At 41.3% G+C, this 72,089-nt stretch overlaps 1 pseudogene; it reads left to right on the top strand.

The window, feature by feature from the left end:
* The first annotated feature begins 36,123 nt into the window (after positions 1 to 36,123).
* Positions 36,124 to 42,899, top strand: LOC147443670 (ATP-dependent DNA helicase RRM3-like; annotated as a pseudogene).
* Positions 42,900 to 72,089: the final 29,190 nt, after the last annotated feature.

The raw sequence follows: 72,089 nt of genomic DNA, 5'->3' as shown, positions 1-72,089 counted from the left end.
CCCTTTACCATTGGCCATGTGTTGAGATAGATCTATAAGAACATGTCTATATCCTAGCCCTTGTTCCCATTTATTCTCCCACATTAAATGATTAGTTTAACATGAGAAAATCATTTGGGTTGGTTAGATATTAGATTTTATGACAAGATGCATGCAAGTGAGGCTTCTAGAGAGCAACATAGATGGAAGGGTCAATCACATTCTTGATATTAAAGAAAGCCAACTCATCTCTTTGAAACTTCAAGCTCTCCCGGTACATTGGAATTATGAGACCTAATCTTTTCACCACTCCACTCTTAGACATGAAAAATTTTATGATTACACATTTGAGCAGGTATGAGCCTTCATATTTAAAACCTTTTTGACTTGCCCACTTTGTACTTCTAGACTTGATAGTACTTTTTTCAACCATAGGTAGACCAAGAGAAAGATGTCCTTCCTACTATATGGGAGGTTATGATGTGCACTAGCACCACATTCCTTGCTCACAAGAAAGACGCAAGGATAGAAGAAAGTAAGAGAGTGGAGTAGATACATTGAATCCAATTGTGTTCCCATTGTTGAAACCATTTCTAGAATCCACTCGATTTTCAAACAAAGTTCTATTATTACATTTTCTCTTAGCTTTCATCTTTTAACATCATGCTAACTAAGCTAATCTATAAAATCAAGCTTGGTAACATTGCTAGACCAAGATAGAGAAAAGGAGGATTCTCTCTCTCTCTCTCTCTCTCTCTCTCTCTCTCTCTCTCTCTCTCTCTCTCTCTCTCTCTCTCTCTCTCTCTCTCTCTCTCGTGGCAGATGCACCAAGGAAAGACCCAATTTCCCGCGAAGAAGCAAGGATAGTAGCCCTAGAGGCTCAGATTCAAGAACTTATCGGTGAGAATGAAAACCTCAAACAACACTTGAGTAAGCTCGAGGATGTGAAAGAAGTCAAGAGCCAAGATTTGGTTACAAAAGCACATGAAGTAGAAGCGTCCCTCACCAAGACTGTCATGGCCGTCCAGAAAGAAGTCCATGAAGCAACACACAAGATTGCCACAAAAATACAGGGAGCCCTACAAGAAAGCTGACAACAAGAATCTCTCGGTCTCAAGGTCAGAATTGGGGGGCTACCCTCACCATGGTGTTCCCATGAGGACACCCTCGAAGAAGCAATCATGAAGCTCAATGAAATTCCCCAGCCAATTAGCATCCAACCTGAAACTATCTCTTGGATCAATGACACACATAGGCATGTACCACCCGAGCATTGTATTCTCACTTTCAAGGACAAAGAAGAATAGATGAAGCTGCTACAACAATCCCGCCTCCTCAAAGGAAAAAAACTTTGGATTGTCAAAGAATTGACCACAAATAAACTGACAATTAAAGCAAGAAAACTCAAGAAAATAGCACGTAAGCAAGGTAAATGGGCAGTCTATCAAGGTGGTAAAGCCATCATTCAAGAGTTTCAAACTCCCAAATCGGCTCCCTCCTCACATAAGCCCCCTTAGGTTTTTTCTCCCCTTCTCTTTTTACACTTTTGATGGACCCTCTTAATTGGCTCACTTAGATGCAGATGTTATAATGTTTTGTATTGGTCCCATGGGTCATATTTGACCTCCACGGATGATAATTTAATCTCTCTCTCTCTCTCTCTCTCTCTCTCTCTCTCTCTCTCTCTCTCTCTCCCCGTAAAGGTAGAGCACTCATAAGTTTGTGAACGAGGGATAGCACCTCATGAAATATAACGTATATAAAAAACTCCCAAGTTTGGTATCAAAGAATGATTTGAAGGAATTTCCATGTCTTTGATACCAACCTCTCTGTGGCTAGGTTCTCAGAGATTGTACAAAAAAGTAAGGAGATAATACTAGTGATAGGTAAAAGGCAAAAGTCGCATCCGATCGAGTCTTGTTGTGTAAAGGACTAGGCTTTTGGTAATCGTATGCTACTAGGTATTGCTAACTAGGCTTTGGGGTAATCATCTTCCCCTCAAGGCTCAGCATGACCTTGAGGCTGATTTGTATATTTCTTGGTCGCATTCTAATAAAATCACTCGCAATTGTGAGTTTTGCCCAAAAAAAGGGATCTATTAAGAGATTGTGTCATGCGTCGCTTTTAGAAAAGAAATAGACTACACATGTAGGAAGAGAGTATGAATAGTATTCTACTTGGAAGATAAGATAGACCTATGAGAATAGCAACGATGTTTCTTTGGTCATAGCAACACTCGAGTCACATACTAGTCCCCTTTTATAAGACATGGGTCACTTGGTTTTGCAAGTATCACATAATTCTTAATCTTTCATTTCCTTTACACTCTATAACTTTAGAGTCACATTCCATTTGACTATTGAAAAGGATTTTCTTATTTCTTAAATTGTGGGTCCCTTTTGAGTGCAACTTGTTTTTTCCTTACTCTATGTTTATCAAGAACCTTGAAACTTGAAAACCCAACAAAGAGAACAACATGTTTCCAGTTGTCCGCAACAAAACGTCACAAAAAACTTGCATACAAGGGAACATTGTTCTTGCTCACCCTATCATTTGCATTCAAGATATTGATGCCTATGATTTTTCAAGGTCCATCTTTGTGGCTGCTTGCGGTTTTTTGAGTGTTTGCACTAGTTCAACTTTGAAAAAAACATCGTTTAAGGCCTCAAAATACATCCGCAAGTTAGGGGTGTCTAAAAGCGACAATTTGTGAGAATTGTGACGAAACGGTTGCGGTTTTGGACATAGTTTCGACTTTTCCCTAACCAAAGCACTTGAACACAGTGGACTAAGTCTACTTGAACCAAGCAAAAGCTCTTAATCCCAAAAATCATGTCTACCCTAGATTCAAACGCAGCTTACACAAGCTTGGAGATCCCGACGATAGAGGAATATCCTACCACAATGGATCTTCCAAACTTACAATTGATAAAGATCCATCTTGTTGAGAGAGTTTGGATGATTGGTCTCATGAGAGTGAAGGACTATATAGATACATTGACGATAATGAGGTCAATCTTTATAGGTGCTCAGATCCATACCTAGAAGAGATAACGGATTACAAGCTCTTATATGTCTACACATACGGAGTCGACTGTCAATGGAGATCTATAGTTGTCGACAAGTATGGACGAGAATACAGAGTTGTAGAAAGCACAAATCCATAGACTGTACTAGAAAGAGGTGGATATTTGGTCAATGAAGGACCACAAATGCCTCCACCAAACACGAGAATTCCTATAGAAGTTCCAAGAAGAGAGCCACCAGGATTCCCTTCAAGAGCGATAACGAAAGAAGGATTGGGAGAGTCTCTGGTTAGACTTGTAGACAATCGACGAGTTAGACCATCCCAAGTCCAGAAATGGGTAAACAGAAAGTACTCCAGAGATAAAGATTCGAGAGATCACGTAGCGGCTTTTAGAAGAGTGATTAGAGCAGAGGAAGTTTTAGATTTTGCGGGATTTGGATTGACTCTAGAAGATGATGCAGCTACATGGTTCGATTCGGTGGAAAAATGGGATTTTGAGACCCTATATGAGCTGTTTGCGGAGTTTATTGAAGAATTATCACCAAAAGTCATTGCTCAAAACATGGTCTCGCAAATCCATAGATTCAAACAGAAAGAGAATGAATCAGTACGCAAAGCATCATTACGGCGCAAGAGATATGTTAAGCTCTGTCCGAGAGTGGAATTACCTACGCAAGCACGACTGATTCTGATCTTTATCCAGGGAATGAGACATGCGGGCCTTCAGAAGGATCTGCATATGATAAGGAGGATGACGCTAAACGAGTTGATCAAAGAAGCTCTTTATCTAGTGGATAACTGTGAGGCATACAAAGAAAAGGACTTAAAGAGTCAAGGAGATGACACATCCTCTCAGCACAGTGTTTCACAGATAAGTGAGTCCATTGCCAAGCCAACGGCACCTATTGATGAAGAAAAGCTTATCGACGACTTGGTCAAGAGGTTGATTCCTCTTGTAAGGTCTGATTCAGGAGAGCCGAAGTGGTGTGAAATTGAGAGAAAATGGACGAACCATACGGGGGAAGAGTGCTATTATAGCATGGAAAATGCTAGGGAGAGGTATGTACAACCTGTTCCAGAAGCACCTACTCCACCTAGATACATTACGGGGAATGCGCCAAGACCAGTAGGAGTTTTAAGGCCACATGTTGTCTTAGGACAACAACCTCCGCTGCCAGGTGCTAGAATGCAGGAAGACATGAGATACATGCCAATGATGGAAGCATCAAATAAACCAGCGCTAGTACCAGCTACAATGTGGTATAGCAACCAAAGTGAGTACTACCCTTCGGAGCAACAAAATGTGAGAGAAACACATGGAGTGGTGAGGCCGGTACAACCTCCACCTCCTAGGTTTCAGTCGAAAGAAAGAAGGTATGAAATGTATGAAAGGATATTGCAATTACAAATAGCGGCTTATCTAGGTCAAAGCTTGCTTATAGCCAAGAGAAAATGCTAAAAGAATCTCCTCAACCAGAGACAGATTGTCACAAAACTCGTGACAACCACTTGCTCAAACAATGTCCTCATACGGAGATCACTGAACTAAATGCCTATTGTCTTGAGTGTGGCATCACTCACTTGATACCCGATTGCCCGAAAAAACCAAACCAAATCAGGAAAGTCATGACAAATGTATTAGGGATTGTTCAGCTCCCTAGTAGCTTAGAAAATGAAAATGTTGTACAAGTTCAAGTGGTTACGAGAGCACAAGCTCAAAAGAAATCTGATGAAAATCCAGAGACAAAGAACACCGAAAGTGACATGAGTCCAAATAAAGATGATGGACCAAACACAGACGCACCTAGTAAGAAAACCAAGAGCAAACGAAATAGTTGGAAAGCTAGAAAGACTAGGATGAAAGCACGCTGGGAACGAGAGCACAAATCCCTAGCTGAGAAGCTTACCAAAGCTGAGGAGAAGATAAAACAACATGAGGAAAAGGAGGCACCTTCTCTTACACGAATGGTTAAACCTCTAGAAGAACCATCCACGGATGAGAAACAGAGAAGTGCTAGTTCAGGAGGATCTGTGTTGGCAGAGAAGGTTAATGAGACATTAGATGCCCTCTTGAAAGCCTATGATGTGAGGCTCAAAAACAACCAAACCCAAGAACACAGGTGGATGACATATCCCTATGTGGAACTAGAAAAGAAAAGGTTTGAAATGTGCCAGAAAATGATTCAAATAGCCCAAGCTTTACTAGAACCACCAGTTGCAAAACCTGAGGATGTGATCCGTGTCATGCCTACACAAGTAATCCCACCAAACCAGGAACTAAAAGAGCCAGATTCTAGTCATGAGCACAGACCAAAGCTCAAAGAACCAGCATTAGAACCAAGGATAGTACTGAATACCACGGATAACTCTTCCGAGGGATTCACCAAGCTATCTTGGGGATTGTAAAGAGATAGATGGTCTTGACAAATTGTGGAAACAAGTCAAAGAGGCCAATGAAGCCGATGACCTAAGAAGACGAGTAGACAAGACTGGTGATAACGAGGAGTGTTTTCTACCACCAATAGAGGAATTTGAGACTGGATTCTAAATGAATCTAAACGTGCGATCGTATTCGGCGACAAAGGATCTATACAATCTATGGATGTTCAACCCCATTCGCCTAAGAACACTACGTCCTACATGGGAGAGTACGAGACCAAGTCAGATGTGGTTGCTGTCCCATCACAGAGACTGTCTCCCAACAAGGCCATCGATTCAAAGGGGCTAGTAGATATTCTATCTACCCAGTCACCTGTACAATAATGTTTGCCGAGTTTCTCAGAATAAGACCAAACATGTGGGTTAATGTGGGTAAATGTCTAGAGAAATTTGGTGTAAAAACCCCAATGACTCAAATCGAGGAAGGCATCAAAGAGCTTGAAATGCCTCAACTAAATACTAGGCGAGTGCCATTAAACAAGGTAGGCGAGTATTACGAGGGAGAAGAGGGAAACACCACCCTTCTTGTGGAATTCAATAATGTAAAAGCCATGGCAATCCTTGACAGTGGAGCTGGTGTAGCCATTGCAACCAAAGAGGTCTGGACAAAATGGGGAAAACCTGCCTTGATATCCACACGAATGACCCTGCAGCTTGCAGACGGACACAAGTAAAAGCCACTAGGACTGCTAGAAAAAGTACTTGTTACTTCTTGTGGCATTGAATATGAACACACTTTTGCTGTTGTTGACTTTGGCAAGAAGAACAACTATGACATCATTCTGGGAAGACCATTCATGCGACAATTGAAAATGGTCCAAGATTGGGGTTATGACCATATATACATGAGACATATGGAAACCATAACAAAGATAAACTTGAGGGACCATAGCTATAGGTATGTGACGAGAACACTGGTTGAGGAGTTTGATTCCGCCACAGTAGCACGATCAGAACTTCCAGCTTGGTTAGGTAAGCCTAAAGAACTGTGGATGTATGGAGCTTCACAATGTGGTAGCTTGAAACGTGAGGAATGTATCCTAGAGAGGGTTATAGAGGATATGGACTATATCCCATAACCATTTCTTGAAGAAGAGTTAGAGCCTTTTGGATGGGAATACATCTTGGCTACTCTGGACGTGTGCGCCGTGGAGGATGCTCCCACAACAAAGTTTTGTGATGAAAATGGCTATGATGTCGTTCCTTATTTTGTAGTGAGTGTAATCCAGGAAAACGAAGAGAACCAGACATCAACAAGCTCTCGACATAAGGAGCAAACAAAGAAATGTGGAGAATCAAAAGATGAAGAAGACGACGAGTTCTATGACTCTGTAGAACACTTCGAGCTTCAAGAAGATCAACGACCCGGGAATCAATGTCATCGCTACACAAATAAAGTTCATCAAAAGTGGATTCCAAAGTCCTCGGTGAAGACACAGCCACCCCAAGCATCCTCATACATGGCTCCTAATAAGGATGCAAAGACTCAGCTAGGAGGAATACGACTAGAACAACGAGCTAACAATGCTCTAATCAATGGGCTAGAAAAGTCCTCCAAGAAACTACCACCCACGAGCAAACAGACAGTAACTTTCCACTACTAGCCAAAAAATCAAGGGAAAGTACAAGAAGTCAACATTGCTGAGGATAGTAGTGATAGTGATGAATCTTACGACATCCCCTATCATCAACTCAGGCCATCACTATCACCAACCAGCCAACCAAAAAATCAAGGGAAAGTACAAGAAGTCAACATTTTTGAGGATAGTAGCGATAGTGATGAATCTTACGACATCCCCTATCATCAACTCAGGCCATCACTATCACCAACCCCTTCAGTAACAACCATGATAGGTCAAAAGAACAGGACAACAAGTCAAAGCCAAAAAGCTCGACAAATCTAGATACCAAAAAGCCAGATCGGCCAAAAACAGATATGGATCAAGAAGACAAAGATCTCAAATGAAAAATCACAAGATCCAACACCAAAACAAAAACAAGGAAAGCGTGCACGAACGGGTAAGAATATCACAAAGTCGCAAGCTTTCACAACTCAGGTTTGGGCTCCAAAGAAGTTGATTTAAGCACAAAAAAGTCAGGAATTCATTTGGATTCCAAAACAACCACAGTATCAACTTTCAAAGCCTGAATCCTGTCCCCAACCAAGCGTACAAGGGCTGAAGCAAAGACCACTGTCGACTCACACAGCAAAAAGGTGGATCCCAAAGAAGTCTTTTCAAACACAAACGAAGCACAGGCAAGTATGGGTTCCCAAACGAGTGTCAACAACAAAACAGCCAATAATCTCAAAGAAATGGGTCCCAAAGAAGAATAACAAAACTGCTGTCAGTGCATTGCCGCTTGAATTCTTACAATTCTTCCTACGATTACAGTACAGTTAGAAGAGAGCAAGTCGCTTCAATCAAGCAACAATACAGGAGCTTCAAAGATCATTACATTGCTTAGAATGGGAAGCCTCGCCAACAAATTCCAATAAGCAAATTGCTTATACCCACATCTTGCACAACATAAATCTTTTCCATGCATTGGCTGTGTATGCATAATAGGGCTACATTACAAGGCCTGCATAGGCACAACTTTTAATTGCCCAAGCACAACACATACCCTTTGCGATACCCTGTCGTAAAGGATGACTCCAAATAGGAAGGGGGGAGGCATTCTGAATGCGGACCTAACATTATGACTATTAGAGGGCAATGTTTTGTGAGAGGCATTGAATTTTTGCGTTTTATTGTGATAATCTTTTGACGAAATTTAGAGTATATGCCCTCATAGTAGTGTTACAGAGGAGTATAGGGACAAAATCCATATATGAGCCCCTAGGGACATGTGTATAGTGTACATAGCATTTAGATTTCTATTTGAATAATTTTTCTTTTGTTGAGTTTTTTTAAAGATTTTCTTTGTTTATTATTAAGAAAAAAATAAAAAAATCCATAATCCACATGAAGAAAAGACTGACGAGAGGCCTGAGCACTACAAAGAGAAGAAGGTACAAGAAAACGATGAAACTTCACGAAGTATGTCTCAGCAGCCACTACAACAACCGAAGAACTTGTCACAAAGCAGTGTCAACAGGCAACCGACAAGTCATAAAAGTCAGAGTCGAGTAGCTAAGCCACAAAATGAGTGAGGTGCTAGTCTCAAAGCTTCAAGTAATATTCTCTGTGGTCTAAGCGTCTTAGCTATTCTAGGCACTGCTCAAGCTGGAAGAGTTGAGCATATTTACGTTGTGTCGCTCATGCTGGTATAGGTGAGCAAAAGAGTCGAAGTCTAAGTACTTAAGTCTGATGAAGTGAAGGAGAAGGTCCAAAAGACACTCACGTACTGAGCACAGTGAGATACGAGTGGAGAAACTTCTACATCGAAAACCCTTCTTGGAAAGGTGGAAGCTATTGAGACATCTTTTGATGTCACATGTGCTACATTTATTCCTCGAAACACCCATCATCTCCTTCTTTCACATTGCATGCTTTTGTTGACAAATTTTTCATATGCATATAGAGTGTCCCATAATTGGCACTTGCATCAGGCACTCTTTCCGTGTTTCACCCAAGCACTCACCTTTCATGAACATGTACTTCAGGTTCAACTGCTCAACTCCAATAAGAGCGTATACCAAAGGCATTTTTTTCCCACCGGGTTTTTTTCCCTTTGGTCATCCAGGTTTTAGACCCTAATCTAAAGACACCTATCACCATCCTCTTGTACATATTCCTTCTACATCAACAATAAGGAAATGCTACTCAAATCAATTGACAAATGAATTGGAGCACCAATTTTAGATCATAGCATACTTCTCCTCAATGGCGAGTCAAAGAATGGTCTACAATGACAAAGCTGCAGACAACACTAACAACATGATTGCATAGGAACAAAGAAGTCCCCAATGAAGAAGAGCAGACATAAAAGTAATCAGAGGATCTCAAAAGATGAATGGTCATGATGATAGATGTCCGCTCTAATGGATCATAGTTCTTGTTGTGGTTCGACAAAGTTACAAGCAGTGCAACAGATGAAGCCAAAACGACAACAAAACCACATCTCCATCGACAATCAGGTCATGTCGGGGACGACATGAACGCGGAAGGGGGGAGTGTTGACCGTTGGGTCAACACCAAAGTATTATCTTTTGCGAGTTATGAAATGCTGCGGATTATGGCTATAAACATCATTTATAATGAGTAGTTATTGTAGTTTCAGAAGTCGGGGTGCAATGGCACTTCCAGATTGTAAATACAAAGCCATTTGACCCTTTCAACCCCATTTTTGGTTAAACCTAAGGTAGCCTTAGTATATAAGGCACCTAGGTCATTTTGTAAAGAGAGACTTTAATGATAATCAAAACTTAGCACTGCCGTCTACTGTGTGTGAGAGAGAAAGAGAGTGAGCGTGAGCTTTATCCTCTCGCTATGCCCGGATCGCTCAACACATTGGAGATCCGAGTGCACCATTGTTGTAGGCTCGAGGAGAGTTACGTGACAACGCCAAGCATTCCACGCGAGACAAAGCGCACATGCCGACGCATCTATGAGCTATTTGTGGTCGTGAGTGTATCAAACGATGTCTGTTTTCTGCGTACTAGTAGTCTATAGAATTGTGGCGACATAAGCTACACATAGGTACACATAAATTTCAGTTTCGGGCACTTTCAAAATTCTGCTCTTCCATCCTACGCGTTTTCCGCAGATGGGTTTAGAGTGAGAGTTTTGAGTGTAGAAGCTTAGGGACAGGTGTATCCTAGTGAGGGGATGGTGTTCCTTAAGTTTCGTACGAATCTGGCATGATTAGGTGAGTTACCTTCCGTATGTGTGTATGTGGCTAGGTGGTGTAGTTGACAGCACTGAGGTTCTTGATTGTGGTTTAGTTGGCCTTCCAGAGTGTTGTATGTGTAGGATGATCTCAGCCTGACAAGCTAAAGAGATTTCCTCCGTGTGCCTTTTGTGTCATCTGTGTCCTCGATTGACATTATGTTGATCTAGGTAGTGTTTGCATGCACTTCATGGGTGTGTGAGTCGCTCCCTCCAACACACTTGAAGAAAGTCCACAATACTGCATGGAAGACTATTGAAGACAAGTCAAACCTGTCTATCAAGTAGCTGCTCTTGCTACGAGAGGTCAAAATATCAATTACACTGCCAAGAGGCCACCTCTTTAATGCTACGAGTGTGGGGGTCCATATCATGTAGCTGAGTGTCCTCTTACTCTACAAAAGAATTCCACACTAATGCAAACCAATCAAGCGAGCACGTCTACAATGCTGATACTCATGTGTAATCGACGTGGCATAGATCATTTGATTGACCAATGTCCTGATAATACAAATGCACCAAAGATAAGGCGATGGAGCTAAGGAGGTGCCAATAAAAGAGGAACATTTAGATCCACAACCCAACCTGGATGAGAACTTTGTTGTTGAAATACCTGTTAATAAGTTGGGACAATACTTTGAAGGCGATGGATCCAATGCAACCATACCAATCACTACCAAGGGATTAACTGTGAAGGGAATCCTTGATGGTGGCGCTAGGGTTAGCATTGTGACTAAAAATTGATGGGAAACTATGGGAAGACCTCACCTTGGAACTACCAACATAGTGATAAAGATGGCCAATGGGACTATTGTCAAACCTATTGGGATGCTAGAAGATCTGAAGATCAAGGTCTTTGGACACAAAATAAAAAATACATCATTGTCATGGATTTTTCCAAGCACACTATGTCACCTGAGATGATCTTAGGATGTCCTTTCATAAGGGAAGCAAAAATGGTGCATGATTGGTTTAAAAAACATGTCTATATGCAGTTCCTAGACTCTCATTCGAGGGGATCTTGTAACTGGTCGAGCACATCCCCTAGGAAAAAGATTTATAATTGATCATAGATATGACACCAGAGTTCACTCGATCCCATTGCTGTATTGTTACACATGTAAAATGGACACTGCTATTGGGGAAGATTCCCCCTTATATGGATGTTCTAGCTCGGATGACTGAGTCTGAAAATGTAGATTGGGTCCACCTAGAAATAACCATAGACACTTGGGGAAATAGGGGGATGACTTGGGTAACACCTGTGGGGGATGAAATGCCACAACTCTTACCCTTAAATATGATAGGAACAATGCATATAGCTTTTCATGACCTAAACGATGAGGCTTGACTGACATTGAAACCAGTAGCATCTCACAAGGCTATAACCCACACGATTGGGAGTCAGAATCAACAATAGTCAACTTTGAGGACAAAGAATCTAAGTTAAATCTTGGTGCAAATATGGGGACAAACCATTCAGGGCCCAGTGGTACCCTAGGTGACAAAATTGAGAGTTAGCTCAACAAAAAAAGGAAGCCAAAGTGAAATCACATTCCACAGAACAACGAGACCCCACAGACTTACACCTTGCACCCTGATCATTTCAAATCCTACACCATGGAGGAGCGTAAGATTGTGTATACAAAGGCCCAGATAAAACCTATCGATGGAAGTAATGGAGTCTATGATGCATTAGGAAATTTTGGAGGTCATTTGGAGGGCCATATGAAGAGAGAGAAAAATAGAGCGCGTCCAATGAGCATGAAGGCTACGTTACGTAGAAAAGTACCTGGAAAAACTCAAAAAATAGGAAAATAGCATAAAACTTTCACGAAACTAGGATTGTAGCATAGTAATTTCCTTACTTTTACCGAGCTTTTAGGTGCTTGCGTGTGGTCCCACTTCTGATATTCTCTCATGGTCATTAACGTACTGGAGGGTGACCATTAAGCCCGCACAAGATATTGGAATTTTGAAACACTTTCCCTCCATTAGAATGCTTTCAAAGTGAATCTCCCTCCACTAAAGCTTTTCTCTGAGAGTTATGGCATCCACGTCTTCTCGCCCAAGAGCCTCAAGGTGTTTACTGTCTCTCACACCAACAAACAACAACGGCACTTTGCCTAGAAGGCCAAGTAGTAGCATATCCTCAATTACAATACCAGCTTCAATAAGTGCAGACAACCAATGGGTTGGACAAAGGATAAACAAAGGTTCATGGGTCCTCATGCAACCAAGAAGACCCAAGAGGTTTAGTCGTATCAACGTTTACCGCTCAGCATGGAAAGCCAGGGTGTTGGATTTCAAAGTTGAGATCGGCAAAAGATCTGTAAAGGAAGTTCTTGTTCAGCATGTGTTTACCCATCCAGAGGTGATAGCAAACGGTGGAAATGTATCAAATATACATCAACCACGTTGCAATTGTAAGTACTCTTGACATGTGAACTTACTGATACTCTCATTATAACTTTTCTTATATATTTTGCAATGTTTCTCCCGCTTGTTATGAGTAATGTCTCTACTCTTCACAACTCAATTACATTAGATTTGTCATTTGTACTTATTGATACTCTTAGTTTAACTCTTCTTTTATATATTGCAGATGTTTATCCCTCTTCTTATGAGCAATGGGAGCCTGTGGAGTGCATAATAGGCCTCTTCCATGTTGTACATGCCCATATTGGTTCTCTACAGTATTCAGAGAGGAGCAGCAAAAGATTGGCTGATGAGGGAATCTTTTTTTATGACCACTTTTACCAACTCAGCTCAGGCAATAAGAATGGCATGTTGGTGAAACTACCTCTACCGACCGATTGGAACATTGTGGACTGGCCAGTTCCCGAGGAAACAATGGTGGAGGCAATGCGAAGTAAGCTCTACAAGGATATACAAAGGTCTCTGCGTAGCTCTGTTCCTACCAAACTGGTTCGAATTGCAAACTTTTGTCCTGTTGCACTCTTCATAGAGCTGTTTCATAGCTACAACATCAGAGTTACAAAAACTATGTTCATGTGCAAGTCATTTCAGCAGTCATCCTGTGACAAACTTCTTGACAAAAGATGGTATGCAAAGGAAGAGATTGGTTTACGGTGCGAGGTCGCGCTTGATACTCTAGTTGTCAAGTACATGATTGCAAGCCAATCACTATTACTCTCATTTTGGTATATGCGATCACAAATGCTAAACGGTAAGTACATTCCTATGGACCAAGTTTCTGCAGGTTTGGAAGATAATCCTACTGTGGATGTGGAAGTGATTGATAAAGAGAATGGCCTACTATTGGTGGTTACAATAAGGGAGCTATGCAGTCTTCAGCATTTGCGAAATGACATCATTGAAGAGTCAATGGACAAGGAACTATCAGATTTTTCCTTTTTCTTAGCTGGCCGTAAGGTGATGCGGCGAAGAGAAAAAGATATTTTGTGCAAAGAGTTGGATGGTCGGGTTGAAGTAGTGTCAATGTAACAGATATTCTTGTAAACCCAAGTGTATACAAATGACTTTCAAGACATGAAGTTTATTGATCTCATTTTTCAATTGTGCCCTGTGAAAAAGTGTGCTTGAAATACATTTGTTTACCACGTCAAATCTCTCTCTCTCTCTCTCTCTCTCTCTCTCTCTCTCTCTCTCTCTCTCTCTGTCTATATATTAGAAAAAGACAGATAGAAGAATCATCTTAATTCATTAGAAAGTACAAACTCGTCCGTGAACAATGGACTGAGATACAATTTCTGTAAGTATGGAATCAGAATATCTTCAAGGTAAAAATCGAAGGAATGCCCCTCGAAAGAAGGTGGTGAGATGGTTGTTCCCGGCGGATTTAGTTCTCCCTTTTCGGGAGTATCGTCAATTAGTAGTGTATTAGTTGCATCAAAGGGTACACCGATTTGGCTAAACGGTTTGTACAAAAGAGGTAATCCTGGTTTTTTAGGGTGGTAGTGGCCCTCAACAGTAACGCATTTTCTTTGATCATACAAAAAGGCAAAATCTGACGTGTGAGCTTGGCATACACTGCAAACTATTGCAACTAGTGGCGATAAGTTTTGCCTTTGCATTGAAGACCATATGCCAACTCTGAAGCGTGGAAGAAGAAACTCAATAAACTCCTTGGTTCCTGGACGAACCACGACTCGACAAGTTCCCATCCGAAACGTTTGCAAATCATCAAAGGGTCCTCTGTCACCGAGAGGCACCCGCATCAGCAGCAATCCATTGACGTCCAAGATAATCAACCTCTGTAAAAGTTGACAAGTACATATAAGTAGTTAGAAGCTGAACATATTTTGCCATACTTGAATAGACATTACCGGAACAACCGTATCTACAGGTAGCAAGGGTCCATACTGGGTCTCTGTAGTGTTCATGTCATTGTTGCTCTCCTTCGCTTTATCTTCATAGTCATCATTCAAAGATTCATCAGGGGTCTCCCCCATGGCCCTTTCTGCCTGATTCAAGGTTGATCGGCTTGCCTCATACATCCTTTCCTGATCCATATCATTTTGCTCGTCCCGAGGCCTGCTTTCCTCATCCATATCCTTTTGCTCATCTATAGGCCTGCTTTCCATATCTTCGGTTTCAGCCATAGGCTCTTTTGGCTGTTCCACAGGCTGACTTGCCTCTTTTATTGTCTCCTCCGGTTGAACCTTAGCTGCTTCCATATGCTCATTTGTCCTTTCCTCATCCTCGACTCTTTGATCTTCTGCTGATATGACACCCTCGGCCCGATGCGATTCCACTGTATCGGATGTAGGGGTTTGTCGTGGTGGCACGTCATGTTTTGTAAGATCAATAGTGCGCTCATCCAAGCCGCTATCTTCAAGCTCTCTAGGGCTAGACATAGTAAGCAGGTGTTGTATTAAACTTACCCGGTATCTTTGCAAATAATCATATGTGTAGTTTTTTAAAGCACTCTGCAAAATTGAAAGACCACATGATGAGAATTCTTTTATAGACTAAACCAAAACTAACTGAATGCATTGCAAAATGGGTACCTTAGTCATGAAAGGTTTTAATGCAAAGTAGCTTTGCAGGACATATTCTGCATGGAGAAGACATCTCCAGCCGCAAGAATTCCCATCGGTTTGATTTGGGACAGGTACTTCTTTGATTGTGGCCTTGTATAGTTCATACCTTCCACATAGCTTGCCATAGGCAAGCAACAACCTCTTTATACAACTGCATTAGGCAATGTCAAGATGTTAGCATGAGGCTTCAAATTTACATGGATATCTATAATAAACACTTTCTGACACAAAACACTTACAGCCTAATTTCAGGGTGGGTTCCTTTTATTGAATTGAACACCCACACTGCTGGTTGGTCAACATCAAGGCATATGAGACTCCAGTGATGGTTGTTCTCATATGGGAAGATGATCACAGTAACTTCCAGCATAGCACAGTGGCGGAACCAGCTCTCAAATGTCCCAGATGGACTATTCTTTTGTCTAATAATTACAGACATTTGTGGATCAAGGAGAAACACCTCTGTGTGAGTGTGCAGTGGGAGTTGACTTTTGATCAGGCTGCAGAGACTCTACCTGAGTTAGCAAACCTATTATTTGAGTTTTCAAAGCTAGCAAGATAGTAACACTTACTTAAGACAAGCATAGATAATTGTGTCTGAAATCTGAGCATCTGGATTCTGCAATAAATCAATGTCCACCTTTTCCAGAGCTAGGCTTCTGGTTCCATCTACAAATGGTATCTCTGCAAGCAAACCATTCTTCATTGAAAGCAGAGTTTCTTGATTCATTGCCTCTATAGACAGGGTCACATTGCACTCTGTTTGTTTCTGGGACACCTCTGCTACTTTTGCTTTCTCCTGAAGCTCTGCTTCCCTCATTTCCTCTGTTTGGCGAGCAATAGTCTCTGCCTTTGCCCTTGTATTCACATCATGTGTGACATCTACAACTGTGAGCTGAGGCACTAGCTCCGGGGGGTATAACAAAATTTCTCTCATTTTCTTATCCTTGCACACATTGGGGACCAGCAGTTTGTCATACCTCCACCTTATTCTTTTCAATGTCTCACTATCTTTGTCCATTATAGTAACCCTGTGGGCATGGGCTGCAACAATGGTCATGTCACTGAAGTACTCCAGTAGAAAGTCCTCAGCTGCTTCCTGTAGAGCCATCAATGCCACCACCTTCCACCTTTTGGTGCCCCAGGTAGCTTCATCACATATGGACCTCACCATCCTCTGGAAGGGCAGTTTTGGTATGCATAAATCTACACATTTTTGTGCCTTTCTGATTTCTCTGAAAAGTCCCATGCAGGTTTGGAGCTTCTTCATCCTTGGCCCTTTCAGAATTTTATTTGGTTTTCCAAGTCTTTTCTTTGGAGTTGCTGATCTACCACTTGCTTTCGATGCTAATCCTGGACCCTTGCCTGCCTTCCTTGCAGTGGCTTTTGTTCTAGCCATCTTACTGTACACCAAAAGAAGAGTCTCAATCCCCTTCTCTCTTTCTATGAATCTCTCTCTCTCTCTCTCTCTCTCTCTCTCTCTCTCTCTCTCTGACTCTCTCTCTCTCTCTCTCTCTCCCTGGCTCTCTCTCTCTCTCTCTCTCTCTCTCTCTCTCTCTCTCTCTCTCTCTCTCTCTCTCTCTCTCTCTCTCTCTCTCTCTGACTCTCTGTGACTCTCTCTCTCTCTCTCTCTCTCTCTGACGTGAATCATTTGTACCTACGTCTAGACTTCAAACGAGCACTTATATATGCTGATATGGTGGACCAAATGTTAAGCATGATAGAGCATCAAGGGAGCCCAACATTAGAATGCAAGTGGAAATTTTTCAAAGAAGTAATTTTCTCTTGTGCGAAGGAATGCTTTTCGGTGAAACACATGTCTTGCAAAAGGTCTAAGAAGGGTAGCACCAAGAAGAAATGGTTTGACATGGAATGTAGTCAAGCCCGAAAACACTTGCTAAGATTGGATGCAATCAAAGACAAGGAAGTTTACTTGGAATTTTCACACACATACAAAGCACTTGTTCAAAAGAAGAGGAGAAGGTGGGAAGTCGAAAAACAACTTCTTTTAGCACAAGAGAAAGCACATGCATGTGGCAAGTTTTGGCAAAATCTAAAAGGCAAGCACGTTGAGAGCTTTGGTGACTTGACTCTTGAGGATATGTATATGCATTGTAAGAACCTCTATGAGCAACCCAATGTTGATAAGATGGAGGGTTGTAGCTCCCTTCCATTTATGTCTCCCTTCTTTACCATTGAAGATGTATGCCGCGCGCTTGAGAAACTTGCTACTCGCAAGGCAGGTGACCTTCAAGGTGTCAAGGCTGAAATGATTAAATGGACAAGCAAGAAAACACGATATTGGATATGCGATATGTTTAACCTTGCACTTCAGTATGGCATGCCTCATGATTGGAGTGCAAATTGGATCAAACCTTTGCACAAAGGAGGAGATGTAAACAATGTGAACAACTATCGCACTATAATGGTTGGTTATTTGATGGCAAAGTTATTTGGATGTATCATGGAGATGAAGATAAGTGAATGGGCTGAAAAGAATGGCAAACGTGCGCTTGGCCAAGCAGGTTTTCGAAAGCATCATAGCACTATTGATCACCTTGTCACTCTTCGAGTTCTTATGGAAGCGTCTCGATTGAAAGGAAAAAAGTTGTATTGTTGCTTTGTGGATTTCAAGAAAGCTTTTGACATGGTACCGCGAGGAAATCTTTGGAGACGTATGCAAAGCCTTCAAGTGCCGAGAGAATTTATGCATGCAGTCTTTCGCATCTACCAAAAAGTGATATGTCGATTACGTATGGGAGATGGAATTTCAGAATTTTTTGCAAGCACTATTGGTGTCAAACAAGGATGCCCACTTTCCCCAACCCTCTTTGGGCTACTCATTGATGAATTGGAATACATGGTTCTTGATTTTATGCAGCAAGAAGGCATAGAAGAGGTTAAGATTGGAAATGCGGTGATCATGCTTCTGCTTTATGCCGATGATGTAGTGCTCTTGGCACATACCTTAGAAGATGCACAAAAGCTTATGAGTGTCTTGGAACGCTTTTGCCTACATAGCGGGCTGATCGTGAATGGATCCAAAACCAAGGTTATGCTTGTAAAGACCCTCAATGACGAAAATCCATGCATTGTATACAACAATGAGAAACTTGAAGTGGTAGATCACTTCAAGTACCTTGGCCTTGAGGTTCCATCCAATCATAAATGGAAGGATTGTGCAATGCGTCGCTTGGAAGCCGGAAAGAGGGCTTATTATGCATTTGAGAACATGTGCAATGCAGGAGAGATCAAGTGTTGGGATCTCAAAAAGTACCTCTTTGACACATTGGTGACACCGGTGCTTCTTTATGGAGTGGAGGTGTGGGGTGGAAGCATCGGGAAGTCTACTTGGAAAGAGTTTGAGAATGTCCAAAAGCGTTTTCTCACCAACTTTCTCCAAGTCAAGACACAAACACCCTACATGCTCTTACTTCTTGAGTCCGGATCGCTTCCCATTGAGGTCTTGGGCATGGAAAGGGTTGTGGAGTACATGCGTAAGACACAACGTAGCCCTTTGCATCGACTTCCTAGAATCGCATATGAAGCAAGTCAAAAGGTTCAAAAGACATGCAAGAGCAAAATACTAAGTTCGGGGTGGATGCTTGATATCAAGAAATGGTTTGGAAGATGGGATGCATGTCACTTGGTCAAGGATGCGTCGATCGACTCCCAAGTTAATGAGGCCTTCTTACAACGCCAATGTATCATGGCTTGGGAGAAATCTGGAGGTTCTCGCTTCAGCCATTACACCACACACGTTGCCCCAAACTACAAATCTCTCTTCTTCTCGGAACGAGGTAACCGAACCCCTTCCTACATCCTTGAGCCCATCCCGTTGAGTGCGATCCGCACCATTGCCTCCATTCGTCTTAGCTCCCATTCTCTACGCTGCGAGACAGGACGTTGGGGCACTGGCGAGGAGTGTCATCGACTTTGCACCTTATGCCCTCGTCAAGTGCGAGAGAGTGAGTACCACACACTACTTGAGTGCTCAGCTTTTGACCACATTAGGTCCTCTTTTCCCCATATATTCAGCCATGAGCTCTCCCTACATACCTTCCTCTCCCAACCACGATGTGGACTCTCTATTGCGACGCTCATTTCAGCCATTTTTGAGCATCGAGAGTCACTTATGAACTCCACTCACACCACGTGACATGTTCATTTGGTCCCATAGGTCATATTTGACCTCCCAGGACGATAATAGAACTATCTATCTATCTATCTATCTCTAGCTTAGCATATATAACTAGAGAGAGAGAGAGAGAGAGAGAGAGAGAGAGAGAGAGAGAGAGAGAGAGAGAGAATCCACATTACTAAAGGCGCGCACAGACCACTGTTTAACCTCAACAAACACATCCGCGCGCCGTTAGTATAGGTTAAAATAACACACCGATACTCTCTCTCTCTCTCTCTCTCTCTCTCTCTCTGCTCAATGGACTGTACTAACGGCGCGCATAGACACATGAACTACGGGTATGACTCTCTACGCGCGCCGTTGGTATAGAGAGAGAGAGAGAGAGAGAGAGAGAGAGAGAGAGAGAGAGAGAGAGAGAGAGAGAGAGAGAGAGAGAGAGAGAGAGAGAGAGAGAGAGAGAGAGAGAGAGAGAGAGAATGTGTGTGTGTGTGTGTGTATTTTTAAGATGTGTGTCTGTGTGTAAGTGTGTGTGTTTGTGAGTGTGGGTGTGTGTGTGTGTGTGTGTGTGTGTGTGTGTGTGTGGGTGTGTATATGTGTGTGTGTGTGTTTGTGTGTGGGTGACAGAAACAGAGATAGAGAGATTTAGGCAAAGCCAGAGGGAGAAGCAGACCTTCTTTATCTCGCTGCGTGGGGTTGCTGTCGGAGACGCAGGCTTTGCTCTTGCACACTCTCTATCTCACTCTCTCACTCACTCACTCTCTTTCACGAGGTTTAGTTTTTCTCTCTCTTGACCGCTTTATATGGCGTACAAAAACTATACGGAAATAATAATGACCACACGTGCGACCGCATGCAAATATATTTTAATTGATTGTGACACGTGGGGCGCCGCCGTGTGTATCCGTTAAAGGTGTGATTTTGAAAGAGAGAAAGAGAGAGAACAATAGAGAGAGAGAGAGAGAGAGAGAGAGAGAGAGAGAGAGAGAGAGAGAGAGAGAGAGAGAGAGAGAGAGAGAGAGAGAGAGAGAGAGAGAGAGAGAGAGAGAGAGAGAGAGAGAGAGAGAGAGAGAGAGAGAGAGCAGATTGTCACAAAGAGAGAGAGAGAGAGAGAGTGAGAGTCTCAGAGAGAGAGAAAGCGTGATCAGCTTGTCACAGAGATAGGGAGAGGGAGAGACACAGATTGAGAGAGATAGAGAAAGAGGGAGTCCTTACTCTCAGAGGGAGAGAGAGAGAGAGAGGGAGGGAGAAAGACAGACTCCGCTTGACACAGAGAAAAGCAATGGAGGAGACACCTCCCTTTGAGTTCCTGCAAACCCCACCAAAAAAAGGTGATCTCTCACTCTTTCTCTCTGTATTTCTAGCAGTTGGTGTGTGTGTGTGTGTGTGTGTGTGTGTGTTCTTCAACACACACACACCTCAATACCCATAGTTCCATAGACAAATACACAGACACATCCTCTCTCTCTCTCTCTCTCTCTCTCTTTGCATTTGTCCATTGGACTAAAGGCGCGCGAGGAAGGGAAAGTTCCTTTGGCTACTCTCTCCGCGCGCCGTTAGTAATGTTATTTCTCTGGCAGTTGTACTGAAGGCGCGCGGAGAGGTGTGCACAAGGCACATTTCCTTCCTCGCGCGCCTTTAGTCCTATAGACAAATGCAAAGTGAGAGAGAGAGAGAGAGAGAGAGAGAGAGAGAGAGAGAGAGAGAGAGAGAGAGAGAGAGAGAGAGAGAGACTAGGTGTGTTTCTGTTTTGGTGAGAGACAGATATATTTATTTATTTATTTATTTATATTTATAGATATATTTATATCTATAAGGGGAGAGAGAGAGATCATGATGGTTTGGTTTTGGCAGAATTGTCATGTTTGCTCATGGTTTTGACTTGTTATGTTTCTTGATGATAAGGATTAAGGTCCAGTAGGCAGAAGAGGCTGAAACCAGATCCAGGGCTTGTGCCAGGATTTCAAACCTTGCAGGCTCAGTTGCTTAATGTATCTGCCAAAAGAACTGTTGACTTTTGTCAGGACATATCTGAGGAAAAGTTTCTTGGTGAAGACCAATCAGAGAGGTCACCAGGGCAAGAAGATTCCTCACCCGACAAGGGTGTGGTGCCCTGTAAGGTACATCTCAAGAAAAATACCAGAAAGAGAAATATAGACTTCTCCGATGATGCAGATGTGCTAGAAAGTACAAAATGTAAAGAAAAGGAGGATGTAACTTCTCTGGAAGACCCAGCTGCAACTGATGAGAGGCTGTTTGATTTTGCAGCATCTTGTGGTGCTGGGGACAAGTATGATCTAATTCATTCTATGTTTAATCCAAAGTTTGACATTGAAGACCTATTAGCTCAGCACAGTAATTTCTTGCAGTCCTACAGAGATAAGTTTGAGGTGATGGTGCAGGTAGGAAGGGTTGTTCTGCCTACTATGACTCTTGTGCATTTAAATGACTGTGGTGGAAAGGGACAGGGAGTGAAGAAGTATAGGGAATTACCACCCTCTTGCCGACATTCAGTCTGCCCTTTGCACCAAAAAGAATGCAAACTCATTCAGGAAGCCTTTGGCTTTATGATTTACCTCAACAGCCTGTTTGGATTCCTCATGCAGAATCCTGATGAGGTGTTAGAGGAGCAGGATGCAGCACCAGAAGAGGAATGCGAGGAGACAACTCATATGCAAGAAGTCGAGGAGGTTGAAGACACAGTCGACCTTGAGGTTGAGGCAATTGAAGTACAAAGAAGTAAGATGCTCTCTGTGAAAACCACAGAAATCAAACTTCCATTGGATGTCAGTAACTTCACTGAGAAGCATGCTCAGATGATGTTGCCAGCTGTGCCTGAGTTCAGGATTGGAGACAGGACCTATATCTTCTTACATGATGTGCAAAGTGTGTTTTATTTAAGGGAGGATTTCTCCCTGGCTATTATTTCCAGAGTCCAAGAGGAGAGGAGTGGATTTGTTTCAGAGGATAGTAGTGATGATGAGGCAATGGAAACATCCAGCAATCCAATGGAATGCCTTCGAAGATGCTTTGAGAAAGCTGAAAAATACAAGGAGACACTACCTGATGAAGCCACCTTCCAAGCAATAAGACAAAGCCTAAGACCATCGAAAAGTAACAAAGAAGTGGAGGATTGGTTTAACCATTCAGGTCAGGGGTCAACTACATCTGTAGACCTATGGCAAGAAAACCTCTTTCTGCAGGATGAGAGCTTCATGGTATCTCTCTCTCTCTCTCTCTCTCTCTCTCTCTCTCTCTCTCTCTCTCTCTCTCTCTCTGTTTGTGTCATTTCTGACATTGTATGTGCAGTCTTGGATTGCTGACAAGGATGACTTCTTCGGCGCCGGACAAGAGAGTATCGAGGAAGGGATGCGGCCCTAGCACAGTACCTTTCAAAGCTCTGCGAGTCACCGATAGTAGTTTTTTACAATTCCATGTCACAAGAGGGTTCAATAGCAACTTACACATTCAAGACACTATCACGCTTCTTGGGTGGACCGGTGCTGCCCAAAAGTGCAGATAAAGTCATTCTTGTTGACAAAGTGTTTGCTAGAGATTGTTTTGGTTACTGCCCAGGCTATACAGGTGGTCGGGCAGCGTATTACTATACGTACACAGCAATGGCACTAGCTTTTGGTAGACAAAACCCAGATGAACTTTTAGAGTATGGCAAACATCTCATGATTCGTTACAAGGGTGACGTGCCAAAAAACAAAATTGAACCTGCAAAATCTTGATACACTTCAAGTAGCAATTGTATAAGATCATGTATTACATAAATTTTTTACAATGCCATCCACTCAGAGTATCTTTCTCCACTTGTGGTTCACATACACCATTGTCTCTCTCCACCTTCGTTGACTTTCACGAGCTCCGGAGTTGTTGTATGCCATTGATCTTTTAGCTTTTTGTTGTTGTAAATGTCTGATGGCTTGTGCTGTTGCTGAATTTGCCAAGACTTCTTTTGCCTGCATTCGATGAATGATTCTACGATAGAACCATTCAAATAGTTCTCTCAAACTGTTAGCCTTGATTCGAGAGCCACCATGTCGTGTGTGCCTGAAATAAGCATTTCTCGCCATGTAATGAGACTTTTCCATCCCTTGGGTATTCCATATTGCCGGGTTCCCATACTTCTGTATAAAATATGGCAAATGATTGAAGATGATGTGCTGGATATGAAAACAGATTAGTTAGAATGTTTTACACTCACATATTTGCACATAAGAGAGAAAGAAATACATGATAATACCATGTAGTGAGTAATCTGGGTGTCTGTCCATGCTGTCTTGAATGATTTTTTCAGAAGGTTGAGATTTTCCTTGAACTTGTTCATATCACCTTGTGACCAGTCATCTTTGTCGCACATCAAAAATAGGATGTCTATTGATCGCCAAACCTCAGCCTTCACGTTACGAGTAGTTGGTTCGTGGTCTTTGACTGCAATATGTAGCTTTTTCCAGCTCTGATACTCTACCTTGCTAACATAAGATGTGTTATATATTTTTCCATGTTTTGTTAGCTTTGGATCTCTTGTACCTTGGGGCTTAGATAAAAACCTCCGTGCCTTCACCCCACCGATGGATGGTTTGCATGGGACATCCTTCTCAGCAGTTGATCTCTTTTCATCCCGCTGGATTTTCACATTGCCACCATGAAGCCCCATATCCGACAGTACCATTTCTAAGCACTGCAAGGCTACTTGTCGTTCTGCAGAGTTCTTAATCTTCCAAGCAAACCCGATGTATAAGTAGACCAATTTCTCTACAATTCTACAAAGGGCATGCATTGTACAAATGTGAACATTCACAAGTGGTATTTTCAAAACTGGTCGAAAAGCAGGATCCTCAATGTGACGTGTTGGAGCTTTTCTCCACCACTTTGGGTTCATGACCTTTGCAGGCTCCATGCAGAACAAACACGGTGACTTTGCCATTGCACCCATTCCACAATTATACATGCACTTTAATGTTTTAAGGTCACCTGCAAGATGCCACTGAACTTGAAAGTCTCCCCTTCCATCTAGACGTAGTACCTCTCCCTGGTTAGTCTGTCGATCAATCAGCTCCGGAATATTAGTTCGATGGAACACCCAATATAGAATCTCATGATCTTCTTTCTTTACCTGCAACACAAAATAAATGAGACTTAAGTAGATCTGAATATTTGAGCTTACTTGAGAATATCGCTTACCTCAAACGCACCAAGCCACCATATGTTAGATTCTGATTGAACACTAAAATATAAAGGATCATCACTGGGACACTTTGAGAGGGCTCTATTCATTAAAGTAATAGTAACACGCTCTAGCTTTTTCTCTTTAACAAGCTCACACTCATCCAGTTTTAACACAAAATGTAATAGTCCACGTGACTCTTCAAATGTGATGTTGTAAAACTCCACCATTCTCTTCTGTAGTATCCGCAGGTCCATAAAAATATTGTTGAACTCATCATATGCCACAGTGTTGGCTCCATGGCCACTGTAAGTTGCTTTAATATGAAAGGGCTGTCCAAGATAGTCTCCCTGTGCCTCGTTAAGCTGAAGCCTCTCTTTCCAAACACTTGAGGCTGATGGTAGAAGTTTGGATTTTATACCCTTCCTAACAAAGATGGATGAGACAGACTTTTGGATAGCCGAATATCCTCTTTTGCTTACACCAAGTGAATCAAGTGTGCCTTGTATCTCTTTTGCAGGCACTGAGTTCTCTGAAATAAAGCGGTCCACTACATTTCTTTGTAGAACCTTAAACTTCTTGTCATGTACTATATCTGCTGCCAGGCTTCTACTTATAAGTGGCTTCAATCTCTTTCCTATATTGGCTTTGGGGTCAATGTTTTCCTTGTCAGGATAGATTGAGTCTCTACATGAAGACAATGCATAAGTAAATAACAGAAAATTTGCTTCACTAACACTATTTAGGCACATGAAAACAATGCATAACAAGAAAAAACAAAGAGATTACTTAACTAAGACAATGTAGCCAACCAAGAAGCATCACCTTAATGCTCGGATTCTTTTCTTGAGACCTCCTGATGCAACCTGCAATGTTTCAAGATTGCGCAATTTCTTCTTTCGGATACGACCACCCAAGATGGTGTCCTTCATTTGACAACTTCGCACCTTTTCTTTCAGTTCTTGTACCTCTGTTTTATGTTGCAAAATGGTAACCTGATCTGTAGAATGTAAATGTGAAAGGCGAACAATCTCACATTGTTGAGATTGGAAAATGCTCTTGTAAGTTCCAGCTTCTCTTGTAAGTGATTTAGAATAACCCAGAAGGCCGTTTTCTCCATCACCAACAAAGGTCAATAAGCTTGTAGGATTGACAAACGGTGGAGACGCATTAGTTATTGGATTCTTAGGGTAGAGAGAGCCTCTCGTCCAGATATCTATGTGTTTAGCTCCTTGAGCTCTGAGCGTGTCTATGGAGGTGGGAGGTATATGTGTGTTTGTTTTACTGCGCTTAATCAATGGTTGGTACTCATTGTCCAAATCAATGTGAAGGTGATATTTGGCTCGTTTGTGGGTAACATTTGTGCCATTTGAGGAGTGCGCTATTAGCCAAATGTGTAGGTTTAATGGAAAGTGAATAGCGGCTGCGGATTTGTCCCTCCAAGTTAGCCTCATTCCCTCCGTATTGACGTTGTTCATTCAATACAACTAAAAAGAGTATTATCCCTCAATCACTACGAACGAATGTTCAGAGGGGTAAGGAATCTACTTAAAGTACACTTTTTGAAGTTTTACTATGAAAGACCCAGCTCTTTTATTTGTCATTTTTTCTAGAGAGAGAGTGCAAAAAATACATTTTCTTAGAAGGCCCTCCAAATGACCTCCGAAATTTCCTAATGGTCCAATGATAGTTAAGGAAATAGAGTTAGCAGACCCATGAGAAGAGTCCAAACCTATTTTCATTGCCCAAGATTTGACAGAGACTGAGGAGTATGTACTCAAAGAACTTCTCAAGGAATTCAATGATATATTTACTTGGACATATCATGATATGAAAGGTGTCCCACCTTCTGTGGTGCAACACACAATTCCCATGGATAACATGGCTAAACTAGTCCAGCAACGACCCTACCCAATGAATCCTAAGTATGCAAAGATTGTTCAAGAAGAGATTGAAAGGCTTGTCAAATGTGGATTCATATACCCTATTGAGCACTCAGAATGGGTGTCTCCAATAGTTATTGTGTCAAAAAAGAATGGGAAACTCGGAGTGTGCACGGATCTCAAGAAGGTCAATGCCACCACTAGGAGAGACCATTACCCCTTACCATATTCAGAACACATGCTTGAAAGAGTTGCAGAGGGAAGGAAGCTTATAGCTTTTTGGATGGGTACTCTAGCTACAATCAAACCACAATTGCGTTAGAGGATCAAGCTAAAACGGCTTTTATAACCGAATTTGGAGTGTTCTCATTTTGTGTTATGGCTTTTGGATTAGCCAATGCCCCTACTACCTTCCAAAGATTAATAAACACTACTTTTAGAGAATATTTGAGGGAGTTTTGTGAAGCTTTCTCATATGACCTTTATGTTTATTCCTCTTGGAAAGAACATCTATCATCATTACAAAAAGTGTTTAAGAAGTGCAGATTGTATCGCATCTCCTTAAATACTTTCAAATGCCACTTTTGGGTTAAACATGGAGTCATTTTAGGGCATATAGTGTCCAAAAATGGGATTTCCACAGATGAGAGCAAAATTAAGGCCATTTCCAATTTTCCACCACCTACCAACTATAAAAGAGTTCAAAGGTTCATGGGCCATGTTGGTTATTATAGACGGTTTATTTTAAAATTTGCCAAGATAGCTCGCCCTTTGTACAAGCTTCTTATTGAGTTCCACTGGACCGCAGAGTGTGACCATGCTTATGAGTCATTGAAAAAGACCTTGACTAGTGCTCCCATTCTACAAGTGCCCAATTGGCATGTAATTTTCCATGTGCATATTGATGCATCAAACTTTGCTATTGGGTGTATTCTAGCTCAACCAAGAGACCATAAATTGGACTACCCCATTAGCTTTGCAAGTTGTTAATTGAATGATGCTGAGAAAAACTACACCACTACAGAGCGGGAAGGTTTAGCTATGATTTACGCAGTGAAAAAATCTTGCTACTACCTTCTTTCCAACAAGTTTGTTTTCTATGTTGATCATCGAGCATTGTTGTATCTAGTAAATAAACCTTGTTCCACGGGAAGAATTACACAATGGTTGTTAATTCTTCTTGAGTTTGATTTTACCGTTGTGGTGAGACCTGGTAAAAGAAATGTCACGGCGGATCATTTGTCTTGCATACCCAATGGTGAAGCCCCTATTGGAATTGATGATGAATTGCCCAATACTTCCCTATTCCTAGTTGATACTGATAGCCATTTTTTGGCTCTCTGTAATTGCCATAGTGAGTTATCTCACCCTATCAAATCACTCAAACACTGTGGTTACCCCCACCCTTTCACTGTATATAGGTGCGTGTGAGTTAGGGGACTTTTCCCATATCTCCTTACTGAAATAAAAAACCCTCAATTAGCTAGTCATTGGGCTAGTTGAGCCAAAAAAAATAAAAAAAATAAAAAATAAAAGTAAATTATGGCCCATGCGTATGTAAATATTTCTTTGTATATAGGGCCTAAATAAAAGATTTTTTCATAATTATTTTGGTACTTATTTAAATATTTCTACCTAGGTGTGTGTTATTTATGCTCTGTACATTGCCTCACCATTACCACAATTTTTCTTACCATTTTTCATACTCTTTATTTCATATAGAAATATTTTCATGTAAGCTTCTCTTATATTTGGTGTAACTCCACTCTAACAAAAATCCAAAAAAACTAGTTTTATTTATGTGTATATTTTTTCACTATTGTGATTTTTCCCTTCTTACATCTATTTTGTTTTTTTTCTAAAAAATTAGAACACCAAAAATATTTATCTTTTTATGGTAGCCTCATAATGAGAGAGATTTCTTTTGACCCCTTTATATTTTTTCCACTTATATTATTTATATTTGACATGTACATATTTTTTAGACCCCTCAATATTTGATTTTCTTAGTTGTACTATTCACTTGTATCATGATCTCAACAATATATTCAATTATAGACCTACCAAATAAGGTCAAGGGTAGGTGGCATGCATACATGCACTATGGAGGGCTCACTCTTGGAGGTATTCAAAAGAATCATCCAGAAAAGGACCCCACAAGGACTTTGTGCAGTGGAAAAAAACAGTCGGTTTTGCTGAATTTTTAAAGTTCACTTGCTCTCCGAATTTGAAAAGGTGATACAAACAAAAGTTGTAGCTCATGGGCTGAACTTTTGCATCAAATTTTTTCATATTTTTTTGAGCTACGAGCTGTGAGCTATGATTTTATTAGTGGACCCCAGTTTTCCCATGCTATGCAGCCACACTCTCTCTTCCACTTTATCATTTTCCTCTTTCACACACACTTCTCCACTCATCATCCCCACCTCTCTCACCACTCCTCTCTACACCCTACTCACCTTCTCCTCAACCTTGAAGAATAAGAGAAACCATGGTGAACTCATACCTCCCACACACAATTCCATTCCAAAATTGACCACCTAGTCTCATTTTTCCTCCTCCAAATTACCCATATCTATCAAAAAAACCACAAAATTCAGCCTCTTCTCTTAAAAGACAGCATCATGGTGGTTGATTACTCAGCTTCAATTACCTTGTCTCTCAAGGAAGGTCAAGAGTGGAGAAAAAATGTACCGTCAAAGCTAGTGGACCGTCAACAAGCGTCAAAATTGGCCCTACTCAAAACACTTGGAGCATCAACCTTGTAAGAAATCCACCTTTTCTTACCTCTTAAGAGTTTTTCTTCCTTATTTGTATCCTACATGGATACTCCCATTGTAAATATCCAATTCCATTTGTAAATTAATACTAACTCTACTAACACTAACCCACTATGAAAAGTCCTATCACCTCCATTTCTCTCCTCTCTCTTTCCCCACCAACTTCTTGATAATTCCAAGCAAAAGAAATTAGATAAATTGCTGAAAATCTAACCCAACCATGGTTAGAGGAGTAACCCTAGCCTTCAAAATTGCTATAAAAGGAGGGTGTAGCTAGCACAAAAAGGGGGGAGAAGAAAGAGCACTATGCTATAGCTTGAGAAGCCAAGCTCAACCTCTTGAGAAGGAGCTCTTGAGTGGAAGCTCATTGTCTTATGCATCTGCATGTGTTGTAATAGGGGATTAGCAAGGGAACTCTATGCCATTGTAAGAGAGAGAGTGATCATTCAATTGAGAGTAGGAAATCTATCATTTCTCCTACTAGTGTAAGCCCAACATTTGCTGAATCAAGGAGGGTGGATTTGGACTAAGCTTGGATACTTTGTCTCCCTTCCAACGTGAAGTAATGGACAACAATGATGTGTAAGTGTCTTGGTGTTTTTTGTTAAGTTCTTGATAGCTTGTCTCTGGTGTTGTCATCAATCTAGCCATAAATCCCACATACTGTAAGAGGGCGACAGGGTGGAGAGGACTCCCCTGGCCTTAAGACAGTGATTGGGGTGGCTTTTCTTGTGATGTGTTGTGGTGAAATTTACGCAAGCTATGTTGAACAAATACTAATCTCACTTTGATTTTTCATGACAGATTTGTAAGAAGGTATTAATGCAACAAGCACCCCTTCCCCCCTTCTCTCTCTTTCTTACATATATATATTTATGTTTGCTTGATCATTAACGATACACTTCAAAGCAGCCCGAGCACCATCTCTCTCTCTCTCTCTCTCTCTCTCTCTCTCTCGTGTTTTAGTGTGTGAGAGTGTTCCATTGGTGTTAGGGTTAGTGTAAATTCCTTGCTTGTTTGTGGGTTGCTCTAACGATTCTCCTCTTTTGCGTCCTAGTTCGCTCTTAAACTAGGTGGTGCCCCTTGTGTAGTTGGGATTTGGCTGTGGGTTTGTTGTTTTGGTTTGTGTTGTGTTGTGCCCCAGCCCCATTGAGCAGCACGGGAGCCTTGAAGGGTGTCTAGAGGTTGCTCTTCTTGTTGCCCGCCCTGGACCGCCTCAAATTGGTGCCCCCACTGAGGAAAGGCTTGTGTATGTTTTGTGAAGGCTCAACCTTTAGCATAATCAAGTAGCTTGCATGAATCACGAGAATTTGTATGATCCCTTCATTCCCATTGCAAGGCAAAAGGTACACATAATTGTTAGTACTAAGTTGCAATTTCAGCGAGTAATTCGTAGAATTTTAGGTCCTCTTAGGTTGGTAGAGATAAACGCATCAGTAAATCCTTTTATTTTGCCTCTCATTAGGTACGACCTTAGTTTGGACGTCTATATTTTTGTTTTGTTTTAAGAATTAGGTCATGCATAGACCATGGATAATGGCCCAGGAATACAGGTTTTTCCCTTTCATTTCACTCCACACATTAGAGTAAACATTGCAATTAGTAGAAAAATCCATTTTCAACAACGTATGGTATTCATGTTTGGTGCCCAAAGAGTAGGAGAAATTCTTGCATCACCAAACCCTGTCATTCTACCTCTTATTGATTATCATAGGTCATTTGATGTGAATATTTTTATGTTGTTGTAGAATAGATTGCAATTTAGAAAATATTATTGTGTAAATCTTTTAAAGAAAGAAAAAACAAAAACGCGTAACTTTGAAATCAATTCAATGGAGAGCCAACGCCAAATGTCTGGATATCCTCTTTTCTTTAGAGAGCCTGGAGAGGATGAAGAATTATTTCTAGCGAATTTCAAGATGTCTTGCCGTATTAAGAGGATAGTAACTGATCAAAAATGTGTAGAAATGTTTGAGGTGGTCCTTAGGAAAGATGCTAGCACTTGGTTTGACTCTTTGCCTGAGGAAGTTAAAGGGAATTACACGGAAGTTTTGAATCATTTTAAGAGATACTTATTTGATCCCCAAAACACTCAAAAACTATGGCAAGACATTGTTTCTCATAAGCAAAAAGACTTAGATGACTACTACTTGTACAAGCAAGAGTTCCTACGTCTTTGGGCTCTATGGATACGAAATGTTGCTAACCCTGGTGATGGTGCAAAATTTCTAAAGAAGGACATAGTCAAGAAGGCTTTCAATTCAAGTTACTATCAACTTATGGACTTGAATGGGAAAGAGCACTCCAGGAAGGTAAACGGCTATCGCTTGAAGCCTTACTTGAGTCGCCTTCTACCAAAGGATCTACCAGAGCAAAAGGCAACTATCCCATGTAAGTATTGTTCCATGAAGCATGAGTGTAACACAAACCAAAATTCCAAGGGGCCAAACAATGAAGATCTTGTCAAGGACTCTGAAGCACTCTCTTTGGAAAAGATTCTTTATGATGGTACATGAATATACCATCATCCTGGGGGAGGGCTAATGATAGCCGTTTTTCGGCTCTCTGTAATTGCCATAGTGAGTTATCTCACCCTATCAAATCACTCAAACACTGTGGTTACCCCCACCCTTTCACTGTATATAGGTGCGTGTGAGTTAGGGGACTTTTCCCATATCTCCTTACTAAAATTGAGATTGTGAGTGACAATGGTACTAATTTTATAAATGGAGTGATAAAGGAACTCACGACAAACTTCATGATATCCCACCATAAGTCTACACCTTATTATCCACAAGAAAATGGCCAAGCTGAGAGCACTAACAAGACCTTAATTTCTATCTGGACCAAAATAGTAGAAGCTCATCGCACAATTTGTGATTTGAAGTTGGCATTAGCTCTATGGGCTTATCGTACTTTCTTACAAAGTGTCTATTAATTGTACACCATTGAAAATGGTATATGGACAAAAAACACTTATGCCATGGGAGTTTGTAATCCCTAATGTGCATGTAGCTTCACAAGAAGGTTGGGATGGTAACCCTTTAGTTGAGCATTTATATTTTCTTGAGAGGTTAGACAAAGAAAGGCAATTGACTGTGCAAAATGCACTTGTGGAGAAAGATAGGAGAAAGAAATGGTTTGACCATCATCTAAAGGACAAAGATATCAAGGTCGGGGATAAAGTCCTTATGTATGGAGTGCGTAACAAGAAGAAAAAGTTGAAATATGTGAGAAAAGGACCATATAGAGTATGAAAAATCACCCCACAAGGTACCATTTGTGTGGAAACTCTTAATGGAGTTGAAACCATTGGATTCCTCAATGGGAGTAAATTTAAAAACTATTATGATCCTTTAAGCCAAGAGGAGCTACGAGCCATCCATCAGAAAAAGACAGCCAAGGTATAAGCAGAATTGAAGAAAAGATACAAGCTCAATTTGAGGCTAAAGAGCGACAACAACGTATAAGAAGCCAACGAGAGACCAATCTTGGAGTGACACATGAATTTCACGTTGAAATAGAGAATGATTGGTTGGACTCTGACCCACCTCTACGATATCCAATTGAGCTAAATAGTGCCTATGGGAAAGTGCTATATAATGCCTTATTGGACACGGGTGCTAAATATGATCTGCTATCATATGGGGTGTGGTGTCAATTGAGAAAGACATCTCTAGCTGAGAGTACTATCCAAGTCAAGGGTATCAACAAGGAAAAAACTGCGGTTTTTGGAATCTTATACACTTCTGTCAGTTATGACAACGGAGTTGTAGCTCAAGACTTCTTTGCCATGCCTACTAGAACTATAGGAGGCAATATAAACTTAGGACATGCATGGATGATAGCCACCAAATGCACTATTGATTGGGGGACTAGGAGTGTCACAACACAGAAACCAACTCTTAGCCCCACCACTTAAGCGATAGTCCCTAAGAAATATCCTCTTGAGAAAATACAACCCAAAACACTGCATGTCCAGGAAGTTGAACCATATGTCCATATAGCCCAAATCTCTAGAGCTTCAAATTCTTTAGTTGAAACAAAGCTTGAAACACACAAGACCCATCCTAATATAACGAAGAAAACATACAAGTGGGTCCCTAAAGATTCTTTAACGACCATTGCTAATTCTAAAAAACAAAAGCCTTGTAAGAAACGCCCCACTCACTCCCAAAAAGGTAAGAAAACGTTGTGTTGGATTCCTAAATGACTATTGAAAGCCCAAGTCTACTATGAACGGAATGATCAAATCTGAGTGCCTAAATGTAGATTGTGTTCTTACCTGTCACCTATAGACCCATGTGAGTCAAATCCTATAAAAATAAGGCCGATTGAAGACCGTGGGAAGTGAAAGATCACAAAAAACTATACGCCTGATCCGGAGCTAGTTTGGATACCAAAGAAAGAACGATATATTCCACCAAGCTCAATAATAGGGAAGTCAAATGAAGCTTCTTTCTCTTCATATAGTTCCTATATGGAAATACAAGCTTCAACACAACCTCCGCCTACCATAGTAAATATCCATACAAATAAGATAGAATTTGCACCTCTCGTTGTAAGTTCACCACCTACAAAAACATTGCAAATAAAATCATGGGAGAGTACCTTACCACCCTTGCAATTAGATGAAAATCCTAGGGTGATTGAAAACTATTGGTCAAAGTATTCATCCATAACAATTTGAAACAATTGGTTCCAAAAGGTGATGACATCGTTCCAAAAAGTATGATCTACCCAAGGAAGGGAGGAGTGTTTGTTGACATCCATCATTCACTTGCTCCCCTCTTAGCCTTCCACCCTAACCTCTCAATCTTCCAATCTTAGGGAATGTATATATATAGCCTTATCTTCACAAAAACAAAAATAAAAAAGTAAAAAAGCAAGAGCCACCAAACAAAAATCTGGAAACCTACAAGTTCTAGTACATGACCACATTATGCACAAGGGCACGACCTTTTAAAATGACCCTTATAATATTTTCACACTAACCATCATCTATCTGTGTGTACAGACATGGCTTGTACGCTAGAGTCATCCACTCCTATCTTGGGTGAGAGGTACCATCTTTACTTTTCACAAGTGTTTCACATAGTCTACCTGCCTCTGAATGGGATCTAGTAGATATGCTAGCCTGTGAGAGGAATTTTGAGGAATTAGAATGGTTGATACGTCTTTTGACCACGACTGATCCATACTTATTAGAGAACATCTCTCCTATTGCACAAGCCTACCCTTTTGACCAAGATGACTATAGATGCTTAATGACGTTCTTAGTGAACATTTGTGCCTCTAATGATGAGCAAGAGTTACATGATTACATGGACGGCACATATGGTCTCACGGATGATGACTTTGTTTTTCTTGAGACGATGAGGAGGATAGGGGTTTAGACTTAGGGCTACCCACCCATCTAATTCAATATTCAGTTCCCTTGACTCTCTAAGAGGGTTCAAATAATTAGGTTAGGGTACTTTATGTTGTGTTGATTGTGTTCAATAAAGGTTGATACCTCTTTCCACTGATGTGCCTCCTAGAGGTATTCCTTGTGGTTTCTAGTGTGTACAGGAACACGTTGCCATTGTTAGGATTTTTGAACTTCATGGAATCTTTGTCTCGTTCACTCTTCAAATCAAGCATGATCATTAACGCAAACAGGTGTTCCTTGTCCATTAGCATTGCATCTTTTTTTAGCATCCATGTTTGTCTGCGTTAAATGTGATTGGTAGCACAATAGTGAGCACATTTTCATAGTGCTAAACATTAGACTCAATATAATTTCATGTCATAATCCCTTGTCTAGGTTTAAAAAATCAAGCAATCTGACTAGGCTAGTTTAACCAAGTTAGGCATTAGAATTCTTCTCTTACTGCCAAGGGGAATTTCTTCCTAATAATCAATGGTTACTTTAGGTTCTTAATCCGATTTAGGAAGCATTGTGTGCAATGTACTAGGGATTTATAGTGGACTTAGTCCCTATTGACCTTTATCTTAAGTATTATAAAGGGATTTTACTAGTGTGATGAGCCTCCTGGGGAGGGTAATAGTGTCAATATGACCCCCCCAAAGTTACATGATTGAAAGGCAATGAAAAAAACAAACAAAGACAAAAGTGCCAAGAATGTAAAATCTTAAACTAGTACTTCACTCACATGTATTGTCTATGGTACTAGAGCCCTAGAGGTTCCTAGTGTGGGCACTTTTCCTTGAAAAGAAAAAAGCCCAAGGCATACAAAATAAACACACACGTAAAAAATTGAATCAATGTGAACAACACATTGGGGGGTCAAACAATGGGAATTATTCAAGCGATGATTTCATAAGCAATTTTTTTAATCATAACTTAACTAGAAGGTCTTGTAGGTATAGCCTCTAGTCAGCTCTCGAACATGAAATACTTTGCTCTCGCGATTAAACAACTGAATTGACCAAAGAAAATGGAGAAGCTTGCCCATGGTATTAATAGTTGACCTCTAGTGCCTCTTGACCATTAAATTAGTGACCCCATACTTGTTTATTTTTTTTACCTTTACAATTGCTTATGCGTTTGATTATATTACAGTTTAATGTTTTACTGCTAATAAATTGTTTAATATTCTATTACCAATCAATTTGTGTGCCTACAACTACATATTCTTTTTAATTGTCTATGAGGATGCAATTACTATGCTAATTTTGGTTGATTTTGCAGTGTGAGGAAGAAGGCTAAGGACATTCAATCTTGGATGCTCTTCCACCTCGACGAAAGGGCTTCATCTCAATACCTTCCGAGGACGGAATCTACATTAAGGACACCCTATCACCTTCGACGGATACATATTATTTATTTGATTGAGTCATGGACCGTGCTTGTCGGTATAGGTGTGTAGGTGATCGCCGATGAGAAGCGCACCACTTATCTTATTTTTATAGTAGTTTTGCAACGACCGGCCACTGTGGGCGCCCATGTGTGAATGGGTCAAACTCTTAAAAGGTCCATTTGACCTAAAAATCCTCATTCTTGGAGGTGTAAGCTAACAAGTGCTCTTGCTCGTTCTCTTTCTCCTTCTCCTTTGTGTTCTCACGTGTGTATGTGTGTATGCTTGAGAGAGAGAGAGAGAGAGAGAGAGAGAGAGAGAGAGAGAGAGAGAGAGAGAGAGAGAGAGAGAGAGAGAGAGTATGGTGGTTGAGTGCGGCATCGACGACTCCTTCTTCTTCGTAGCAGAGGATCATTCACGACAGAAGCATTAAGCGGTGAGTGATACACCATTGTTTCTTTGAGCTTGCTAGGACTGTCTAGTTGTGTGTTTGCAGTCTTTCAAGACTCACACACAGTGCACAGGCACGTTACCAGTCTCCGACATGTACGGCAAAGTCACACTCGGTTTTTTCTCCTCTCTCAGAGCGTACATCATTTCTTTCAGGAGTCACTTTGAATCCTTTCCCCAAGTCTACAAGGAAGCCATTTACACCCCCGCAAGTCATTGATCTGGAAGATGTTAGCCATGGAAAAAGTGCCGATTATACATCCTCTTATAATGCTAAAGACATGCAGAGCAAGACTGGTTATATCCTTGTTTTGGTGATGATAATGCTTACATCAATGGACCTCTGTCTAGATTTGATGCAGATCAGCAACAACAAAAGCATGATGGGTTCGTACCTGATTCTGATAAAAGTGGAGATGATATTTCAGATGTCTTGGTGGCTAGCAATGGAAGTGGATAGAAAAACAATGGCTTTGGCTGGCAGGCAAGAATGATGATGGCTCACTTCGACCGCGTGTAAGAGCTAGAAGGGAAGGTCAAAATCAAAGAAGGTGTAAAAAGTCTACACTGGAGAATACAACTCCAAAAAGAAATGATGATGCATGGAGATCTGTGAGAAAGAGGACCTTACCAGGAAGCATCTTTGGCCATGTCCATTCTGATTCTCTACACAAGGATGTTCCCCATGTTCAAAACACACAAATGGATGCTACCATGCATATAGGCTCAAAGATTTTGTCCACAAAAAAGCCTTAGGTCAAATTTTCAATGTCTTCTCGGCAAAGAAAAGTGCTCTTGGCTATAGCCTCTGGAAATCTATTTTTATCACAGGTTTTGCCGGCACTGGTAAAAGCTACTTGCTACATGAGGCTGTGAGCACATTGAAAAACATGCACGGTTCATTATCTGCATTTGTAAGCGCCTCTATAGGTCTTGCTAGATGTGCAATTGGAGGCACCACAATGTTACCATATACATGGTAGTGATATGTGTGAACACACTAGGACCGCCGGGGCATTTTTTCCCTCTTTAGGAGGTTTTTTCCCCGAGCATTGTATATACGCCCATCACTCTAGGGCTATCTATATTTCCATTGCACATCAAGTAACACACTCTCTATTGTGTGCCTAGAGCTTCCTTCATCTTCTCCAAGCTGTGTGCGTTTCTCTGCAACCCTAATTCCAACAATTGGTATCAGAGCAGGTTGCATCCTCTCGGGCTTAGTCGCCAGCTGCTCCAGCACACGCCTGCTCACTTTCTCCGATTTCAGTGAGATTTGGAAGGCATTCGCAGGTCGACAAATTTTTTTGGTAAGCTCGTACAGCTCAATCTGCTTAGATTTATGATTTGGGCTCATTTCGACCTCCGTTTCCACTACAGGCACTACTGCATAGGCTATTTCATCATTTTTTGCAGAATTTTTGTCGATGCCGTTTTTTGCATAATAGGTGCCTTATAGTCTTCTACGGTTTGTGCTATATAGCACGTTTCACTCTCGCTCTGTTTCTCCTATTTTTGGGCAGTTTTCACATCAGGTGCAACATCTACCATGGCTGACAACAACACAGATGTGTTCAAGATGTTTCCTGCTGAGGACAGGATGGATGGGAACAACTACCCTATGTGCGCTTATATGATGCAACATGTTCTTGTGTCAAAGGGCGTTTGGAACATTGTGCAGGGCATTGATGTACGTCCTGGTTGTGAGGATGTAGGCGATGTTGAGGATGTTGCAGGTCTTGCTGCAAGGATTGCTGCTATTAGAGTTGTTTTGCCTCCGGTAGAACAAGCTCGTTGGGATGTAAAGGATGCGCAGGCTCATGCATTGATTGTGTTGTCTGTGAAGCGCACCATTGTTCCTCACATTTGTTCAGCAAAATCTGCAAAACAGGCTTGGGATATTCTAACAGGTCTTTATGCAAGCCGCAATGAGGCTAAAATTGCTTTGCTGCGTAAAGAGCTGGAGTCAAAGATTATGCATGAGTAAGATGATATGGACACTTTTCTTGCTAGTGTCAAGGATATCAATGAGCAACTTATTTCTGCAGGTGAAGTCATTTCAGACAGTTCCCTTGTGCAGACTATTCTTGATACCTTACCAGATTCTTACCAGACTTTTCCTAGTACTTGGAAACTTATGACCCAAGGAAATCCAGAAGTTGTCAAGTTTTGATGCATTATGCACATTGTTATTGCAAGAGTCACTTTCAAGAAAAAACAGGACTAGGTAGCGTGCAGTTGAACAGGCTTTTATTGCTTCTCAAAGAAAGGGTGGTAACAACAATGCATCCACTTCTTATGGTTCTACTGCGAGTGGCAAAAATTCTGTTCCTAATGCTTCTGCTGGCAGCAATTTGTCTAGAAATTCTGGTGATAAGGGCAAAAAGAAGATGCGTTTCCATTATTGTAAAGCTAATGATCACTTGATCAAGTCGTGTCCTAAGGTGAAGGCCAAAGAGGCTAAGAAGAAAGAGGGTGGTTCCACTACAAATGCCGGTTCCACTACAAATGCAGCCATTGTTGAGTCTTCTGTGAAAGGAGACTGTGTTGATGATGTTGATGCAGAATGGGCTTTTAGCGCAGAGTGCACTTACAATCCTGTTGTCCATGATGCATGCTTGTCAGTTGGCTGCAGATTCACATGTGTGGTATTTCAACAGTGGTGCTACAAAGCACATTATCTCACATCATGAATTGTTTACCTCTCTTGAGTCTGTCCCTCATGGGAATTCAGTCACTTGTGCCAACAATGCCTCTTATCCGGTTCAGGGAGTTGGAAAGATTGTGCTTACTATTGCAAATGGTAGTTCCTTTACACTTGTTGATGCACTTTATGTACCTGGGATCAAGAAGAATCTCTTGTCTGTATCCACACTTGCTAGACTTGGACTTGTAGTCAAATTTGTTGATGATAGATGTACAGTTCATGATCTCAGTTTTGGTGATGAAATTGTTGCATCTGGCCTTTTGTTCCGTGGGCTATATAAGCTCACTTTGTATGACAAGTGTGGACAAAATTTTGCAAATGCTGTTGCAGATTCAAGGGCTATTTCAGATGCAAAACTTTGGCATGCACGTTTTGGTCATCTGAATTTTGCCAGTTTACTGCATGCAAAAATCTGGTATGGTTGCTTCTTTGCCGTCTCTTGAAGAACCTGTCAAACATGTTTGTGAGGGCTGTATTTTGGGTAAGATGCAGCGAAGTTTCCAGAGGATGGTTCAGTTCGGGTCACATGCAGGTTGCAGCTTGTGCATAGTGATGTTTGTGGGCCCATGCAAACTCTATCCTTGGGCAATTACCTTTACTTCCTGACTTTCATTGATGATTACTCTAGGCATGCATGGGTGTTTCCGTTTAAAGCGAAGTCCGGAGTTTTTATATGGTTCAAACAATTTTTGGCTATGGCTGAAAATGTCTCGAAATGTACTATGGTCACCCTCCGTTCCGATTGAGAGGGGGAGTATATGTCTCATGAATTTAATGCATTTCTGGCTAGTCGTGGGATAAAACACCAATGTACAGTGCCTTATACACCTCAGCAAAATGGTGTTGCTGAGAGGAAAAACAGGTCACTAACGGAAATGGCACGATGTATGGTCAAAAGTCAAGCTTTGCCGCATTCTTTTTGGCTTGAGGCCATCATGTGTGCCACTTATGTACTTAACAGGTGTCCTACAAAAGCTTTGTAGTCTATTACTCCATATGAAGCATGGCATGATAGAAAGCCTTCTATTAAGCACATGCGTGTTTTTGGCTATTTGGCATATGTTTTGGTGCCACAAACACAACGCAAAAAATTGGATGATAAGGCTGTCAAATGTATTTTTGTTGGTTATACCGCTGAAAGCAAAGGTTACAGGTTATATCATCCACAAACAAGGTTATAGGTTATATCATCCGCAAACAAAGCGTATTCTGGTTTCACAGGATGTAGTGTTTGCGGAAGATTCTATTCAGCCCTTGTTGTCATGTACTAGAGACAGTAATGTAAGCTCACAGGACATTTATGACACTTTGTTGCATCTTTTCAATGGTGGAAATACAAATGTAATTTCCAATGAGGAAAATGTACAACCTATGGGGGTTTCTGAAAATGTTACAGATCAGCCTATTACTAATGCTGAAAATGAGCAGGCTAGAGGTATGCCAAAATGGTTGGTGCACACTTTGTGTGACAGTAAATTGGATGCACCTTTGTCTAATCGTACTCGTTCAGGCTCTCGCCATGCATCTTATGCATCAGATTGTTATGCTTTGGCTATGTCTAGCTTACATGATGTTCAGGAGCCTCTGTGTTTTGATGAAGCACAGAATTCAGAAAATTGGATGGCTACCATGCAATCAGAATATGATGCACTTATAGAAAATGACACATGGACTTTATGTGATTTGCCTCCTGGCAAAAGGGCCATTGGTACAAAGTGGGTTTACAAGTTGAAATGCAAGCGGGATGGTGAGATCGATCGCCATAAGGCTCAACTTGTTGCAAAGGGTTATGCACAACAAAAAGGCATAGATTATGAAGAGACTTTTGCTCCCACTTGGCGTATGAATACTCTGTGTTTTTTATGTGCATTGGCAGCTCATTTTGGTTGGGATGTACATCAATCAGACATTGTTACTGCTTTCTTGAATGGTGACATATTTTAGGAAGTTTATGTAATGCAGCCTCACAGTTTTGTCATAAAAGGACAAGAGGACAAAGTGTGTAGATGTAAGAAGACTTTGTATGGGTTGAAGCAATCTCCTCGTTCTTGGTATGAGAAAGCTGACACTCATTTGGTTAAACAAGGCTTTTGTAATAGTCCAACAGAAAGCACATTGTATGTAAAGGGTGAGGGTGATGTACTTCTCATTGTGGTTCTTTATGTCGATGATTTGCTGATCACCGGACAAAATGAGAGAAATATTGCTGAATTTAAGGCTGATTTGAATGCTACTTTCAAGGTGAAAGATTTGGGGCTGTTGCATCATTACTTGGGTATACAGTTTAAGCAGTGTGATGGTGGTATTGCCTTGTGTCAAAAACGTTACATAGAGACATTGCTATGTAAGTTTGGACTTGAGGATTGCAAACCTATTGCCACTCCCATGGAAACAGGTTTGAAGTTGAGTATACATGATGTTGGAAATCCTGCTGATGTCACTCTTTACCAAACTGTTGTTGGCTGCCTCATTTATGTATGCAACACGGGGCCAGATATTCAGTTTGCAATCTCACACTTCAACAGATTTATGCATAGCCCAGGGTCTAAGCATTGGCAGGCTATCAAGAGCATTTTCCGCTACCTTAGTGGCACTTTACATCTTGGCTTGTTTTATCCCACGGGGGGATCATTGCCGTCAGACTTACATGCTTTTTCGGACTCAGATTGGGCTGGTTGTTTTGACACGCAAGTGTCCACAAGTGGTTTTTATTTCATGCTTGGCAGTTTATGTATATCAAAGCAACCTATTGTGGCCACTTCGAGTTGTGAGGCTGAGTACAGGGCAGTCTTCACAGCTATGGTTGAGTGTGTATGGCTCAGACGCCTTATGGCTGATTTGGGTGTTAGATAGGACACTGCCAACACTATCTACACTGACAGTCAGAGCGCATTGGCAGTTGCGAGGAACCCAGTTTTTCATGCTCGCGCAAAGCACATTGAGGTGCATTACCACTATGTCAGGGAGAGGCTCTCAACAGGAGAGATCAGCTTGGCTTATGTGCCAACACAGGACAACCTTGCATATCTTTTCACAAAGGCGTTGTCTCGTGAGAAGCTTGAAGCTTTCGGCAAATCTTTGGGCTTACTCCCCTTTGTGGACTGATCATGTACTCAGGGCATGACACTTCCCTTTACTCATGTGTCAACTCTCGTTCACCGCATCACTCCAGGGTGGATATTTTACCATATACATGTGGTAGTGATGTGTGTGAACACACTAGGACCTCCGGGGCATTTTTTCCCTCTTTAGGAGGTTTTTTCCCCCGACCATTGCATATACGCACATCACTCTAGGGCTATCTATCTTTCCATTGCACACTAAGTAACACATTCTCTATTGTGTGCCTAGAGCTTCCTTCGTCTTCTCCAAGCTGTGTGGGTTTCTCTGCAACCCTAATTCCAACACACAATGCATTTTTTTTTAGCATTGGTTTACAAATCGTAGAAAAAAGAGATCTTGCAAATAAGGTGAGTTCAAAAAGGAAGGAAAGGAAATGTTGGATAGACTGCAAGGCCCTCATCATTGACAAGATTGGTATGATAGATGGGGAATTTTTTTGACAAGCTTGAGTGCATAGCCAGGGCTATCAGAGGACCCGCCTTTAAAGATAAGGTCTTTGGTGGTATTCAATTGGTTGTTACACCCAAAAAACCCTAATAAATACTTTGTTTTCTAGGCGAAGAAAGGGCAAGGAAAGCCATCATGCGGGATCAAAACATTAATGTGAGATAGAGGATGATGCATCATGCGGGATGATGCATTAAGGGCAAGGAAAGCCATCATGTGGGATCAAGACGTTAATGTGAGAGAGAAGATGATGCATCACTTCAATTGAAATGGTACCGCTCTATTTTGCTAGTTCGCATGTGTGATTTGAGGAGGAATATATACATCCACAATTATTTTTTGAGCAGTTAGGATGTCCTGGATGATCTTCCATGGAGCCACATGTCAAAGGTGGTGAGAATGAAAGGTGTATCCCTCAACACCATTGCATTCAAATAGAAGTTTACTCTAACCACAAGCTGTCTACTTCAATACACAAGACAAGGGGCTCCTCTCAAGCCCTGGAGCAACACAAAGGCTAGGTCTATAGGGACCAATTCACATGATAACTTTATATAATAGGATATAAATAAGAGAGGATTTATGCACCTCAACTTGTACAACCAACACATGTCTTTACAACCAAAAAGGAATGAGAACAAGAGCTTCCTAGCTCGTACCAAAAAAAACACAACTGGTGTATAAACGAGGGGTTCGAAGACCCGCAAGGTAGACAATAGAAGTCTTAAGACCACAAAGGAATTATCTCGCTTTGGCTCAACAAAGACCAAACAGCTTAGCAACCAGAAGCCCATTGAGAACGCTTTCATGACACCCAGATGGTGTATAGATCTGATAAAAAATCAGCCTCCAAAAACCTTGCAAAACTTAGTCCTTTTGCGTATAACTTGATCCAAATTGCAACCCACTGTGGGTGATAAAATACATCACAAAGGAGCGTGAGAGAGTATGCCTCCGCCCACCCAAACCTGCTCGCAAAAACTTGCGATAAATCAGCCTTGCTACTGGACTATACTCAGCCCAAAAAAAGACTAGAACAAGCCCACTGTGGGTACTACTAAACATACAAGGGACCACGTCCCTACTGCACAACATCTGCTTACAAATACCTGTAATAACCACACTTTATTATGCTAAACCTGTCCACTAAAAAAGCCTGCCAGTGAAATGGAGGCCCAATCAAATTGGTAGCATCATCAACACTTCACTCACAAAGGACATGGAATGGGATTCTTCAAATCAGTGAAGCTATTTGCATTGCCTTTTTCTTTTTGTAAGGGCAGTGCAAACAAACTTAAAATATATGAGAAATTTGGTGTCTATGGAGCGTGAATTTGCCTCTAGCATTTACCACATCGACTTTATATTTTGTATTGAACAAGAGGCTGTTGAACCATGGAGAGTGCTTCAGATGCTACCGCCACCTATGAACCAACAAAACCAATTGAGAAGGAAGAGAAAACAAAGGTACCAAAGCGCAAAAACCTCACGATGAGGACAAAGGGGGTGCTCGTGGGATGGGGAGAAACAAAAAAAAAATCACTAAGAAGAGAGTGGGTTATGAAATAGCAGCCTCGAGTCCTTGACCAATGAAGCTGCTGAGAAGATGTAAAATTAGAACTTGGTTGAAGGACCCATTTGGGTTGAGTGACCTGAGCCAATTTTCCCTAATTAAATTTTAATTGAATGCAAGTATGGTTTGCAAGACACTTGTAGAAAAGTAGCCATAACTCTTTATGTAGTGGACCCTTGATAGAGAACATAAAGTTAGATATGCTTTTATTTAAGCTTAATCAATATCCTGTATGTTTTGTATTTTTCTTGACTCCTGTTTTGTGTCTGACAGAGAGGACATATATTCACAACAATGGATATTTCGACTACACAAGCACAACTCCAGCTCAACAACATTGCAAGTTCCATTATCTGCATCCAATTCCCTATGCTTACATGTTTGCTTGGAGCAATACATAAATGCTATGGGGTAAGGCATGGCTACCAACTCTCCACCATACTTTTGTATGGAATTTTTACATGACGTGCACTGTATAATTAGCATTTTCAATTTATGGCACTTCATTGCAAGACAAAATGTTTAACTATTCACATGGATTTTCTGTAGCTTGACTCAAAGATCGGCGCGTGTAGCTTGGACAACCAACAAACACCTGGACAACATTGCAGGTCAGTAAAGCACTTCATTTATTATTGCAATCTATTGATACTTTATCCATTTGCTTGTTTTAGAATTTTGTACATTGCTTCCTTTAGTTGGTTTACTTGCATATTGTTTTCAGGATTATACAATCAATATCAATCAACATCTGAACATATTAATTAAATACACAATTCTTTGTATACAATTTCTAGCCAATGAATGTATTGTATTATAGTAGTGAATGCACCTTGTGCATCTTTTACTTTAGTCCTAAATAATTGATACCATACTATATATGTCCTCGTTTCTTTGCATATTGTTGCTAGCCAATGCATACATTGTATTATAGTTGCGACTGCACCTTGTGCATCTTTACTTCAATAATTGATACCATAATCATTCATTGCTACAACATTGCATGGCAAGGCCCACCAAGCAAGACTAGTTTCCAACTTAAATTGGCCACTAAAGTCCCGAGAAAATAAAAAGAGAATAGGTGAAATTGATTAAGTGCTAATGGGCCAACCGCTCAAGGTTTGGGACCAAAAGGATAAAGTCCATAAAAGAGAAAGGGTAATTGCACATAAATTATCTCAATCATAGGTTCATGTCAAGGAAGGATAATTGTATCCCGGGCAGCTTTGATCAAAGGTACATGACAAAGCAGATGATCGAGAGCAATTATAGGAGTCTAAAAATGAAAGTGACTGTGCTAAGCTCAAGTCAATATAATAAATTTTTAGAATCTCCTAGTAGGGAGAAAGGAACTACGGGAAAGAGAAAGATGAAGGTCGAGAGAAGTATTTTTTGAGCAAGAGAATTAATATTCCATGTACACTTGCTCATGGGCAATCTCTTAGCATATCTTAGTAATAGAATAGTAGCGATGGAGAAGAAGAAACTTTCATTGGCTTGGATTTGCATCCATAGCCAAGAGCTTGAGCATAGATTCCATCTATAGAGCTCCCATGGAGAGAGAGAGAGAGAGAGAGAGAGAGAGAGAGAGAGAGAGAGAGAGAGAGAGAGAGAGATTGCTTTGCCAACTTGGGCACTTGAGAGAGAGTGTGAAAGGAGCAAGAGCCTCAAAAATGCAATGAGCCCTCTCTTATATAGCTATGCAAAAGTGCAACTAGTCTCAAATTAAATGCTTCGCACTTGACCAATGAGGTGTAAACACCTCCTAATGCAACTCAAGCATGCTCCAACACTTTTTCCTCTTGCCTTGCATGCTAGAACTCCCCCCCCCCCCTTTCTTGGGACTCATCTTGGCAAGTGGAGACACCGCACACACTCACACACACTTGTTTAAGTTCACACAAAGCAAGCATGTGCTACCTTGGACATGTGGCCTAGTCAAGCTTAGTAAACAAAGACTAGAGTCAACTTACTAAATGAGGAAGGGCTGACCTAAACTTAATCTTTAGCTTTTCTCTTTCATTCAATAAAACCATAAACTTACCCTTTTATTAATTAGCTTTGGTGCAAGACCTTTGCACAAACCTTGAAGGCTTATGAAGTTGACTCGGGGCTAAAACCTACCTACTAATTTAGGACCTACTAAATTATGATAATCTTTGTAAAAAATAAAACTCACCCTTTAGGCTTTAAAACTTTCACCTCATGTGCAAAACCTTAGCATAATACTTTGGAGGTGCTGCCAAGCTACTCCCAGAACCTGCTAAATTTAGACATTTTGTGGCAAGTTAGAATTTCATCCTAAGGCTTCTCAGACTTCATACTTGTATTTGGTACTTTTTGGACTTCAATCTAAAAAATGACTTATGGGTATCTCTGACACCATTTGTCAGCCAATCACATGAATCACCAATGATGATGATCAAAATTGGGCTTGACTCTTGGTTGCTCTTGCAGACATCTATCACAATAGATGACTGAACTGTCATCTCTGCCCCTTTTGTTCTTGTCAGTATTGTTAGTCCCTTTTGTTTGTTAGGCTTCATCAAGTCATATACAAGATAGAAAATTTATAGTATAAAGATCTACTCCCTATATACGGCCATGTAGCTGCATGAAGTGGCTGATAGGCAACTTTACACTTGATGGGTCCTTTCATTTAGTCGCATCACCAACTCTCTTTGTGCTTGTAGTCCATCCCGGATTTTTATGACCATTCTCAGTCATGTTTGGCCTCATGTTGTTGTTGAAGACTGATCAGGACTCTTTCTTACCTCGTGCATTACCCATTGTGCGTATGGCTTTTGAGACATGCTTTGTGAAGTTTCGTCGTTTTCTTAGACCTCCTTTGCTTTGTACTGCTCAGGCACCTCTTCAGTCTGTTCTTCATCTGGATTATGGATTTTTCCTGTCTTTTTTTTTTAACATCTCAAAAATAACAAAATAAAACAAAAAATCAACTCAACTCAAAAAAGCAAGATCAAGTTAATAGAAAAAGTCAATGCTATGTACAATGTACACATGTCCCTAGGGGCTCATATATGGATTTTGTCCCTGTACTCCTCTTGTAACTCTACAGTGAGGGCATATACTCTAAATTTTGTCATAAAATCATCACAATCAAACACAAAAATTCAATACAACTCACAAAACATTGCCCTCTAATATTGATATATTAGGTTCACATTTAGAATGCCTCCCCCCCTCCTATTTGGAGTCCTCCCTTGACGACAGGGTATTTCCAAGGGTATATGTTGTGCTTGGGCAATAAAAAAGTGTGCCTATGTAGGACTTTTAATGTGGCCCTATTATGCATACACAATCAATGCATGGAAAAGATTTATGATGTGCAAGATGTGGGTATAAGCAACTTGCTTATTGGCATTTGTTGGCAACGGTTCCTATTCTAAGCAATGTGATGCTCTTTGAAGCTCCTATGTCATTTTGCTTGATTGAAGATTGTAGAGCTTTGAGCTTTTTTGAAGGCTTACTTATCTATTTGATGCTTCTTTGGAATCTAGTTAGACTTGTTGTTGGTTGTCGTATTTGACATTGTCCTTCAGAGTGGGCTCTCTTCTAACTGTATTGTAACCATAGGAGGAATTGAAAGAATTCAAGCGGCGATGCAGTACCAACAGTGTTATTGGTTTCCTTTGGGACCCACTTCTTTGTGATTACTGGTTGTTTTGTTGATACTGCTCGTTTGGGAATCCATACTTGTCCCTGCTTCGTTTGTGTTTGAAGAGACTTCTCTGGGGTCCACCTTGTCTTTGTGTGATCATTCTTTGGTCTTTGCTTCAACCCTTGTACTCTTGGTTGAGGACAAGATTCAGACTTTGGGAGTTGATACTTTGACTGTTTTGGAATCCAAATAAATTCCTGACCTCTCTGTGCTTGAATCAATTTCTTTGAAACCCAAATCTGAGTTGCAAAAGCTTGTGATTTTGTGGCTTTTGTAGATGTTTTTGCAGGCTTTGATTGTTTCCCTTTTGTCATTGGATCTGTGATTTTTGATCAGAGATTTTTGTCTTCTCGAACCATATCTATTTCTAGCCAAGCTGGCTCTTTAGCATCCAGATTTGTCAAACTTTTTGGTTCTGACTTGTTGTTCTTTGCTTTTGGCCATCCTTGGTTGTTATAAAAGTTGATAGTGATGGTGATGACCTGAGTTTCTGGTAAGGAATGTCAAAATAATCATCACTATTACTGCTATCCTCCGCAAGGTTGCATTCTAGCACTTTCCATTCGTGGTTTAGCTTGTTATGGAAAGTTACTGTTTGCTCTTGTTGCTTTTGGGATGACTTTTCTATCCACTTGATTAGAGTGTTGTTAGCTCGTTGACATGGTTGTGTTCTTCTTGCTTGAGTCTTTTCTTCATGTATGGGAGCCATGTATGAGGATGCTTGTTGCAATTACATTTCCACCAAGGATTTTGAAATCCATTTTTGATGCACTTTATTCTTGTAATGGTGACATTAGTCCTAGGTTTTTTATCTAGACAATCATAAAACCGTGCATTAGTTGTCACCTGATGTGTCATCCGGATTTCCTTTTTCGGTATCTTGTTGAAGCTCCAAGTGTTCTACCGAGTCGTAGAACTTGTCTTCTTCTTCTTCTTCTTTTTAATGGATTACACTCTAAAGGGGATCGGGGAGCACCACAGACGGAGAGTGAGCGAGAGAGAAGGAGACACACACACAGATATGGGTGGGGAGACTCAAAGAGTGAGCAGCCCCCTATACACTTATGCTATGTATAAGGTATACAAGTCAGTGGGCGTCCAGACTCTGGGCGGCCGGGCAAGGCACAGACGCCTATACCCCAACAACCTCACACTTAAAGGAGACTGTGCCTTTAAGCAAGGGAACCTAATCTAAAGACTACAAAAGGTGAGAGAAAACCGATATCAACCGATGCCCACTGGCTGGCTATGATCGTGTGCATCCGACTGTCCTGCTCCCGTGTAAGTCCATACACCACCAAACGTACCACACACGTACTGCAAGTATGTACGCAATACCTGCATATCTCCCTCGTGCACTATGCCATCATCAGTCAACAAACGACTGACAACCCCAACTGCAAATGCTCCCACTGCAGCTGTGATATCTGGTCTCAAGATCAGCATCTCATACATGAGACCACCGAATGCCGATGCAATGCTAGCGGGCCCTGCTAGCTCTACGGAGCATGCATCAACATATATATCCCTGGCAATAGGCATCTCTGACTGACGAGGCGTGTCAGCCACATGCATCTCCTGACTGTCTGCAAAAGACGCATCAACCTGTCATGCAACCTCAGAGAAAACCAGCTGCTCTAGGTGTCTACTGGAAGACATAACCTGCAAAACTATATCCCCATGCTCATTGTCGAGCATAGAAAGGAATGACTGCATAATCGCTGACATCTCAGCCTCCTCTGCAATCATCCACTGCAAACATGACCACTCAATCTGTTGTGACTCACTAGAGCTCTCATGCTCTAACTCCGTATACATAGACTCTTGCACAACGTCCTCCTGTCGTGACTCACTAGAGCAAGACCGCTCTACCTGTCTATCCTACATAGAAGTATCTAGCACAACTGAGTCTCTGCTTTGCTCAGTCACTAGCAAAGCATGCATGTGTGAATCTGTCACCTCTCTATGTGACTGCTCAAGTCGTGCCCCAATTGTGTGCACAACGAGCTCACTACTCTGCACTCCATGCAAAGCATCCTGCAACCCACAGGCAAAAGAGACTAGCCTGCTCTCTCACTGTCTACCTGGCTGCGTGATCACAGAGACAACACCGTCTCTCTCGTGATCCACATGCAATGGGTAACCTGTACCACTCCTGGCACCTCTCGCAATCACTAGCGAACCCAAATGCATCACAAAATCTCGCTCTCGTAGTGAAATCTGACATCCTCAATCTCTAAGCTGACCAATCGAGATCAAAATCACTGTCAAATCTGGTACATAGTGCACATGTCGTAACAAGTAAGATGCACCACTCGGTAATGACAGTCTCACATCTCCTGCACCTGCTATCGCATGCACCGATCCATCGGTCAAACGTACACTGCCAAGCATCCCGCTAGAATAGCTACAAAACCATGCACGATGCGGCGTGACATGAAACATAGCATCTGCGTCTAGCAACCACTGCGAAGGGAGTGCACTATCCACATGTATAGCATCTCGTGCATAGCTCGAGGTAAAAGTGACATCCCTGTCACTAGTATACTTCGACACTACATCTGCCTCAACTGTCAAAGCAACTGAGTCCATGGCATCACTACATACATCTCTGAGACTGCCATGTCTCCTACGATGTCGCATACGACGAAAACAACGTCGTCTAACGTGTCCAGAATGACCACAATACCAACATATCACCTGTCGGCATGCTCATGAATGTACATGTCTCACACGAGTCCGTGATGACTCAGATCTTTCATAGATATCATGTAATCTGCGCCAAAGTGCTCTCGAAGTAGTCTCATACATAACAAGAGCATATACAGATTCCACAAGGTGCAAAGAGAGTGTAGATAGTGCCATCTCCTCTAGCTCTTGCCACTGATCGTCAGACATGTTTGAAGGTCTACCTGCATCACCACTCAATGGTCGATGCAACCCTCGTTGTGTCAATGCATCAAGCATACACTCTCTCCATGCCGCAAAGTCTGACCCATCAAACACGCGCATCTGTGAGAGGTCACAATCTGATCGATCACCTGTCTCTTCCATGAGCACAATGTAGCAAACTAGAAAGCAAAACCACCTCACCAACAACACCTGAAAACTGTCTACCAATATGGCCAGAAACACAATGTAAAACCTGTGAGACACACTCCAAAATAGAGCTCCCACAATGTCAATACAATTCAGCCCTAAATTGGCTCGAATCGCATCAACAAAAGTCTGCAAATATGGCTCAAAACCTGATGCAAAGTTGCACCAATAACCGTGCAAAACCTTGCACAAAATCACAAGTCAATATGACTCAATCGCGCATAAATATCTGAAAAAATTTTGGCAGAGTCTCCTTTGTAACTGGAGAAAAATCTCAACAGTAAACCTCAAAGAGACAATAATATATGCCACAATGGCCAATCCGGGAATAAACTCGGCCGAAATCACCTCACAAAGTCATACATATGATCATACCCGCTCTTGCCGGAGCACCACTCAACGGCACCTCAAATGACATACATGTGAGTGATGATTGCTGCCAAAATACCTTTCAATCATGACCAAATGTCTGCGAGCTAACTATAGCAACATTTCGCAAAACCTTGCAAGATCTGTCGCTATGCGCAATGCGAAATACGGCACACAAGGGCATACACAAGTGACTCCAAACTCCAACCAAATGATGACTGAAAATCACCTGTCAAAGTGGGAGTAAACTCAACCACTAAACTGTCAAAGAGCAACCTACGGATACGTAGAAGCTATGGAGAGAACCTGGATAAAATCCAACAGAGTTTCTTCTATAAATTGAGCCAAATCTCAAATAATCTCAGCCACAAACAAATACACAAATCCATATATGGCATACATAAACCGCCAAGACCATGGCAACATAGCTCACTCTTGCATGAGTGGCTCTCTGGACAAATGCATATCCAAAAACCTGTGTACACCTATGAATTTGCTGGTTGCTGCAGAAAATACTCCATGTGTGTGAGATATACCAAAAACAGTGTTTTTGGGACCCGAAAGTGCACAAATAAACCTGCTGCTGTACCTACTGTAATTCAAAGCATAATTTCAGCAAATAGACATCACCATCGCGTCCAGAGCGTGCCAAAACCCTGACCTAGACTCCTGGATCATGTAGATCTGACTCTGTATGACGAAGCTACGCAAAAAACTACGTTTTAGAGCCCGAAAATGGCAAAAACGAGCTACACACAGTCTTGAACCTGCTCCTGCTCCACTCTGCGTGATGCAATGTTCTCTCAATGCAAGATCCAACACAAGAGCTCTGCCACAACAGCATCCAAGCACTCGAATGTCAAGCTCTCCTCGGCCGAGCACTTCTCTAACGAGCTCCACTGAGCTCAAAAGCTCCTCTCACCCAGGAAGCCGCAACCGCCTCCTCGACCAAGCTTGACCACACCAAGCTCCTAAGCTCCAAAGACAATGCTCCTCAAGCTAAAATCTCTCTCCGTGAAACTCGGCGATCGAACTCCACCGTCGAGAGCAAGCGAGCTATCGCCTCGAAGCTCGCAAAGCCGTCGTGCTCTCCGCGGTCACCATAGCTCTAATACCAATTGAAGGGGATCGGGGAGCACCACAGACGGAGAGTGAGCGAGAGAGAAGGAGACACACAGACAAATATGGGTGGGGAGACTCAAAGAGTGAGTAGCCCCCTATACACTTATGCTATGTATAAGGCATACAAGTCAGTGGGCGCCCAGACTCTTGGCGGCCGGGCAAGGCACAGACGCCTATACCCCAACACACTCATTGCAAAGTAAGGAATGACATCATAGCCATTTTCATCACAAAACTTCTGGGATATAATCCTTATCTTCAATTTCCCTTTCTAAGATGCCTTCGCTCGCTTTAAGCTTCCACATTGCGAAGCACCACACATCCATAGTTCTTTAGGTTTACCCAACCATGCTGGAAGTTCTGATCCTACTACGGTAGTGGAATCAAACTCTTTTATTGGGGTTCTCGTCACATCCATGTAACTATTGTCCTTCAGATTTATCCTTGTTGTGGTTTCCATATGTCTCAAGTAGATATGGTCATAACCCCAATCTTGGATCATTTTCAGTTGTCTCATGAATGGTCTTCCTAGAATGATATCATAGTTGTTCTCCTTGCCAAAGTCAACAATAGCAAAAGTTTGCTCATATTCAATGCCGCAAGAAGTAACAATTTCTTTTTCTAACAGTCCTATGGGACTTTCTCTATGTCTGTCTGTAAGCTGCAGTGTCATCCTTATAGCCCTCTCACTGCTGGTTTTTTCCATTTTTTCCAGACCTCTTTTGTTGTGATGGAAACACCATCTCTGCTGTCAAGGACTGCCATGGTTTTTACACCTTGGAATTCCATAGGAAGAGTGGTGTTCCCATCTTCTCCCTCATAATACTCGCCTACCTTGTTTAAAGGAGCTGGCCTACTGTTTAGTTGAGGCATCTAGCTCTTTGATCCCTTTCTCAATTTGAGTTATTGGTTTCTTAACACCAAATTTCTCTAGGAATTTTCCCATAGTTGCCCACATGTTTGGTTGTATTCTGAGCAATTCGGCTAACGTTATCGTATAGTTTGGTGTCAACAAAATGTCTATCAATCCTTTTGAATCTATGACCTTGTTGGGAGACCATCTTTGTGATGGGACTGCAACAACCTCTGACTTGGCCTCATACACTCCCGTATAGGGCGTTAGTGTTCTTAGCGAATGGGGTTGACTATCCATAGACTGTATAGATTCTTTGTCTCCCCAATACGATTCTACTTCTAGATTCATTTGAGATTTAGCCTCAAATCCCTCTATTGGTGGAAGAGACACTCCTCTTCCATCACCCGTTTGGTTTACTCGTCTCCTTAGCTCAATTGCTACATTGGCCTCTCTGACTTATTTCAACAATTCATCAAGACAATCTATTTCTTTACAACTGTCAGGTATAGCTATGTGAAATCCCTTGGAAGATTTATCCATGGTGTTCAATCCTATCCTTGGTTCTGATGCAGGGTCCTTAAGATTTTGTCCATGCTCATGGCTGGAATCTAGCTCTTTTTGTTCCTGTTCTTGTGGTATTACTGGTATCGGTGGGACAGGGATCACACCCACAGGTTTTCCAACTTGTGGTTCTAGTAAAGCTTGGGCTGTTTGAATCATTTTCTTGCACATTTCAAGCATGTCCTTTTCTAGTTCCGTGTATGGATATGTCATCCACCTTTATTCTTGGGTTAAGTAGTTATTGAGACGTGTTTCATAGGCTTCTAGGAGGGCGTTTAATGTCTCGTTAACCTTCTCGACCAATATTGATCCTTTTGAACTAGCACTTCTCAATTTCTCATCTGTGAATGGTTCTTCTGGAGGTTGAGACATCTACGTAAGAGAAGGTACAACCATTTCCTCATGTTGTTTTATCTTCTCTTCAGCTTGGGTAAGCTTCTCAGCTAGGGATTTTTGCTCTCATCCCCTATGTGCTTTCTGTCATAAAATCTAATATCTAACCAACCTAAATGATTTTCTCATATGAAATTGATCATTTAATGTGGGAGAATAAACAGGATCAAGGGTAAGAATATAGACATGTGTTTATGCATCTATCTCAACACGGGGCCAAGGTTAAAAGGGGTCCAAATGAGAGATGGTACATTAAAGGGAAATGCTACCTAATGGAGCTTAAAGACAGTAGGGTTAGCTTCATTAAAGGCCTCCAAAAGTTAGTGTTCAAAAGTCCTTTGACCTTAGGCAAGCTAGGGCTGACCTTGAGGTGGGAATCCTACCAAGCATTGAGGTGCTTGTTGGCTTGCTAAGTGGTAGTGGGAACTTTACCCAAAAGCTTGAGGTGTTTATCACATGCTTAAATGACTAAAGTTCTTGAAGTATTCAATTCAAAGATAACTGTCAAGAGGCATGAACATTTTGATGCTTGATTGATTAAGTCCTTGAAGTATTCCATTCAACCAAATGACTTAATAAGTATAAAGGATACATGTTCAAATGATCCTCCACATGTGGCCCTCATGGTGTGTTTGAATGCTATTGGATAGGTTTTAAAGGGGTCCAATGAGAATTTAGATACATAAAAATAAATAATTAAGTTCTTTCTCTCAAAGAGGAAAAAGAAGACACATGTCTAAATGAAATAATAAATTAATACAAGAAAGAGAGAGAGAGAGAGAGAGAGAGAGAGAGAGAGAGAGAGAGAGAGAGAGAGAGAGAGAGGTGGACCAAGCATGAGAGGGGGGGTATACTCTCCCACACAACACACACATTATCTCATTGTGTGGAGTGCAAATTGCAAGAGCTCCATCTCCTTCTCCAAGCTTGTTGAGAAGTGGAGAGCCTACACCAACACTCTTGGCTATGAAATGCAAATCCAACCAAGAGCCATGCTTCAATGCTAAAGCCTGCCATCTTCTTCATCTTCATTACTATGCTATTATGCTATGCTAAGCAAGAAGAGTGATGATAATTGAGGAACTATTTCTTTCTTCTATTGATGATTCTTCTTCCTCTTCCCTACCCTCATTCCCCGCTAGCTCTCTCCACCTTCGAAGGTGTTTGAGGTGTTGGGACTGAGGCTTGGGATAGTTAAGGCCTTTTGCAAAGTTTATGTTAATCTCGTGATGCATGAAGCTTTCCATGTTCATATCATCACCAAGGTCACAAGGAACACAAAGATTGTATTGTAACAAGTCTCTCTTGATAGGAGAATCTATAATACAAACGCCTTTTGGAGGGGGGACCGGCTCCAAGTCAATCGGTCCTCAACTATTGTCATGCTCACTAATACTCTCTCTCTTGCAAAAGTAGTGTTCATGCCAAGTTAATTAAGTACTATGTTTATGTTGCTACCATCAATTAAGTTCACCCTCCATGTTCTCAAAGTAATCTCATAAAAATGCTCACTCTAATTCTCTTAATTATGATATACTCAAAGTTCATATGCCATTTCCATTACAATTTCATCCTAGCCTTTCTAACTTTCCAGCTATTCCGTCTCCTCTTGGTTTTTTGACTAGGTGCATCGGTCTTTTGCTCACTCGTCTCTTGAATCGTGTCAATTTCCGTTTTCTTTGTCTCTGGGTTCTCCTCAGCTTCCTTTTGAGCTTACGCTCTCGTAACTACTTGAACTGGTATGACGTTTTCATTTTTTGAGCTACTGGGTAGTTGAACAATTCTTGATACATTCGTTTTGATCTTGATGAATCGGTTTGGATTTTTTGGACAATTGGGGATCAAGTGAATGACATTACGTCAAGACAATAAGCATTCACTTTGGTGGTCTCTTTCTGAGGACATTATTTGACCAAGTGGTTGTCACGGCTTTTGTGAAAATCTTCCTCTAGTTGAGGATCTTCTTCTTGAAATTCCTCTAGGCTATAAGCAGGCTTTGACCTTGCTAAGCCTCTATTAGCAATGAACCGCAATGTCCTTTCGTCCATCTTGTATATTCTTTCTTTAGGTCAAAACGCAAGAGGTGGAGTTTGTACCAGCGTCACCATAACATGTGTTTCACTCTTCTTCTGTTGCTTTGAAGCGCAATACCCACTTTGGTTTTATTAATACATTGTAGCTGGTACTAGCGCTTGTTTGTTGGATGGTTCCATCATCTGTGTGTATCTCATGTCTATAGGCATTCTAGCACCTGGTAGTGGAGGTTGTTGTCCTAAGACAAGCTGTGGCCTTGAAACTCCTACTGGACCTAGTTCATTCTCCATAGTGTATCTAGGTGGAGTATGTGCTACTAGAACAGGTTGTACATACCTATCCCTAGCATTTTCCATGCTATAGTAGCACTCTTCCCTCTCCATTTTCTCTCAATTTCACACCATAGAGGTTCTTGGAGGTCAGATTTGACTAGAGGAGCAAATATTTGAGCTAATCCTTCTATAAGCTTCATTTGCTAACTATACCTCTAGCTTCAATGTGGGTTGGATTCTTGGTGAATCACTCCTCTGAGAAGATATATCACTCTCACTCTCAATATCATATCTTCTCAAGGTTCTACTCTGATTTGGATGGGAGTAAGTTATAGGGGGTGGTGATGGTACATATGGTCCTTTTGTGACCGTAATTCCACCTCTATAAAAGTCATGTTCTATGGTTGCATCTGGGTACAGCCATGGTCCACTAGGCAGATTCACTTGAGGAGGCATGCCTGCCATCTCTGTGATCATTTCATCTCTCGTTATTGCTCTAGAAGGAAATCCAAGTGGCTCCCTTTTTGGAATTATCGTAGGAATTCTCGTGCTTGGTGGAGATGTCTGTGGTACTTCATTGACCAAATGTCCACCTCTTTCTAGTGCATTGTGTGGGCTTGTGTCAAAATGTGGATAGATTGGCATTTGAACACTTCTAGTTGGCTTGCCATATTGCTGGTCATATCTACAAAAGGATTGGTAATTTGAACACTTCTAGTTTGGCTTTCCATATTGCTGGTCATATCTACAAAAGGATTGGTAATTTGGCTTTCCATCATGATGATCTTAGCTTTCTTCATGTCAGGCCCACTCAATACTCTCAAGATAGTCCTTAATAATCACCTTTGGCCCTTTGTCAGGTCCCTAAAAGTCAAGTTTGGGTGGTCTTTTGACCTCTGGATACTGGTTTTGGGTACCCTAAAAGTTTGGATTTAAGAAACTTAAGAAAATTCAACGCGTGCCCTCTTGCCCACAAGCTTTTCTCCTAGCTATACCTGACTCAATTTGGAGTTCTCTATCAAAAGTTAGAGCAATTTTGGTGAACTGCACTTGAAACAACACTCAAAACAGTTTCAGAACCAAGGATTTTTTATTGTATCTTGACCAAATGTGACCCAAATTTGTTGAAACTTGGTCACTAGGCTTTCTTTATAGTGCTTAACACTTCTAGAAGCTCAATGTGAGTGTTCACCTTCAAATTAGGGCTAGAGACATCATACGTGTATGATGTCTATTGTGGCCAAATCAAGTGATCTTACTCTAGAGGATCTTTATCACTTGGGTAACTCTCAACAAATTTCAAATTTTAATTTGAACCAATTTTGTGCAAGTTATGATCAGTTCAAGCATGACTTTGGCCCAATTTTTGTCCTTTGGCACTTACTGGCCCAAATATGCTCCAAATTTCATGAAATTTTGGCTATTGGCTTCTAACGTCCCTTAGAACACTAGGATATGCAAAAATTTAGATTTTGGAGTCAACAAGGTCAAATACACATCATATGCGTATGCTGTCTTTTTGCTCAGAATGAAGATTTTTTTACAGATTTCTGCTTAGGATGGTGTGCTTATACACTCTGTATAGTCAGAATTCACAAAATGTTCAAAATCACCTAAAAACACATCATACACGTATGATGTCTTTTTGCTTAAAATGCAATGAATCTTGCTCCAAAGCTAGTCTACCACTTAAGGAACTCACAGCTACTTTCATAATTCAATTTGGACTTTTTTTGGTCAAGTTATGAATACAAGCATGAATATGTACAGATCTGTCTTCTGGCGTATACAAGCTCAAATGAGCTCCAAATGCAATGAAATTTTGGCTAGGGACCTCTTCTATGCTCTAGGACACTGAGGTATACTCAAATGTTTGTTTTGACCCAGATCTGGCCACTAAGACATTATACTCGTATAAAGTTTTTTGCTCAAAAATTCACTTAGATTTCAACCCAAGGTACTCCTTGATGCCTAGAACAAGAATATGTGATTACAGCAAATCTTAAATGTCAAAATTGCTCAAAATCACCATGTTTTCCTCTCACCTTCTTGTATCTACAAAAATCTCTTTAAGTGCAAAAGTATGTGTCCAAATGAGTTGAAAAAATAATTGCGTATATGATGGTTGGTAACCGCTATGGCTGTCTATAAAATGAATCAATTTCATAGCATTGGCGGACTTTAAAAAAATAATTGTATATGTATTTATTACTCTAAATCAAGCATAATCAATTTTCTCTTATTTCTCATAGAACTTGAGAGAGAGAGAGAGAGAGAGAGAGAGAGAGAGAGAGAGAGAGAGAGAGAGAGAGAGAGAGAGAGAGAGAGAGAGAGAGAGTTATGTGTTGTCACATGTGGAGGGAGCAAGAAGTCTTGGCAATCGATTATAGAAGCTAGTGCAAAATGTATTTGAGGAGGAAAAAGATGGGATAAAGGGTTGTCCTTCTGCTACAAAACGATTCTACAGAGGAGAATGTTAGGCTGCAATATATAAGATGCATTGCCAAACAAGGACATATGTAGATTCACATCAACCACCTAGGAATAAAATAAACATGTGCAAAGTCTATTAAGTACTATAATACATCAATTGAATTGTCGAACTGTGAGAAAAGAAGTGCGTGTCTATTTGATAGATAGATTTGATCATGCACTAGTGAGTAAAACATGTGGCTAAACTAAACTTAAGGAAGCATTGACAAACTCAAAAAATATCAAAAAGTATCAACATACTAAAAATTGAACTGGGCTACTGACTTGGTAATCGTGCATGGGTGTTGTCCAACTGTACAAGTTGGAGGACAATGTTTGAATTGGGCTACATAAAATACATGTGAATAGTTAAACATTTTATCTTGCAGTTAGGCGCAAAGTCAAAATGCTAAATATACACTGCACGTCATGCAAAAGTGTTATACAACACTATGGTGGAGAGTTGGCACTATCGTCTATCCAAAAATTATAAGAAACAAAAGTCGTGCCCTACACGGTAGCATTTATGTGTTGTGCCAGACAAACGCATAGACATGAAGAATTGGATGCAGAGAATGGACCTTGTAGTGTTGTCGAGCTAGAGTCATGCTTGTGCAATCAAAACATTCATTGTTGTGAATATATGTCCTCTCTGCCAGACACAAAACATGCGTTAAGACAAATAAAGAAGAAGAAAGATATAGATTAAACTCGAAGAGAAGCAAAGCTAACTTTATGTTGTACGTCATAGATGGTGTAGGGTTTATTGTAATAATCTTTATCATCTAAGCGTAACCAATTTTCTTGTTGTCTCTACCAAATGTTACATTCTAGTCAATTTGCATTCCAAGAAAAGTGCATGCTCATTCCAAACATGGATCCCCTTTCTTGGGTCCCACACAAGGCTCTTCTACCCATCAGCCTTTCTAACTAATTGTGGCTCGCAAATCCAGGCTAGAGGCCTCTTATGCTCAATTAGAGCTATGCGCAGGTGAAATGGAATCCAAAGGTATAGTGGATGTACGAGATGTTAGAAGCAAAGAATTTTGGATAGAAGGGTGATAGGCAAGATGCCTCTCGGATGAGAGACGGATGCAATGTTAACTCTAGATGTAGTAATGGAATGGGGAAAAACCTTTTGGCACCCTTATAACACTCAACTTGCTACTACTCATTGCCCCTTGCTTTGCAGATGTTGTGAACCTCTTTGATCAATCAACAGTACTCTACTGGCGTCACTTTTTTCCTTGCAAAAATCTCCATGAACCTTGTTAAAAGAGGTATCTATCATCTCCATGTCGAGTTGGAAGATGAATATTCCCCTCTCCGTAAAAGAAATAGGCTTTGTGAAACTCCTCCTTCTGCCATAGAAGCATTGAGATTAGAACAAAAGAAGCACATCGATCTATGGACAGATAGTAGATTGTATCCCATAGACCATATCACCAAATGCATGTTACCATATACATGTGGTAGTGATGTCTGTGAACACACTAGGACCGCCGGGGCACTTTTTCCCTCTTTAGGAGGTTTTGCCCCCCGTGCATTGTATATACGCCCATCACTCTAGGGCTATCCATCTTTCCATTGCACACTAAGTAACATACTCTCTATTGTGTGCCTTGAGATTCCTTCGTCTTCTCCAAGCTGTGTGCATTTCTCTATAACCCTAATTCCAACAATTGGTATCAGAGCAGGTTGCATCCTCCCGGACTTAGTCGCCAGCTGCTCCAGCACATGCCTGCTCACTTTCTTCGATTTCAGTGAGCTTTGGAAAGCGTTCGCAAGTCGACAAAATTTTTCGGTAGGCTCATAGAGCTCAGTCTGCTAAGATTTCTAATTCGGGCTCATTTCGGCCTTCGTTTTTCCTACAGGCAGGTCTGCACAGGCAATTTTGTCATTTTGTGCAGAATTTCTATCAGTGTCGTTTTCTGCATAACAGGTGCCTCATATTCTTCTACGGTTTGTGCTATATAGCATGTCTTGTTCCCGCTTCGTTTCTCCTATTTTCAGGCAATTTTCACATCAGGTGCAGCATTTACCATGGCTGACAACAACACAGATGTGTTCAAGATGTTTTTTGTTGAGGACGGGTTGGATGGGGACAATTACCCTATGTGGGCTCATATGATGCAACACGTTCTTGTGTCAAAGGGCGTCTGGAATATTGTGCAGGACATTAATGTACATCCTGGTTCTGAGGATGTAGGCGATGTTGACGATGTTGCAGGTCTTGCTACAAGGATTGCTGCTGTTAGAGTTGTTTTGCCTACGGCAGAACAAGCTCGTTGGGATGTAAAGGATGTGCATGCTCATGCATTGATTGTGTTGTCTGTGAAGCGCACCATTGTTCCTCACATTCGTTCAGCAAAATCTGCAAAACGGGCTTGGGATATTCTAACAGGTCTTTATGCAAGCCGCAATGAGGCTAAAATTGCTTTGCTGCGTAAAGAGCTGGAGTCGAAGATTATGCATGAGGAAGATGATATGGACACTTTCCTTGCTAGTGTTAAGGATATCAATGAGTAACTTATTTCTGCAGGTGAAGTCATTTCAGACAGTTCCCTTGTGCAGACTGTTCTTGATGCCTTATCGGATTCTTACCAGACTTTTGCTAGTACTTGGAGACTTATGACTCAAGGAAATCCAGAAGTTGTCAAGTTTGATGCATTATGCACATTACTGTTGCAACAGTCACTTTCTAGAAAAAACAAGACTAGACAGCGTGCAGTTGAACAGGCTTTTATTGCTTCTCAAAGAAAGGGTGGTAACAACAATGCACCCACTTCTTATGGTTCTTCTGCGAGTGGCAAAACTTCTTTTCCCAATGCTTCTACTAGCAGCACTTCGTCTGGCAATTCTGGTGATAAGGGTAAAAAGAAGATGCATTGCCATTATTGTAAAGCTACTGATCACTTGATCAAGTCGTGTCCTAAGTTGAAGGCCAAAGAGGCTAAGAAGAAAGAGGGTGGTTCCACTGCAAATGCTGGTTCCACTACAAATACAGCCATTGTTGAGTCTTTTGTGAAAGGAGACTGTGTTGCTGATGTTGATGCAGAATGGGCTTTTAGTGTAGAGTGCACTTACAATCCTGTTGTCCATGATGCATGCTTGTCAGTTTGCTACAGATTCACATGTGTGGTATTTTGACACTGGTGCTACAAAGCCCATTAACTCACATCGTGAATTGTTTACCTCTCTTGAGTCTGTCCCTCATGGGAATTCAGTGAGTTGGAAAGCTTGTGCTTACTGCTGCAAATGGCAGTTCCTTCACACTTGTTGATGCACTTTATGTACCTGGGATCAAGAAGAATCTCTTGTCTATATCCGCACTTGCTAGACTTGACCTTGTAGTCAAATTTGTGGATAACAGAAGTACAATTCATGATCTCAGTTTTGGTGATGAAATTGTTGCATCTGGCCTTTTGTGCTGTGGGCTGTATAAGCTTACTTTATATGCCAAGTGTGGACAAAATTTTACAAATGCTGTTGCAGATTCAAGGGCTATTTTAGATGCAAAACTTTGCCATGCACGTTTTGGTCATTTGAATTTTGCCAGTTTGCTGCGTTTGCAGAAATCTGATATGGTTGCTTCTTTGCCACCTCTTGAAGCGCCTATCAAACATGTTTGTGAAGGCTGTATTTTGGGTAAGATGCAGTGTTCTTAGTTTCCAAAGGATGGTTCAGTTCGGGCCACATGCAGGTTGCAGCTTGCGCATAGTGATGTTTGTGGGCCCATGCAAACTCTGTCCTTGGGCAATTACCTCTACTTAATGACTTTCATAGATGATTACTCCAGGCATGCATGGGTATTTCCGCTTAAAGCGAAGTCCGAAGTTTTTATGTGCTTCAAACAAATTTTGGCTATGGCTGAAAATGTCTCGAAATGTACTATGGGCACCCTCCGTTCCGATCGAGAGGGGGGGTATATGTCTCATGAATTTAATACATTTCTGGCTAGTTGTGGGATAAAACACCAATGTACAGTGCCTTATACACCTCAGCAAAATCGTGTTGCTGAGAGGAAAAACAGGTCACTTACGGAAATGGCATGATGTATGGTGAAAAGTCAAGCTTTGCCGCATTCTTTTTGGCTTGAGGCCATCATGTGTGCCACTTATGTACTTAAAAGGTGTCCTACAAAAGCTTTGCAGTCTATTATGCCATATGAAGCATGGCATGATAGAAAGCCTTCTACTGAGCACAGGCGTGTTTTTGGCTGTTTGGCATATGCTTTGGTGCCACAAACATAGCGCAAAAAATTGGAAGCAAAGGTTACAGGTTATATCATCAGCAAACAAAGCATATTTTGGTTTCACGCGATGTAGTGTTTATGGAAGATTCTGTTCAACCCTTGCTGTCATGTACTAGAGGCAGTAATGTAAGCTCACAGGACATTTATGACACTTTGTTGCCTCTTTTTAGTGGTGTAAATACGAATGTAAGTTCCAATGAGGCAAATGTACAACCTATGGGGGTTTCTGAAAATGTTACACATCAGCCTATTACTGATGCAGATGTACATGATCTACTTGATGAGGAAAGGGCTGAAAATGAGCAAGCTAGAGGTATGCTAAAATGGCTGGTGCACACTTTGCGTGATAGTAAATTATAGGCACCTTTGTCTAGTCGTACTCGTTCATCCTCTCGCCATGCATCTTATGCATCAAATTTTTATGCTTTAGCTATCTCTAGATTACATGATGTTGAGGATCCTCTATCTTTTGATGAAGCACAGAATTCAGAAAGTTGGATAGCTTCCATGCAATCAGAATATGATGCACTTATAGAAAATGACACATGGGCTTTATGTGATTTGCCGCCTGGCAAAAAGGCCATTGGTACGAAGTGGGTTTACAAGTTGAAATGCAAGCCGGATGGTGAGATCAATCGCCACCCTTAAGGCTCGACTTGTTGCAAAGGATTATGAAGAGACTTTTGCTCCCACTTGTCGTATGACTACTATGCATTTTCTATGTGCACTAGAAGCTCATTTTGGTTGGGATGTACATCAATCAGACATTGTTACTGCTTTCTTGAATGGTGACATATTTGAGGAAGTTTATGTAACACAGCCTCACGGTTTTGTCATAAAAGGACAAGAGGAAAAAGTGTGAAGATGTAAGAAGGCTTGTATGGGTTGAAGCAATCTCCTCGTACTTGGTATGAGAAATCTGACACTCATTTGGTTAAACAAGGCTTTCGTAACAGTCCAACAGAAAGCACATTGTATGTAAAGAGTGAGGGTGATGTACTTCTCATCGTGGTTCTTTATGTCGATGATTTGCTAATCACTTGACCAAATGAGAGACCTATTGCTGAATTTAAGGCTGATTTGAATGCTACTTTCAAGATGAATGATTTGGGGCTGTTGCATCATTACTTGGGTATACAGTTTAAGTAGTGTAATGGTGGTATTTCCTTCTCTCAGAAAAGTTACATAGAGACATTGCTATGTAAGTTTGGACTTGAGGATTGCAAACCTATTGCCACTCCCATGGAAACAGGTTTGAAGTTGAGTCTACATGATGCTGGTGATCCTGCTGATGTCACTCTTTATCAAACTGTTGTGGCTGCCTCATTTATGTATGCAGCACGAGGCCGGATATTCAGTTTGCAGTCTCACAGGTCAACAGATTTATGAATAGCCTAGGGTCTAAGCATTGGCAGGCTGTCAAGAGAATTTTTTGCTACCTTAGTGGCACTTTACATCTTGGCTTGTTTTATCCCAAGGGGGGATCATTGCCGCCAGACTTACATGCTTTTTCGGATTCAGATTGGGCTGGTTGTTTTGACACGTGAGTGTCCACAAGTGGTTTTTGTTTCATGCTTGGCAGTTCATGTATATCATGGTTGAGCAAGAAGCAACCTACTGTGGCCACTTCGAGTTGTGAGGTTGAGTAGTGTTTGTGTTAGGAAGGAAGAGGAAGAAGAAGAAGTTATTTTCTTCAAGTTTTTATTTCCTGCATAATCTCTATTTTCTGCCAATGTCTGTTTGCACATAATCTTTTGCATAGTTAGTAGTTAGTGTGTTAGTAGTGAATGAGTAAGCAGTTAGCAAAGTAGGTAGATTCACTGTCAGTTAGTAGTCAGTAGAGTAATTAGCAGAGTAGTTAAGCTTAGTTAGCAGAGTAGTTAGCTGTAGAGGAGATAAGGTTAGGTTATTTAGGAGAGTAGGTAAAGGTTGAGTGTGTTTGTGGCCCAAAAAGGCCACCGAAACCACGTGCGGCGATCGCCTAACTTTATACAATTTTTTTAAAAAAATTAAAAATAATTAATTAAAAAAAACGCTCGGGATATTTGGGACCAAAAATAAATTTGAGAATTAAAATAAAAATGTTATAATCCTGAAAAGAAGGGATCGGGATCATTCCCCAAGCCCAAGCCCACAAGCCCAAGCCCAAGCCCAAGCCCAGACCCAGGCTTAGTCCTTAGTCTTATGATATACTACTTACACTACCTTATATATAAAGACTAGGATCTCAAGTGAAGGGAGGGCATGTGAGACAAGTTCCTCAAGTCCTCCACCATCCCCTTCACACTCACCCTTTGGACTTACTAATTCTAGTCCTCTCCCCACCTAGGAAAAGACTAGTTTTAGGATTTTGAGGGCTGTACGTAGCTGAATCGGGGGCCGTAAAGCACGGAATGTCCCTCTAGCCAAGATGCTCATTTTGAGCTATTGCACACCATATTCTATGGCTCAGTTAGAAAAAGGGACCAAAAATACAAACAAATTGGGTTGTAAACACCTAAAAAACTAGGTGAGTGGACCTTCACGGGCACTCACCAACACCTCTAGAGTGTCGAGGTCACATGCACCTACACTCTAGTCATGTACTAGAGGATGAGCACATCGAGAGTATCTCCATTTATGCAGGCACTCATTGTTCCTCTACCTTAGGCTGTGGGCGCTCAGCAGGAACCCAAGGTAGTACCACTCAGGGACCCGCATATTGCGTCTAATGACTCTTCCTCTAACTACGATGTCATGGAGGGTTACCCAATGCCTAATCTTGATATCTCAAGCCACCACATGCATGCCATGGTCTCACGATCTGGGATGAGCATGCTTAGGCGCTTGACCAACGTAGACCCCATGCTCTTAGAGAGTGTGCACATGAATACTCCATTCACTGCACCCCCTGACTCTTTAGAGCTATTCTCCTCCGAGGTTATATTACCTGATGGTAGAAGCTGTAACATTTAATGGCCTAATAACTTATGTATAGCGGAAATTAGCATGAACATAGTGGGCATTTCATTAGAATAGATTACTAATGAGAATTACAAGAGTGCTTGGGTGGAGAGAGCAACAAAAAGAATAACACCTAGTTAGATAGCATCAACAATACTTTCAAAAGAGAGAGAAATTAAGCTATTGACAACAGTTGAGGACCGGATTTTCATGGAGCCGGTCCCCCCTCCAAAAGGCTTTGTATTATGGTTTCTCCCATCAAGAGAGACATTGTACAATACAATTCTTTGTGTTCCTTCAAGACTAGCTAGTGCAATGAAGATGGAAACTTCATGCACTAAGCAAAACACTTAACAAACACAACTTGAATTATCCCTGTTCTCAGACCCAAGACCTCACACACCTTCGAAGATGGTGAGAGCTAGCAGGGTATGAGAGTAGATTGAGAGGAAGAAGGAGTATCTTACGAGAAACATGTACATCTCCTCACATAATCACTCATATTAGCATAGCTTAGATTAGTAATTAGCTTGGTAGAGAAGATGATCATGCATTGAATCTTGGCTCTTGGTTGGATTTGCATCCACATGCCAAGAGAGTGTTGATGTAGGCTTCTATCTCACAAGCTTGGAGTAGGTGATGAGCTCTCCATTAAAGCTTGGGAGGAGATAGAGTATTATTTCTTCACACATGAGCTTGTGTGAGTGTGTGTGTGATAATGCCTTGCAAAAATCAGCCCCCTCTCTCTCTTGGGCGAGCCCTTCCTACTAAATTGGTCTGGCTTTTGCCTCATTGGACCTCCCCAAGTCAAGCCAATGGGTGTTAAGCAGCATAAGTGATAGCCTTTTGACATGTGTCCCCCTTTCCCCTTTTGTGAGAGCTTTAGGTAATTAAATAATTAAACTAAACTCTCATTGGACCCCTTTGCCTCCTGGCCAATAGGAATCAGGCAAGCCATTGGGCTCCTGAATGCTCATTGGACCCCTTGGGAGACTGCCCAATAGTCTTCTAGGAGACTTAATTCTCATTGGTTTCTTTTATTAAATGTTTTTAAATTAATTAAACTAGATTTACTCTATCTTAATTCTCATTGGTCCACTTCAAGGGTCTTCCAATAGGAATTGGGCACACCTTGTGGGCATCTGGCCTAGGGAGCTGACATGTGTCCCTAATTCCCTTTGTGTAAAGGGAGCCTCTGTGTGTGTGTGTGTGGCTTTCTCTCTCATCCCCTACTAAATGGGCTCGCCCCCTCCTCTGTAGGCTTTGAAGAAGACTTTTGTACACACACTAAGCATCCAATTTTCCCTAGGGTTGACCTTTGGACACAACCTTTGAATTTTGGAACCTTAGCATTTTGGAAGTCTTAATGGGCTAAACCTTAGGGTCTTTTTAGCCCATTGTTGCACATGGTTCTTTTGCAGATGGCCCCCCCTTTTGATCCCTATTTTCCCTCCTTTGGATCCCTACTGTGGCCGGTCTGCTAGCTTAACCAATATTCTAGCTTTTTCTCCCCTGGTACCTCCCCACATTAAATGATCAGTTTAATATGAGAAAATCATTTAGGAGAATTAGATATTTATTATTATGACATTACCTCTCTCTTGAAATCATAGTCGTCCTCGACTATGGTGTAGAGAAGATAAAGCATATTCATGAGTCCTTTTCTTAGCGTGTAGAGGATCCCTATGTTACCCTACGACATCATTCCACAATGGATGACTAGTCCATTTGGCGCTCGAGAGCCTGAGGCTGCCGCAAGCATGTCTGCACATTAGTCCTATCAGTCTTCCATAGTAGAGTGACAAGCTCTACTTGGTGTTTGGGAGACGTTGTCTCTGCAAACTTGATCAAAGCATGAATACTACTTCATTTTTGTGCACAAATAAAGAAAAAGAGAGTCTTATAAGACAAAAATTTTGTTCATTTTTAACAGTTTGTACATTTGCTTACTCTTGGGAAGCATTGTAAGCATTGACAAGGTTTAGGTTATCCTTTAACTGTATGCCTTGCATCCATCTAGCATCTTTAAAAGGATAATTCTTAAACTTAATAAGATATCGTCGGATTGTCTTACCGCCTCTTAGTACCTTGTCTTCATGTCGGAGAATGGACTCGGGCTGTAGCACCTCTTCTTGAGGTGGCTTCAATAGTTGGTTCTTGAGGTGGCTCTCCTTTGTAAGGCTTTAATAGGCTCACATGAAAAGCATTGTGTATGAGCCAATGATTGGGCAACTTAAGTTGATAGGCCATGTCATTGATTGGCCTAAGAATTTGGAAGGGACCATAGTACCTTTTTCCTAGTTTAGCATAGTACTTTTGGTGGCCCGTAGGATTCTTGCCCGTCGTGTGCCTTAATCGAACCTTGGGAAACTTTAACAAGACCCAATCGTTTTCTTTAAAGGCTTGGGCTTTTCTGTGCTTGTCAGCAGTAGCCTTTTGCCTTTGCTGTGAGATAGAGATAGCATCTTTAATCTTTTGAAAAAATTCTTGTAGGTCTCGGCTATACTCATCTGCAACGAAGATCTTCCCATGTACCTTAAGTAGCAAGGGACTTTTTGATCTTCCCTCAATTACCTCGAAAGGTGCTTTTCCCGTGGAAGTATGTACAGTGTTACTGTAAGCATACTCCACTAAGGGTCAGTACTTCTCCCATTGGGATCTTTGATCTACTTCCGTTACATAGGCTTTTAGTAGATCGAGAATTGTTAGGTTAGCTATTTCACTTTGGCTATCCGTTTGTGGATGATAGGCTGAAGAGAAAATTAGCCTTGTCCCTAAATTCTCAAAGAGACCCTTCCAGAAATTACTGGTCATTCTAGGATCTCTATCCAACACTATGGACATTGGCAAGCCATGGTATTTGAAAATTTGTGAAATGAAGAGGGTTGCCATTTGATGGGCTTTGATAGTCTTTTTGATAGGTATAAAATGAGCTTGTTTACTGAACCTGTCTACTATCATCCATATTCCCGTATTCCCATGGATAGACTTAGGCAATCCAAAGATAAAATCCATGGATATGCTCTCCCATGGTGAATTAGGGATTGGCAAGGGTTGAAGCAATCCAAGTTGCTTCCCTCTATCAAATTTTATCTTTTGGCATACCACACATTTGGAAACATACTCTTGTATGTTCACTTTCATGGTAGGCCAATAGAAATATGTTTCCATTCCCTTTAAGGTAGACTGAATGCCTCTATGCCCCGCATAAGGTGGAGCATGAGATTCATACATTACTTTCTCACGTAGTGAGTTAGTAACGCATAGTCTATTGCCATAGAGAAGATAACCATCTTGTAAAGTGAATGGTTCTTCTTTCTTCCCTAATGCCAGGGCTGAAATCACATCTCTAAAGTCGGGATCAATAGCGTACTCATCTATCATTGAAGATAGATCATTGTGAGTTGCTATGGAAAACGAATTCACTCTCGGCCGTCTTGAGAGTGCATCGGCTACTTGATTGTGCTTGCCAGCAATGTGAGCAATATGAAAATGAAATTGCGAAAGGAAATTTTCCCACCTCATTTGTTTGTCGGAGAGCTTGTTCTGCGTCATGAAGTACTTAAGACTTTGGTGATCCGTTCGCAGAATGAAAGGAGTCCCCAATAAATAGTGCTTCCATGAGTCTAAGGCATGTAGAACTGCAAGGAGTTCCTTTTCGTATATGCCTAGAGCTTGCTCAACAGGGTCGAGCCTTCGACTCTCATAGCCTATGGCGTGCCCTTCTTGGAGAAAAACATCTCCAAGGCAATCACCACAAGCATCACATTGGACCTCAAATGGTTTTGAGAGATCTGGTAGTGTAAGCACAGGTTGAGAGATAAGCTTTTCTTTAATATTTTCGAAAGCATTGTTCTCCTTAGCAGACCATGTATACCTAACGCTTTTTTTTGTTAGGTCATGTAATGGTCCCGCAATTTGTGAGAACTTTTCTATGAAGCGTCTATAGTATGCACACATACCTATGAAGCTTCTTAGTTCATGAAGATTCCTTGGTTTAGGCCATCCTTTTATTACCTCTAACTTGGATGGATCCATTTGGATGCCATCTTGAGAGATAATGTGACCTAAATACTGAATCTCTTGCAAGAAAAATTCACTTTTCTTTCGATTAACATAAAGTTTATTCTCTCTTAAAACTTGAAATATTACCTGGAGGTGTTGCTTGTGTTCCTCCAATGAATTAGAGTAGATGATAATATCATCAAAGAACACTCCAGTGAAGGTTCGATGAGGCCTGAATAGCTTCTCCATCAAGCGGTTGAATGTGGCTGGTGCATTTGTCAAGCCAAAAGGCATAACAATGTATTCGTAAAGACCAAATGTAGTACGAAATGCGGTCTTTACAATGTCTTGATCAACTATCCTTATTTGATGATAGCCACTTTTTAGGTCAATCCTACTGAAGTAGGTCGATCCTTGTAGCTTATCAAATAGGTCTTCTACCCGTGGAACGGGAAGCCTATTCTTGATAGTGATCCTATTTAGTGCTCTATAGTCGACACACATACGATATGTGCCGTCTTTCTTTTGCACTAATAGTACAGGTGAGAAAAATGGAGATGAGCTAGGCCTAACCATGCCCTTCTCAACTAACTCATGCACTTGCCGCATAATCTCCTCTTGTTGAGCTTGAGAAACTCTATAAGGAGGTTTATTAGGCGGTGAAATTCCTGGAAGAAGTTCAATTGCATGGTCATCATTACCTCGTTTAGGAGGTAGCTCACAAGGGATGTCGTCAATAAAAACATCTTGAAACCCCTTGAGAAAATTGGATAACTCTAATTCCTTTTGGTTGCTTTTATTTTCTTTTGCTAAAGCATTAGGTTCATTTTGAGAGTCTTTAACAAAAATCATGTACACGGAAATAGAGCTCTTTATTGACTTGTTGAAAGCTGGTGTATGTACAATGGGGATGGTGTAACCCATTTCCTTAGCACCTATATACATGTCTTTTTCCCTGAACTTAAAGGAGATTCTCCTTTCAGGAAATTTAACATCGGCAGCAAGGCGGTCAAACCATGGTACCCCTAGGATTACATCCTCATGCTTGAGAGGAGAGATAAAGAAGTCCTCTTTGTCCACATAGCCTTGGACATGAAGCCTCAATTTCCCGATTAAGGGAGTGACTGAAGCTTCTTGCCCCTTGAAGGCACTGTCTGCGGGTAGGATATCTCCCATCTCGTAGGATTGTATGCCTAGCTTGGTGGCCAACTCTATAGATATAAAATTGTGAGTAGAACCAGGGTCAAAGAGAATAAAAGCATCATGTTCTCTTACCCTTCCCCAAGCATGGCATAGAGGAGATCCTTTGTGAGTTGTTTGGTGAGTCTCCTCCTCTTGGATTTCAACCAAGGAAGCTCTAGGAAGATCTTGGCGGTTGTTCTTTTGGGGACAAGCGCGGTACGCATGCCCTTGTTCGCCGCACTTGAAACACCGGTTATCCTTACGATAACGCTCAAGCTCTTCAGGAGAGAGTTTATTCTTACCTTTGTAAACTCCCTTCTCTTTAGCTTTGTTGGAGTTGCCCTTAGGAGACTTTTGGACATTGTCCTTCCCCTTAGGCTCATTGGAACCCTTGTTTTCCGGGGTCTTATTATTTCTTTTTGCCCCCGTTTGGAAATTGATTCGAGAGGCGACCATAGTGTG

The sequence above is a fragment of the Adiantum capillus-veneris genome, chromosome 13, assembly GCF_014529385.1.
Source record: "Adiantum capillus-veneris isolate H3 chromosome 13, ASM1452938v2, whole genome shotgun sequence".
Classification (NCBI taxonomy): Eukaryota; Viridiplantae; Streptophyta; class Polypodiopsida; order Polypodiales; family Pteridaceae; genus Adiantum; species Adiantum capillus-veneris.
The sequence above is the reverse complement of the archived record's forward strand: the minus strand, read 5'-3'. Positions and strand labels throughout refer to the sequence as shown.